The sequence below is a fragment of the Gossypium arboreum genome, chromosome 5 (genome assembly GCF_025698485.1).
Source record: "Gossypium arboreum isolate Shixiya-1 chromosome 5, ASM2569848v2, whole genome shotgun sequence".
In the NCBI taxonomy this organism is placed as follows: domain Eukaryota; kingdom Viridiplantae; phylum Streptophyta; class Magnoliopsida; order Malvales; family Malvaceae; genus Gossypium; species Gossypium arboreum.
In genome coordinates, this window is record NC_069074.1 from 51,297,665 (window position 1) to 51,369,753 (window position 72,089).

Sequence of the window (72,089 nt, forward strand, 5' to 3'; positions counted from 1 at the left end):
AGGCTTTGATAGTGTAGATGACTTGACTTTAATGATCCCGAATCCGATCGCTAACGAGCAAAATCTATAAAACAGAGAGCCAAAGCAACGGGGTAAGCATTTTTATGCTTAGTAAGTCTCAAGCAATAAAATCAGCTTTAACTAAAGCATTACATTCACATAGCCAAATGAATCATTTCATTAATACACATCCACATAATCATACTTACTTCACACTTCATCATTATATACTTTCACAAGATATCAACCAATTCAATAGCTGAAAACTCGTTAGTCGATTGAGCGAATGTTACTCAAACATATCGACTTTTCCAATGCACATATAAACATACCTTATCCTTTGGGCTTTTCGAGCGTACTAATTAAATTTATTACAGCAACCAACGCTCACCTCCAGCCCAAGCTTCTTCGGAATACGACCGGATATAACCACATGCACGAATGCCTTGGTCTTAGCCGGATAGAACGACTTGCACAAATGCCTTGGTATTAGCCCGGATTTAACAACTTCGCACGAATGCCTTGGTCTTAGCCCAGATGTAGTCACTAGCACAATTGCCTTGGGTCTTAACCGGATATAATTACCAGCATAAATGTCTTGGGACTTAGCCGATATCATTCAATTGCTCATGCACACACATACATCAATAATCATTACACATCCATGTTTCATTTTCGTTACTAAGGCTCAAACACAAATATATCACTAGCGTAATCGCCTTCGGGACTTAGCCCGGGTATCATTCAAATACTCATACACACATAATTCAATAATCATTACACATCCATATTTCATTTCACATAATTCGAGTAGGGTCATTTCTTGAGGACTTACCTCGGATGTTGTCGAACGGCTTCAACGGCTATTCGATCACTTTTTCCTTCCCTTTATCGGATTTAGCTCCCTTTGCTCTTGAGCTTAACGAATACAAGTAGAAGTATTCAATATTTTCTCAATAATGTTCACTAGTCAATCACATTCGGCATCTCATATCATCTCACTTTATTATAATTTATCATTCAACCTTTGAACCAAAACGCCATTATATGGCCACATATACATACATCCATATATTTAAGCTCAAGAATTTTAACATAACATCAAGTGCTCAAATTACTCATGTGGCCGATTATACATGGTCATAAATACACAAAATCAAAAATAATTTCAAGGTTTTTCACACTATACATGTACTAGGCCGAATGTACATGCAAATTTCATAACATTCTTCAACAAATTTCTTCTTTAAACAAACATATTTATCACTTTCTTCATAACCAAAATATCATGTGCAAACATATATACACATATATGTGCAAGGCCGAATTTCAAATTGTCCATAACCATCCAAAACACAAATTTTAACTAACATGCAAGAAGCATAAACCATGCTCATGAATGCTTCATGGCCGAATACATCACAATCATGCCCCTTTCAACTTCGGTCATGGTTAAACAAAAAAAAACTCAATGTCTTACTCAAGATTGCTACAAAGAAATTTCAAGAGTAGACAATCCATCATTGCATGCATCATTAGCAAGCTTCACATTTAGCATGCAATGGCTTTAACACAATAACAACTTTGGTCAAACACCATTTCCATGGCATAACAAGGATTTGAACCATGGCTAACATGAACATCAAGTTAGCAACTAAAACATGCATGAATCTCATGACACAACCTCATACATACCTTAATCTTGATGCAAGTTTAGCCAAATCTCCTTCTAGATCTCTTCTAAACCAAAATGGAGCAAAATCCTATCTTCTTCCTTAGTATTTTCGGCCAAAAGGAGAGAACAAAGATGAACAATTTTTTTGTTTTTCTTTCACTTGCACGGCAATGGGGAAAGGATGCTACACTCACACACACATTTGTTTTTTGTTTCTCTTCCCACATCTAATTATTTTATCACTTAATACATCATGCATTAACAAAACATGTCATAACATGTTTTCTTTGCCCATAATTCCTTGCCATGGCCAGCCACCACCTATAAAAAGGGGAATTTGACATGCAAGTCCATTGTTTTGCATGCATGCTTTAATTAGTCATCACACATTTCCCTATCGTACTTTCAAAATTCACTACTAAGTCCCTTCTAGTGAAATTCACCTTTATAACACTAAATCAATCATCAAAAAATGTCACACATGAGCACACACATATTATAGGCATCAAAATAAATTTTAAATTATTTTTATGCCTCGGTTTTGTGGTCCCGAAACCACATTTCGACTAGGGTCAATTTTGGGCTGTCACAATAGTAGGGCATAATCATAGATTGGGACCTCTACTGAATAGCTAGAGATTTTGTTCTCCAGCAACAAGTTGAAGAGAGCAAGGATCCCAAAGAATAAGAAGAAGAAGATCCTACAGAGATCGAACCAATGCAGTCAACTGAAATCTCTGATAAGGCAGAACCAATGAAACCAATAACCAAACCTGATGTCGCAACTTCAATGTTCAGGACTCAACCACCTCACCCAAATCTTCGAGATGAGTTGTCAAAGTTGATGGATATAATGCAACATATGTAGTGGCAACAACAAGCTTACTGGAGATATTCAAATACGAGATGACTCAATAAGAAGCACTCTTACAAAAATATTCAATGACCAATTTATTTTTGTGCCTGGGTTTCCAGATTTCATATTTGAACCATGGAGTCCATTATCGAAGAAGGAGAAAAGCGATTCATGCAAAATCAAAGACGATAGAGCAAAAGATGAGTCGAATTCGGAGGGATTTGCAAATAAATAAAATGGGGGATCTTGACTTTATTTTATTTCTGTTCTTAGGTTATTTAATATTTTAATATTAGGTTTTCTTAGGAATTTTTATTTCCACACAATAAAACAAGAGGTGGAAATCATAAAAATGAACAAGTTGAAAAGTACAAAGTGTGGCAATAGATATATACATGTCTAGGATTGGATCTAGAAAGAGCTTGGTATTTAAGCAGTCAGATTGACTCACCTCCTCTTTTCTAGAATCATACCTGGTGTATAGTATCTATTCACTTTTAACAATGAGGACATTGTTCATCTTAAGTAGAGGGGACTGAAAAATTGAAATTATTTCCTCTCAGAATAAAATTTTCTTTTAGTTATAATTAGGTTATATTTTGTTCAAAAATTTGAAATTTTGTTAAGAATGCTAAACTTCGTATAAATAAAGTTTGATTATTTCAATAATTGTTATGTTAGCTAAATTATGACATAAATGTATTTTTAATAAAGCATGCAAATCATACCATAAAATTTTTAGTTCCTTAGGAAAGTTAGCCATGTATGAAAGTTTAAGTCTCTAGAATTGACTTAGTAGTTTCTTGAGGCGAAATCCTAAAAAGCATGGAATGTTGAAAATGATTTAAACAACTTTTGTTTGGACCATTTGAGCCTTTCAAGCCAACCTTGATAATTTTTTATCCTTTGAAACCCAACTTTGAGACTTTATGGCCTTATTTTACTTGAACCCTTGCAATATTTAGCCATCACTTTTCTCTTACTTATCTTTAAATTGTCTCAAACACTAGACTCAATACTATTCAGAATGTTCTTTGAAAATAAGTTTGAGGAAGTTGAAAAGAAGTATCAAATGCTCAAAAAAAAATTGTAGTACATACTGAAAAATGCTCATGAAAAAAAAAGAATAAAAAAAGAAGAAGAGCATATGTACTTGAAAGAAAATAGATGTGCAAAAGAGCATCTGGAAGCAAAGTAAGTTGGTGTATTGAAGGTAATTATTCTGAACGTCCAATTCAAGTTGAGTCTAGGGTTTTTTGCCTAAATTTATCTATCTTTTACCTACCCCAAGCCTAGCCATATTACAACCTTTTTAAAAACCTATTGATTCAAGTTTCTATGCTACCTACATTAGTGGAGACAAATTGCTATGTTCAACATATGAAGGCATAAGTTAAACTTAACAATTGCATCTTAATCTTGAATAAGGGAATAAAATCAAATTGGTAGGGATTTAACATGTCTTTATTAGGAATCATTTAGTCTATTTTTGCTATCATAAGAATAATTGAGATTAATTTGAATAATATGTATACATAAGTAGTGTTATTTGAATTATATGTATACATAAGTAGCGTGAATATAAAATTTCTTGTTCTTGAGCATGAGTATACCAAAATCATAATTTTGGGAAGAATATTGTTCTGAAGGCAGTTTTCAAAGGTGTTTCCGAGAAATTATTTTCAAATTTGTGCATTACTCGGGACGAGCAATGAATTAAGTTCGGCGGTGTGGAAACACGAAAATATACACACGTTTTCATAGCCTTTTTAACTCAAATTCATGCAATTTCAATAAAATTCTTGTCGAAAAATATATAATAATTATAAAATAATTAAATTGCACTCAAATTATGAACATGTTGAATTTTAATTAATTTTATATCAAATTTTGATTAATTTTGATTATTTTCGACAAAATTGCACAAAGGGCGAAAAACGGCTCGGCAGACATTGTTAGAAGCACAAAACCGAGAAGCAATTTTGAAGCATCAAGGTGAAATATTTTTTCAGCATAAGATGATCCAAATTATGTGTATTAATTCATATTATAATTAATTTTAATTCTAATCCATTTTAATTTGGGTTAAATAAATTATTATTAATTAATTATAAAAAGGGGCCCAGTTGAGCTGAACTGAGAGAGCCATCCAACCTAGCACTGGGCAGCCCAAAACCAGTCCACATGCTAACCCAATCAGCTTGTTTGGTAGATTATTTGGCATGCAAAATGGCCCTTGAAGAATCCTTCAATTTGCATTCAAACTCCTCCACTATTTATGCCTTCCAAGATTTGCCCCTACCTAAAAATAGCATGTTTTAAATCTTCACACATGCTACATGTAACACCCCGTACCCGAGACCGTTTTCGGAGTCGGACACGAGGGGTTAACGGGCTTAATCCACTCATTTTCACAGTCCATTTGAAAATTTTCCAGACAACTAGCTAACTGCGTCACTATCACCTTAAAAATCATAACTTGAGTTCCACAACTCAAAAATCAGTTTCGTAATTTTTCCCTGAAACTAGACTCATATATCCATCCAAAAAATATTTTCTAGAATTTTTGGTCAAGCCAATTAGTACATTTTATTAGTTAAAGTCTCCCCTGTTACAGGGTGCGACTACACTGACCTTCATGCATTACGACTTGGATATCTCCCTGTACAGGGCTTCAATACTGATGCCGTTTGTTTCTATAGAAACTAGACTCAAAACGGAATCTATACATATATGGCATGACTTCTAAATGTCTCTGGTTAATTTATAATGAATTTCCAAATTCAGATCAGGGGATCCAGAAACTGTTCTGGCCCTGTCTCACGAAAACTTTAACATCTCATAATATACTGTTCATATGAACGTTTTGTTACTTTCCTATGAAAATAGATTCATCAAGGTTCGATTACATAATTTATTCACTATTTAATTCCATTCCTACTATTTTTAGTGATTTTTCACATCCACATCACTGCTGCTGCCAGCATCTATTTTTAAGGTAAACTTTACCTATTTCATGATCCTCCATGGATCAACTAGAGTTTGTCATACATATACCAAAAGTGATCATGAATAACCATTCCCATGGCTAACCGTTACCAACATTTCCATACCTCTCGACGGACAACATACAAAACGATTATAATGCTATGATCAAAGTATATTTAAGCCATTTTCGCATGGCTATCCAAATTTACACAAAACCAAGGGTACATGACCAACAACAAAAGGGTAGTCCTATACATTCCATTTCAAAGTTCAACCAAAAGTATACCAAAAGGAGCTTTGATAGTGTGGGCGACTTGACTTCAAAAATCCCGAGTCCGATAGTGAAGAACCAAAAATCTATAAAAGAGAATTAAATAAGCGGAGTAAGCATTAAATGCTTAGTAAGTTTTGAGCAAAGAATTTAAGCACAAGCAAGTATAGCATTCATATAACTAAACGGATAATTCCATATATACATATTCTCAAATCATTCTTACTTCACATTCCAACCCCTATATTCATACATAAGGGATCATCTTAGCCAAATACCGGAAGCTCATTACTCGACTGAGCAAATATTATTAGAAGGGAATCAACTATTCCAATGCACATACGAAACATACCTCATTGTTGGGATTTTACAAGCGTATTAACTGAAATTTTTACAGCAAGATCGCTCATTCCCGAATCACGTACCTTCCGAATTTATCCGGATATAGCTACTCGTTCAAATGCCTTCGGGACATAGCCCGGTTATAGTAACTCACACAAATGCCTTCGGGACTTAACCCGAATTTAGTAACTCGCACCAATGCCTTCGGGCTTAGCCCGGAATTAGTAACTCGCACAAATGCCTTCGGATCTTAGTCCGGATTTAGTAACTCGCACCAATGCCTTCGGGCTTAGCCCGGAATTAGTAACTCGCACAAATGCCTTCGGATCTTAGTCCGGATATAGTCACTTAGCACAAAGCCTTCGGGACTTAGCCGGACATCATTCAATAACCATGCACATTTATCAATAAATCATGACACATCCGTATTTCATTTTCATTACCAAAGCTCAAACACAAGACACTTATCACACTTGCAATTTCGGCTCAATAGCCACATACAAAGAGCATGATTTTAATTTGCTTAAAACATGATCTAATCAAATCATAATCTAAGTTCTATTACTCAAAACTTACCTCGGATGTTGTCGAACGGCTTCAACGACTATTCAATCACTTTTTCCTTCCCTTTATCCAACTTTGTTCCTCTAGGCTCTTGAGCTAGTTCACACAAGTTTAACTTATTAAAGTCTCATTATGCTAGCTTATGGTCGAATATGACAAGAAATTTAATAGGTCATATAGCCACCTTCTAGCTCAAATACACAATGGTCATCGCATTTTAATCACCTTAAGCAATTTAATACAATTCATTCGAACATCAAAAGAGAAGCTCAAGGTACTTAGCCCATATATACATTAGACATTAAAGTCCCATATGTACGAAATCACGAATCGAATTCAACATATTAGCTAATATTCCCTTAGCGAATTTTCTAAGTCAAGATAAAGCCATCAATATGCTTACCTATGGCCGAACATACACATCAACTTATGTACTCATTCATGTGGCCGAACATACACATCTATGCTAAGGCCGATTGCAACACTTAATACATTCTACAAGTGTGGTCACTTGTATTGACTAAACACCATTTTGTTTCAAGTTCAAAACTTGGCTAATACACATATATACACTATTAAAGCATCCTCTCCCTTTCCATCAATTCAACACATGCATTACTCATTAATATACAAAATTATATTCGGCCTCGGCACACAACTTGCTAGCCGATTCTTTTCCATCTAGCAACTAATGCACATATGTGCTCATTTGTTAGACTCTACTTCATCTAACAACAACCATATTTCCCTTCTATTTCCTACCATGGCCGAATGCATCACAACACCATACCATTTCAATTTTGGTCATGGTTAAACAAAGAACTTAATGTCTCACTCAAAAATGCTAAAAAGAAGATTCAAGAGTCATCAATCCACCATCACATGCATCATTACAAAGCTTCACTTTTAGCATGCAAATGACATCAACACAAATCCACCTTAGCCGAATATCTTCTCCATGGCATAGTAAAGATTTGAACCATGGGCTAGTTAGAACTCAAACTAACAACTAAAAACATGCATGAATCTCATGGACAACATCAAACATACCTTAGTCTAGCAAACCACCATAGCCGATTTTCTCAAGCTCTTCCCCCTTCTTCTCTTTCTTCTATTCGGCCAAGAACAACCAAAGAATGAAGCCTTTTATTCTTTTTTTTTTCTTTCTTCCATTCACGGCAAAGGGGGGGGCATGGATGAGACCATTTTTTTTCATCACTCCTCCCTTTCATTATTTAATTACCATGCTCCTTATTTTATTTTTCCTAACATACATCACTAACATAACATGTTTGTGACATGTTTCCACCCATAGCATGGCCGGCCACTAGGCTTTAATTTGGCTAATTTGACATGCAAGGACAACCACTTTCCCACATATATTAATAGGCCACTTGAACACTTGCCTAGCATATTTCTAAATTGTCTCACATAAGTCCCTACTAATAAATTTCACATACACTGACCAAATTAAAGTATGGAACTATCACACAAGCATTTACGCACATCATAAACACAGAATATAACCTTTAATTATTTATAAGACTCGGTTTTGTAGTCCCGAAACCACTTTCTGACTAGGGTCAATTTAGGGTTGTCACACTACATGTGTGGCCGGCCATGGGGGGAGTCTTTGACTGCTGATTTTGGCTATTTTTAGCAGCCTTCTCAACCTATAAATACCCCTTTGGCTGCTCACTTCAAGCACATCTCAAACTCATTCATTTCTTCACTTCTCTCTCACTTTTCTGTCTTCATTCCCTTCCATTGTTCTTCATTTTCTTCCGCATTACCTTGCCGATTTCACCTCTTCAAAAAGAGTCATTCAACCACCATTTTGAGTATCATTCAAGTGTTTGTGGAAGCCTCAGTTCAACAAGAATAAACAGAGAAGAAGAAGCGGAGCAAACTAGTCAAGCCTCAGAGAAATACCAGATTTGATTCTTGTTCCTTATCCTTTTTAATTTTGTTGTTGTTGTTATGAACATGCCTATGAATGTTTGTGAGGTTGATATGTTTAATTTAATTAATATGGCTTAAATTTAATTCGTGTTAGGTTGATTGCATTTTGTCCACTTAATTTATTAAAATTGTGTTTGTGTTGTTATAGACCTTGGTACGATGTTTGATTAAGTAAAACCATGACTAAGTTATCTTGCATTACAATTGTATGGTAACTAATAAATTAATTATTTAAACAGATTGAAATTGTAACAACCCATTTTTGATAAAATTGAAATAGTGATTTTGGGACCACAAATTCGATTCTGGAAGGGAAATATTTGATGGTCATAGTATGATGGAAATGTCATATGGAAATTTCGTAAAGAAATTTTACCGGTTACATGTCTAATTTGATAAAGGACCAAATTGTACAAAGTGCAAAAGTTGAGTTCTAATTGCTAAAGGGATTAAGTAGCTATTGAACTTTAGAGTGAAGGTCCTTATAAGGAAAATAGACCATTTAAAATGCTTAGTAGTTAAGGATGATGATTCATCCATGGAAAATAAAATAAAGAAAATGATGAAATTGGAAAGTGAAAAAAATAAAGATGATAATTGATAAAAAAAAATGAACATATCACCAATTTATCATCATCTTTCCCAAATAAAACATGGAAACCCTAGGTAAGAGAAAGTGATCTCAAGCAAGCTATTTTGGCTTAACTGGATCCGGATAGACCAAATTCAGAGTTAGAATGAGGAAAAGAGAAAATGTCAGATTAGTAAATTTTACGTACACGAACACTTGTCGAGGTAAGTTCGTGTAACTAAATTGTGTATATTTATATGCTTGAATTGAATGTTGTGTATAAGAATTATGTAGTTGTTATGCATATGAAATTGAAAATATATCTCTGATAAAGCTCGATAAAAATTAAATCCCATTTGAATAATGAAAATCGATAGATACATGATTTCCTGTATTGATTGTGGTCCAGCATATGTTGCGAACACCCTATAGCTCAAACGAACAATCCTGTTATAAGCCCTCTCAAGCATCCTGTTATATAGTTCCTACGAGCATCCTAATCGGTAGTGATCCTGCATGTGTTGCATACTACCACTGCTCTTTGTGAGCATCTTGTTACACGATTCGATCAGTTGTGATCCAACATTTATTGCGGACACAAACGCAGCTCTTCGTGAGCGTCTCGATATAAGCTTTTATAAGCTTCCTGACATGACTCGCTTGAACTCCCTATTATGCTATCCGGAGCTCCCTATTAATAACTCTTTGGAGTTAACTGTTAAGCTCAATGATCTTCCTATTCTAAACTCTTATGAGTTTCCTATTTAGCCCGGATAAGCATCCTGTTATATGGCTTGAGATAGTGCTTCTTGATTATGTGCCCTTATGGATACCCCTGAATATGAATTGACGGATTTCTGATTTGTATACTTTGAGTGTACTACATGTGTATTCATCGATATTTCAAATAAAATCAACAAGCAAAATCTTGACATGAGGAAATATGAACACGAAATGAATTATTACATATATTGCCTAAAATACATGAAAATGATGATACATGATATATGGAAGTATGAAATGGTGATATATGAACATGGAACTTGTTTGATGAATATGTTCATCTAATATTATAGATTTCTACACTTTGAGTGTATTTTCCTATGTTTCTATTGATATTTTAATTGATTTAATGAGCATAATCCTGACATGAAATAATCTGAACTTGAGGCGAAATATTATAAAAAAATGTACTTGAAATACATGGGTATGATTTGTATATGTTATTTGAATGCATGATGTGGAAAGTAAATGTATATGAGAAGTTGGTTATTTTTTAGCCCATACATGTTTCTTGATGTTTATATAAGATAGTATGACTTAGAAACAATCTATTACCGTATGTACATGAAGTACATGGAAATGACATTACCTGATATCATGATGCATGAATTGGTTATCACACTTGATGACTTTGTTCATCCAAAATTAAGGACTATTATATGTGATTACTTGGCTAACATGATGAAGATATGTGTTTAGGGCTTGTGATAAAATTGGTTGATAGTGCCTTGCATGTTTATTTTGAAAATAAATATATGGTAAGTTATTTACCATGTTATACGAACTTACTAAGCATTTCATGCTTACTCTGTTTTTTTCCCTTGTTCTATAGTAATTCAGAAGCTCGTTGGATTGGAAGCATCAGTGGAGATCACTCACACTATCCATCGACCCATCTTGGTATATATGGTAAATTAATTATGGTTATAATTGTAACACCCCAAACCCGGCCTAGACGTTATGGTCGAATCTGATAATGTCACATGGAATGGATTTCAGAAACAAAACTGTTGAGTTAAAACCGTTCCAGTTAATTATTCTTTGTCTTAATTAGGAGTAAAAGGCATGTCCTTTGTTATGTCAAAAATCTTGTCTTTTTAGTGGAAGCTTTGATAAAGTTCATCTTTGGAAAACCGTTCATATTTAAAAAAACCGTCATTTGGATTAAAAACCGAGTTTAGACTAAAATCCCATAAGCAGTTTAAAAAAATCCAAATAAAGTCCAACAGCCCATAAAGTCCCAATTTAAGAAATAAGTACCGAAACTGAGTACAAAACAGTCCAAATATGTGTGGCCCCGTTGAGTCCTCCGCTGCACCAAACCATCAAGTCTGGGGATTACCTGTATAGATTAAACAAAAAGGGTGAGTTTTCACAAACTCAGTGTGAAATCCCCTCAGAAAACATGCACATAGCATAATACCATAAATCAATCATGTATATACAGTTTAGGCTTAAGCCCATTACAGAATTAGTGTGGGCCTTAGCCCATTCAGATACAAAATTAGATGTAAACTAGGGCCTTAGCCCATCTCAGACATGATATGCAAATCAGAACATAATATCAGAATCCTACCCACTAGCGTCTACACACTATCTCTATCCAACCCTACATACCATGTGGGGATTAAATCAACCCACCCATCCCTACACACCATGCTGTACCAAAATGCGGCACATAAACAGATATTTGCAGCAGAGCTACCAGATAACAAGCTTGATAGCCTTTCAGATACTTTTTCCAAAATAACAGCAACCTACCCTGATGCAATGCAACATACAAAGATGTCATGCTATTAAGTAGTTACAGTCTATACATTCAGATAAGCATACGTGCTCAGTTAAGATTTCATCCAAACAAATCATATAATTAGAGGTCTAAGTAAAGCTTACCAACCTCACAATAGGTCCATTGTCAACTAGGACGATCCGTGAAACCTTACAAAATATTTCAGAAAAATGGACTCAGACGCCCATGTGGCTTGACTGTGTGGGCCCACACGCCTGTGTGGCCCACATGGCCCAAATTGGCCTTGGCCATGTGGATCACACGGCCTGGCCCAGAATCCTACATGCCCGTCTGGCCTATGCAACCCAAATCAGTGTAGCTTGCACATGGCCTACCTGGTCATCACACAGCCGTGTCCTACCCGCACGGCCTGGCTCATCGATCACACAACCATGTACTGCCACACGGCCTACCACACGGGCAACCACACACCTGTGTGGCATTGATAGTTTCATTTTTCGGCTTTCGTCAATTCTCATTTTCTGTGTTTTCAGATCCACGCCTGTATCATTTTTTATGCCTAAACACTCCTGAGCACTCCAATACCTATAATCAGTGAATCCAACATTGATTTAGCATATTAATATACGAATTCAATAATTAGGGACTAACGGAGACTCAACTTACCACCGACAAAAATCTTTCGTTAGATTCACTAACACAAAGGATGCGAAAATCACTGATCAAGGCCTCCTCCTACGCCATTATTAATAAAAGAACCAGATTACTAATTAATTATTATGAACTCCGCGATAGAAAAGAAAAGAGAAAGCTTACTGAATTCGTACGAGTGCCAACAAAGATGTAGATTCACGAGAAAAGGATGGATTAAGGTAGAAATAATAAGGATTTCAGCAGCAATGGTGAAAAGAAAGTGGAGAATGCAGAAAAGAGGAAGGAATGGCGTCAGAGAATTTGGGGAAGAGAGAAAAATCAAGTTTTGCCAAAAAGAAAATATCTAGATACTGCCCAATCCCCCAAATCACTCCACTAATCCCACTATCACCAAACTACTCAAAAACCCGATTAATTCAAATTCCTATCACCTGCTGGCAGCCAAATAAATCCCTTGCCTAAGCAGAGACTCGAACACAAGATCTCCTTCACACCAACACTCCACTTATCCACTAGACCAACAGGCCCATTCTATTATAAACTTACCATCAATTAAATAAAAGCCTACTGACTAGAGATAGGGCTTTATTCAGAAAAGTACAAAAATTTTCCCAAGACAAGGCTTGAACTTGGGGCCTCTCACACACACCCAGAACACTTAACCATTGAAGCAGATACATATTTATGTGCCATAATTTACCAAAAACATATACAAATATTTTGTACTACTTATTTACAAAAGATGAAATTTAAGAAAATTTGGGCGTTACAATAATGGCATGGATAGGTTAATTAGCCAATGTTGGCATGCAAATGTTTAGGTTATAATTAGCCATTGGAATGGTTTGTAATGAACATGTTTTGATATGTATAAATGAGGCTATAACATGTTAGGTGTGTGCTTAAATGATTGGTTAATAGAAATCATGCAGGCATATTGAAAATTAACTCTAACATATTTGGTAAAATATGCATATAGGTGAATTCGGTAAGTTAAGTAAGTTTGTATATTCAATTACATGATAATAAAGTGTCATTTAAGGTGTTTAAGAGCACATTAGTTGTATGTGATTGTATGTCATGCATGAGACTTGGTTTTGACTTGAATTAATTATTTTAAAATGGCTTATGAATATGTTTAACAATTGGTGTAGGAGGAAGACAAATTGGGTGAGAAATGTGGCTTGGAAAATAGCCTATTTTTTTCCCCATGGGCATGTAATCTGGCTATGTGTCCCTTGCATCTTTAAAATTTCAAAATAGAATACCTAGGTATTTACACATGGCCTAGCACATGGGTATGTGACCTGATCGTGTGACCCAAGTCAGAGAGTTACATAGCTTGAGACACGAGCGTGTGACCACTGCACCTAGGAAAAATTTTGAGATTTTGCAAAAAATTCTCTGAGTACCCGGTTTAGTCTTGACTCATTTCTAATGCATGTTTTGGACCTCGAGGGTTTATATAAGGGACTTTATGATTGATTTCTAACATGAATACTGTATGGTGTAGAATATCTGTTTATTTAATCTGTAAGTTCTGGTAATGCTTCGTAACCCTATTCTGGCGACAGTTTCGGGTTAGGGGTGTTATAGAAATTTTAATTAATTGACACGATACTAAATCAGTGCATGTTAATCATCTAAGGTAGCTAAGGGTTAAATTAGCAAAAGTATCTAATGATACATTAGCCTTGAATTGGCATAGAGATATGTATAAGAGATTATTTTAATTTAATAAGTAAGTATGTGCATTAACACTTTTGCTTATTAAAATTTGTTTAATCAGTTGAATTGACACAGAGATATAGTCAAGAGATAAATGGATTTTGATAACTAAGTATGTTCATAAGTTAGAAAATTACCGAGTTACCTTGAATTTATTCGTAACAACATAAACATGAGTTTAATAATTCTAAGTTAAGAAATGTAATTAATCTAGCACAATTATGTCATCTTGATTAAAATCATCTTTTGAAATCATGCATTGGAACTTTTTATTTTATTTTTATTAATTTCACTTAGTTAAAATCTTAGTTTTCAATCACCTCATCAAATCAAAATATTTTTCTTCACCAAAGTGTTTTTAATTGCACTAATAAATAATTCTTTTCACAGTCCCTGTAGGTATGATAACTCGACATTTACTTATCACTTTATTACTTGTTGTGATTGTGTACACTTGCACATTTATGTCGTTCCAAGAACGTACCATAAATAATATCAGATATGGAAGCTTCATATCTAACAACTGTGTTTTCAGCCCCACTACATTTAGCTCTAGTATTATAGCTCTGACTTGGCATTTGCCTTTCTGAGACGTAGACAACTGCTTCACACTATTCACAGACACAATTTCTTGATTATATTAATTGACCTATACGATTATCTGTCTAGATGACGTTTGATGACATTTCTCTTTCTGAATGCAAATCTGAAGAAATCCCAGTTAATCTTGCCTCTCAATAACACTGCTATTAATGTTCACTACCAAATATAAAACCTATCCATTTATCAAAGACGAGCACATTTGAGATAATCATCAAGGAAGCAAGCCATATCTTTAAAATTCCCTGGATATTTCCAAGCCAATACCCAATCCTAGTCGGATCATCACTTGTTTTACCTCTGAATTCCTCAGTATCGTACCTTCTAATTAATTAATCGTAAGCCGTCAAACTATTTTAGTATGTTGAGGATCCAAGGATACCATAAGGAACATATTTGGGGTAGAGGTTGTAGGACCACTAAATTAACTCGCATTAATTCTGTAAATCACTGACTCATTAAATCAAAAAAGACATATTGTCTTCACTATCAGACATTTACAAAACCGATAAACTATAACTTACATACTATTTAAAAGTCAGAATATTACCTTTATTTTTACCTCATCAAAGTTAATACAATCAGTTTTTATTAACATTCATTAAATCTATAAGAAAATATTCTTACCCTCATTTTCAGACAGTTGTAGAATCGATATACCATAACTTTCACTAGAGTCAGTAGTCGGAATGTTATTTTTATCTTCATTAGTTTAATCACGTTAAGATTCAGATGACATCATTAAAATCTACAAGGGAACATGGGTTAAATTGGATCAATCAATATCACACTATCTCAGGTTAATATGGACGTAATTTCAAAAACTTAGACACGTTTTGTTTAACCCGAGAGTTGACTAAATCGTAACTCTAATACCACTAAATGTAACACCCATAACCGATTCCATCGTAAGATTAAGGTTATAGAGTATATCTACACATTTCAGAACATTCAATAATAGTAGCATCAAGTTCACTAGAATAATTAACAATATTTTTTAAATAATTCATATCAAAGTAAACATTCACTTATGGGCCCTAAATCGAGCCTACGTGGCCTTAAAAATAATTTAAGAACAATCAGGGACCACTTCGAAGCAAATCAGAAAGTCCAGGAAAAAACTAAAAAATTTTAAAAAAGACATGGTTCACATGATCGTGTGGCTAGGCCATATGACTCAGCCCAGGCCGTGTGATGTGTGGGTACGCCTGTGTGGCTGACCATGTGGCAGAACGTGTACCTTTCAAAACAATTCCACACGACCGTGTGCTAGCCCATGTAACATTCGAAATACCCTCACACCGCTTTGTCAAAGGCCATGTGTCAACCTATGTGAAAACTACACCTAAACACATTCAGAGCACTCGTCCATGTGCTTTACAGTGAGCCATACATAGCCGTGTGTCAGCCCATATCCTAGGCACAAGTATGTCCAAATTCATTCTTGTATCTCACCCAAATGCACAAGTATCTAACCCAATTTATCTCACATGTTCACAAGTCTATAAATACACTTTATGACACCTAAAATATGTGATTTTATTCATGAAAACACACTAAACTATCACATACCAATCACATTATAATGTTCATACTATTCATTACCAAAGCAACTATTTATAAACCATACCAACTTAACATGTGACTTCTACTCCATGACCTTTTACACAAACTTACTTAATATGCCATTTCCCCTATTACATCACACAACCATATCACTTGCTCCTAAGTTAGTACCATACATTCATGCATCAAATAGTTATAAATACATCAAGGACATAAGCATATCAAGTTATACAACATAAGCAATTATGCATCATTATACACCCAAAATATTTTGCATTCAATTTCACCTACCATATCTAATTCATATTAACTTACCATTTCATGTTCATCCATTTACTTTAACTTGAGACTGACATGCATACCACATTAGTTACTCATACCACAACATCAAAGTATATTACATACTCATTACAAAATACTTATGAACCATTACAATCATGACCAATTGTTTCTATTACATGCCATATAACCCAAGATGTATTCAAAAGTTACCAAATTATTCCCGGATAGTGTGACTTCTTTGTGTTGATCGAATCTCCCGATCCACAAAAAGTATCTACAAGAAATAAGACAATTGATACGAGTAAACTTTCATAAAGCTTAGTAAGTCTGTCGCTTGAACAATGAAGCTTATCAAATCAAAATAAATAATAATTTAAATAAATATTAGTGAATAGAGTTCCTGTCAATCACAACTTTCAATAGACGAATAGTGATCAAAATATTATTTTGGTATTTATTTTCGAATCATCAGTATAGTGAGACCTCATTTCACGTATCAATGGATAATGCTCGTTTGAGCATGCATTCCTTATAATCAGTAGATATCGCTCATTTGAGCCCATTCAATATAATCAATGGACATTGCTCGTTTGAGTAACTTTCAGTATAATCAGTAGACATTTCTCTTTTGAGCACGTTCAGTATATTCAATAGATATTGCTCGTTTGAGCCCATTCAATATAATTAGTGGATATCGCTCGTTTGAGCAACTTTCAGTATAATCAGTAGATATTGCTTTTGAGCACGTTCAGTATATTCAGTATTCCATTTTTCTTTTTAAGATCATACTATTATACAATATAACATTTAAGAAAATTATATTAACAAAGAATATAAAAATCATTAGAAGTATAAATAAACGTACGAACTTGCAGGATTGATTTGCAGTAATGGATCAGAGTATCTAAATTAGTTATCGACGTTATTTCAAATCATTATTTCCATTTTCAATTACACACATCAATATAATCCAACGTTATGGTATTAGGTTCATATAATACATTTATAAATGTACTAAAATTAAACCGAACGAACTTACTTGACTAAATTACAGCAATGGCAAATGTACGGGGACTATTTGGTAATTTTTTCTTTTCCTCGATTTTCCATACGTTTTTTATCTAAAAATAATATTTTCATTCAATTACCTAACAGTAAATTAACTCATTTTATGCAATTAACTCCATTTTTACATTTTTTACAAAATTACCCCCAACATTTCATTTTTATGCAATTTAGTCCCTAGATCCAAATCATGCAATTTAACCATTTTCTATTAGATCCAAGCTTAGCCGATCAATTAATCCCCTCATTACAGCCCATACTTGCTTTTAGTTTGCATCAAGTCCTACTTTTACTATTTTCACATTTTAGTCTTTGAACATTAAAATAAACAAAAACTACTTTACAAAATATTCCTATTTAACAACCAAGCTTAATAATCTATTATAAAACTTCAAGAACAACTCAAATTCATCAATGGCACATTTTATAACGTTTGACAGTTTTACGAATTAGTCCTCGGGTTTGCTAAATTAAGCTAATACGAGCTCAAAAACATAAAAATTACTAAAAACGGGCAGTATTTACCTACTAAATAAGGAACCCTAGCTTGGCCGGAACATGCAAGGTCCTCCCATGGTGTATTTGATTTTCCCCTATGAAGAAGAAAGAAAAAGTGATGAATAATATCTTTTGGTTTCTTCAATTTTAACTTTTTACTAAATTACCCTATTAATATAACTTGTAAAAATATTAAATCATGTCCAAAAAATCCATAATATAAGTATATAGTATAATTACCAACCAAGGAAGGTTTAATTTCACAATTGGTCCTTCAATTATTTTTAAATTTTGACTAAACAAGCTTAATTCCAATTTAATCTTAAACTAATTAGGACTAAATAAGCAAACAGCCCTAAGGTTAGTGGATTTAATCATGCTACCACTGCTTGGACTTTTTGACCATGGTTTAATTATCATTTTGATCATTTTACTATTTTAAATCTATAACAATTGACTTTTACCTCTTTTACAATTTAATCCTTTTTACCGTAATTAAGCAATAAATCATCAAAATTACCTAACCAAACTTCAATTCACATATAATACGACTCCGTAAATATTTAATAAAAATATTTATGGCCTTAAATTACGAAAATGAGGTCCTAATACTTCGTTTTCAATAACTACTGGACATTTGAACCAAACTATTCATACTAGCTTTTAATTCAATTGGTTAAAATTCCTCAAATCAGAATTCAATAAAAATTATTATTAACTTGTATAATTTAAATACTAATTATATGAAATCACTCATCGGGGAAACCACTATTTCCAACACCACTAAAAAATGAGCTATTACATTGACTTTTCATGAAGAAAGATGTAATGATTACCATGAGATAAAATATGATCATATTGGAAGAACGGATATTATCCCAAAGAGATTAAGGGTATCCTATGAGGGTAACACACTTATGACAAGGTCATTGAACGAGCACTAAGTTGTTACTTTCGTAATGGTATATTATTGGGGAGAGCTCAGCCATAATACTATAGTGGAATGACTTCGTGACTAAATGAGTTTATAATTAATAGGCAAAAAGTCGATACTTAATTATAAACCATTTGAGCCTCAACTACATATGTCCAATTAATCCCTCCGCTAGCTCGTTGAAACCATAAATGAATTACGTGTTTGAATAGAAATGAACGAAATGAATAGGAAAAGAGAAATGAAAAACATTTAAGAATGATTATGGTTTTCTTCAAAATGGAGAAATGAAATCATTTGAAAATGAATGTAAGTTTCTAAAAATGGAAATAGAAATGAAAATGAAAATGGAAATGAAAATGATGCATTCGCAATCCTATAGAATTACTTAAAAAATGATCGGACAAATGAGTTTATGTTTTTGGACTATTTTGAAGCCCAAAAATGAAAATAAACCATTCAATCATAGTGAACATGCTGAGTTGTGAAATATTAAACATTTTTTTTCGAAATTTTACTAGGTGCAAAATGGTTAAAATTTTACCAAGGGTAAAATCATCAAAATTTTGTTGGGGGTAAAATAGGAATGAGAAAATTATTTTATATATTAATATTAAAGTTTATTTTGAGAAATAGAAAAACTGAATCAAGTTGGATTACATTACAAAGTACTGGAGAAGTTTTATTTTGATTTTTGGCTTATTCAAGAGGTAAGTACCCTTGGATTTGTTATCTTTCCTTTTATAATATGATTATGAGGTTTGATAATTATTGAAATAGATCACTAAAATAGTTACGTGTGTTGGTGTGTAACACCCTTTGCCCGACCAGAACATAGGGTCCAAGCTACAAGATGCCACATTCGTTGCTAGAGCAACTACAACTAACTTCAATATGTTTTAACCATTCCAGCATGCTTAAAAGTATAAAAAATATTCTCGATATGTTTTATAATCATTTCTGAGTCTTATACGAGCTTACCAAAACTCTTTTGCTAACCCAAGTTCAATTAATGACTTAATGGAAAAGTTTTCAAAACTCATTGGATGATGTCGCGACATTATGGCTATCTCGTCACTTCCTCGTCAATCAGTGAGTGTCGTCGCGACTTTAGAAACTTGAGGTCACGACATCACTCACTGTCAACTTAATTCACAATGTTGGGAGCTTTTCGTCACGACTTTACCCGCTGTTTTAGCAAAAATCACTTTGAAACATATTCAATGCTTCCCATCAAAAAAATTTAACATATATATGCTCATTCCACATTCATCAAGACATCATATCATGCCAACCTATTGCAAATAAAGCTTATGAAATTTTTGAAATCAAGTGTTCAAATGATACAAAACTCATGATAAAAAAAACTAGGCATAACTAGGCCATTTACCAACCTTAATACACAAATCCAACCATTAACATTTACATTAATGATGACCATTTACATAACAAAGGACCCTATATACGTGCCACAATGATAGGTACCAAAATGAACATACTTTCCTGAATTAATGATAGTGTGATATCCGCACTGATCTGACTTTGAGAGTTCTGCAATCTAGGGATCTACACGTAAGGAAAACAATGATAGATAAACATTTATTGCTTAATAAATTCAAATGAAACTTACAACACTTACCTTTATCATAAGTGATCACATTTAACTACGAAAATATTAGGCATATATCTAATTAGAACATGGCACATATTGTCACAATAAAGTGAGCATATGAAACATAAGTATCCATATATGTCATGTTTTGGGGGGCCATTGATTTGTGCTTTTGATTGATGTGTATGATGTGTTTTCTCTATTTTGCTTGAACCTCCCTTGTGAATGATATCAATGCCTACCAATCGCATAAGTCACTTCCATAATGTATGTATCCTTTCTTTCAAAAATAAAGAATATAATATAATGGGTATATATATTTTCATGTAACTATGAAAGAAAAGGTTAAGAAACAAAGGTTTTAAAATTGATTTAAAATATAAAAATCTTATACTAGTTCGTAAAAGTTTATATATATAAATATACTGAAAATTTGAGTGGAATTAAACTTAAATGATTTGTTACTAGTCTGAAACCGAAATGGTATGAAATCTATTGGTACAACTGTTATTGATATTATTTTATATCAAATTCATATCGTCTGATCGTATAATATCCTGGTACTCACCCGGATAATGATGGGTTTTTGCAGTTAGGTAGCTGTCACAAGGAGCTTTTGAACGGTTGTTTACAAAGACTGATGATTTTTTAAAAAGTAAAAAACTGCCTCTGCCACTTTTACTGCCGGCATCAGATGCCTCTCTGTCACAGATTTTGTACCCAATTTTATGATGATCCCTTTTTTTGAGTACCCAAATATTAGTTGGTTACCCTTTGTCTTGTACTTAACATAAAACAGTGCCTTTTAGCTTTAAAAATTATTCCTTTCTTTTTATATTTTTACCATTTTTTTCTAGAATCTTGTGATTGGTTTATTTATAGTGAGACAGTCTATGATTTTCAGTAATTTCTTGGTTGTTTTTCAGTGGTTACAAAGACAATGAGAGGTTTTGATAGAGCAGTGGAATGGCTTAGACCATTTGTTGATAGTAAAGGCTGGGATTTTTGTGTTGTTTGGAAATTGGGTGACGATCCATCGAGGTACTTCTCAAGCTACTTGTTTCATCACCATTGATCACCATAACCAGTATTATCTTCATTCTTTGTTCTTTTTGAGGGAGTCATTTGACTCAAATGAAGCTTTTTTTCCCCTTTTTCTTGAAGGTTTATTGAATGGAAAGATTGTTGTTGTAGTGCTTGTTTTAATGTCAAGGTGGAAAAAGATGAGTCGCAGAAGCCATTTTGCAGGGATGGTCATTCCCAACATTCCATAAGATCAAAGGCTTGTGAAGCTCTTTCACATTTTCCTTTTGCCATTTCTCTCTATGCTGGGTACAGTGTTCTCAACTTACAAAATTGTTTGGTTCAGTTTGGGAAATTTAAGATATAGAGACAAATATTCTGATTTTGTGACACTGAAAAAAACCCCAGGATGCATGGAGAGGTAGCTATGTCAAATCAGCCAAGTTGGGTTAACCATGGCAATCCCTCTGGTTCACAGTCTTCAAATGTGGTAGTTGTCACTCTTTTCACCTTCTTTTGGCCAGTTTCCAATGCAAAACAGATAGAAATGGGAAAATATGGTAGTCGGATTCAAGTGGAAGTAAAAAACATGTGAAAGTATACCCAAAATATACATGTTTAGTTTCTTTAAGTTTTCCATATATATGGAGGATGATATCTCTATATCCATTCTTATATATGTGCTAGATTCGAGTATTTATTTCAAGAAAAATGAAGAGTCAAATGTGGGCTGTCATGCCTAGTTTTTACCTTATATATGACAATAATTTGTCTGAAGATGTTGCTTTTACGGTGTCCATATTTTGACATGATCAATGAGTTTTCTGCAGGAAATGACAGGAACCCGAGTTCTGATACCAGTTTTCAGTGGTCTTATCGAGCTCGTCGCTTCGAAACATGCAAGATTCTTTGACCTGCTTAACTTACCATTACTTCGCAATGGAATTGAGATAGTCATATGAAACCATTAGTCTTCTCCTACTGATAAACATGTAATTTGTCCTTTTGATTCAGATGCCGAAAGATCAGAACCTCATAGAGTTGGTAACATCTCAATGCAATGCAGTTTTAAAACAAGAAATCACAACTGGAGAAAACTATACAAAAGCAAATCTTGACAAATGGTATAACTTGCCATTTTCCATCAGCTTGTCGACTTTTGTTCCGAGAATCGAATTGATTCCACCAATATCAGATTCAAACTCCCATCATAGCTTGGATGGATCACACAGTGGTTCCAGTCCTTCAATTGAACATCCACCATTTGCTTCAGATTCTGCCTATATTTCTCAAGATGAGCAGTTCAAGAAGCTAATTGGCACATATTATGGAACGAATAGATTAAGATGCAGCAAAAATGTGCCCGAGCAACAAGCAAGGTTTCCTCCAGATGGTAACGAGTCCATAAAAGACAAAATGAGAACTACCAAGCAGCCTGCAAAAGAGAAATTCCATTCTAAGAATCTTGTCATGGAGAGGAATCGAAGGAAGAAGATAAACGACCAGCTCTTCAAGCTACGAGCTTTAGTCCCTAAGATATCCAAGGTTGGCCTTAACTACCAAAGCATATATAAATATGATGGCCACATTTACTCTTTTGCATCCTTATCTGATATCTCTAATGGTTTTGTTGTGTAGATGGATAGAACTGCCATTCTTACGGATGCAATTGAATATATCGGAGATTTGCTAGAGGAGAAGAAGAAACTTGAAAATGAGCTCATGAAAATCGATGAAGAAAACTGTGAAAAGAGCAACTTAGAACTGAAGTCTACATTGTTAGACAAGTCACCTAAGGACAACGTATCTGCCGTTAAGCCAAACCAAGTTTCGTCCAGCCTTGCCGAAATGGCAAAAATGGAGGTAACTGAAATTATTGAAATTAAACACTGGTTTGTTGCTACCTCTGTCACAGTTCACTGGTTTGTTGCTACCTCTGTCACGGTTTCTATCAATGAAACTTTCAACTAAACTTAGTGTTCTTGAATTTTTTCTCAGGTACATGTAGAAGTGAACCAGTTAACTAAACGGGAGTTCTTGATCAAGCTCTATTATGAGCACAAGAGAGGAAGCTTTGCAAAGTTGATGGAGGGCATAGATTCTTTGGGACTTCAAGTGGTTGATGCTAATGTCACAACATTTAATGGAAAGGTTCTCAGCATGTTCAAAGTTGAGGTAAGACTCACTGGATGGTAGATACATAGCAGTGAGTATCTGGACATGGGTATGATAATTTTTTTTCCATGTATTTGGAGGGTTCTTAGAGAACCATATCCCCATACGTCTAAAACTGTGTCAGACATGGGTGTTAGGCACAAATACTTCAAAAAGAAAAAAAAATGAAGAGTCAAAACAACATTGTTTCTTAAGAACAATATTGATTCAGTTAGTACTTTTAGCTTTGCAAAGCACTAAGGGCAAAGTCTAACAGTGTTATCATAAACACCACAACTGCAAAGATTGCAAAAACGGAAATCATTACAATTCTTGTTTACTTACTGAAATTCTGTCAAACAAACTTATATTTTTCTGCTAACACTGTATTTTCAACTTATGCAAGGCAAACAGGGATTTTCAATCCAGGAAACTGAGGGACTTGTTGACAAACCTAATGAAGTAGATAAATCATATTCATGGTTTCAATATACCATACAGAAAATGTAGATTCAGACTTGAGAATGAAGCAATGTATAGTAAAAATGAACAGTTTTCAGCCGAGAGATAAAGAAACTATTCCCTTGATGGAACTTTACTTCAAGCAGCTCCAACAATCATGATTAGAAACTTTTGACTGTAAAATTTGTGGGTTTTCCTCTCCTTGTTCTTACACATGTAGTTTTTACTAAATTCTACATACAAATTGCTAATTCTGTGAAGATAGTTGAGGTTTTTGTTTCATTTTGGCTTCTTTTTCCTACATATCAACTTCTTTTCTTTCTAGTTTATATCTGATATTTGTGCTTCACATCCATAAATAGCATAATCAATCAGCAGCATGTCAGAATCATACAACAATATCATGTGATGCAAACAGCTAAGTATTATCCCGGATGCATGTTGCTGACAGATTGCTAGAGATTACATGTTCAAGAGACCTTAGGCACGCAATATCCTCTGTGGGTTAACTAGATAGGGATTTGAATTAAAAAGTTGAATTAGGGTATGTTACTTGGATTCGGGTGTTAATGTTAGACATGGTTGTGTATCCAACAATATCGACACCAGTATGCTCATTTTTTCTCAATGTTTTATGTACTTGAAGTTCCTTGAAGGATCATACTATTCCCGTGTTTGGATATGCCTTCTGACACAAAGGTCAAATACAGCAAATAGTAAGAATTTTGATTAATATCTGGATTTTAAAATGTACTGAGAACTTTCACGAGATTGTTCACCTGATACACCTTAGTTACCTATGTTAGAACTTACCCTTTTTACAAGCTTTCTCGAGCTGGTGGTCGGAACCAAAGGGAGTGTGAACAACTCAGGCAATAGACATTTATCTGAAGCGACCGCTGCCATAGTTCCTTGAGCCATCACTATAGCTACCACTTGATGATGGTTTAGATGCTTGAGCTTGGGATTCACCGGAACTATACCAGGACTTCCAGGAACTCGGCTTTGCACCTGATGATTCCCCAGAAATGTGATCATCACCATACATATCATAATCCGAACTGTTGCCACCGCCGAATTCCATCCTCCTGAACTTGGTAATTTCTTCACTGTACTGGCTGGAATCATATGCAGCGCTCTGTCCGAATTTTATGCCATTAGAAAGATCGGGATCTCCCTCGAAATCCAATACTCTTACCACCTATAATATGTTCAACAACTATATTCATTGCCGACATTCACCAAGATTGATTAATAAACACAATAGAATAAAAAAAAAAAAGAAAAAAAAGCATGGAAGTGTGGAAAACCAAAACAACAGTGGGAGAAGGGAAATAGGTGGAGATTGAGAAAATTACGAGCGCCATGCGGGGCCGCTTTGCAGCAGAATGCCGAACGCATGCAGCAGCTGCCTCAATCATCCTGAACAATTCGATCTCTACCTAACGCTTTTCAAGTTGTGGATCAATTAATTCACCAAAATTGCCTGTTTCAAGGGCTTGAATCAGGAGTGGTCGTGCCTGCCAATATCATAGGGACACCTCAATTTATAATTATAAATACATCAACTTTTAGATAAAAAGTTAATTGGATGATCCATACCCATTCGACCAAGCTCTCATCCCCCAAAGGCAGAGTTGGATCAACGCGTTTACGCCCAGTTATAAGTTCTAAAAGCATAACCCCAAATGAGTAAACGTCTGATCTATCCGTCAACTTTCCACTCGATGCATACTCTGGTGCCAGGTATCTGATGAAATGCCGAAATGAAGAATACCGATAAAAAGCAAAAAACCTTTAAACTCGATTATCAGCATATAACAGGTTCTAAAGTCAACAGGTTACAGGGACGACAGAAAAGGTTGTGAGAGAATCCGAACCCCAACAAAGAGCCCATCAGCTGTTGAAACCATGACCTACCCGAATGTCCCCATAACTCGAGTTGAAACATGGGTTTGACTTGTGTCGATAAGTCTCACAAGTCCAAAATCTGCAGCCTGTACTCAACAAGTTAGTGCTTACATTCTAATGCTACCCTTCACGCTGAAAGATAACAAAAGAAAAATATAAATAACTAGATTATATTATACACAGGGTGAAGAAAATTATATTAAAAATATGTTCAATAAATGAATTTTTGAATTTATTTTGACAACTTTGAACCCAATTAGGTAAATCTTTATTTTAAGTTTAAATTGCTTCTTTTAAAGATAGAAAGACAACAACATTCTCAAGATAAAAGTTCTTTTTAATTATTTTACAATTAAGTTGGTTTGATAATGTTTTTAGATATAAATATCAAAATTATAAATAAATTTTGATATAATTTGCAATGTTATACATTAATTTTAATTTAGTCTATTTGTATACATCAAACTTTGATTTTGATCTAATTTTTACATTTTGTTAACCCTATTACTTATGTGACAGTTTTTTATTAAGTCATGTGAGCAGATAAATTTAAATTATTTCCACTTGATTTAAAAAAATCTTGAGGATGTAAGAATTATTTTTCTCAAGTGTGTTTATTTTTTAATCTATGTGAAAATATTTTAAATTTGTTTGTTTGTTTTAACCTAATAAAATACGAGATCAACAATTTAAATACGAGTTAATGAAAAATTGTGCCATATAGATTATAAAGTTAGTGAAATGTGAAAATTGAACTAAAATTAAAGTTTAAAATATACATTCGTACCCAATTAAAATTGATGTATAATATTACAAATTGTATCAAAATTCATATATAATTTTAATATATTTTTTATTTTACCGTAGTTTTTAAAGAGTAAAAAGAAGCATAGTGAGCTAATAAGGAAGGTTGTTTATCCTTTTGAAAAATGTTTAATTATTAAATCAACTTTATAAATATATTGTATGAATTTATAATATGATTTTTAACTAATTTTTCAATCAAATAGTGTTATTGAATTAAGGGACGGTGATGGTGGCCATTGTACAAGGTCTCCTCTTTCTACTTATCTCTTTATATAATTTTCTTAGTTAATTAATAATGTTTCATAACAATCGAGAGGACCTTATTAAAAAAAATAAACATGAGAACATGTAACAATTAACAACGTAAGAACTCAACAAATATAAATTGAAAAAAATCTACAACAATCAACAAGCATGAATCCTACTATAGATATTGAAAACAAATGGAATTTAAAAAAAAAAAAAAAATCTTTCAATGCAAGAAGCCACAAAAGCAATATGAAGGCACAACTAGAAATTGAAAATATTAAACTTTACCTAATTGGAGATGAGGGTGAATGTCTAGAATAGTGTGGAGTTAAAATTGAAAGCAGAAGGTTAGGGATTTTGGTTTTCAAATTACGAGAAGAAAAAAAAAGAAGAAAAAAATTGATTTTTGTCTTAAAATATAATAAAAGGACTATATTGATAAATATAATAAAAATAGAAGTTAATTTTGTTTTAAAATTTAGATTATGCCCATAATATTAGATTATCTAAAAAAGAGATCGTAATGAGATTGTACACTATATTATGAGATGAAAGGTGAGATTATGAATGGTTGGAATATTGAAATCTAAATGTCATAATCTCTATGAGATTCCGAGCCGTAATTTTATATTTGACAGACGTCCCTAAGTGTTACAAAACTTAATCAAAGGTATTATATATAGTGTGAGTGTATATATATTAAATTATTTTACACTCATAAATATATTTATAAACAATTTAAGGTAAAAAAAAAACTATTGACATTGTGGTAAGAAATGGTAAAGTTAGGCTTTGGAATCTTGTTATCTTGTGTTTAAATTTCACCATCTTTATTTTTAGATTTATTTTGGGTTTAGAAAGTTTTTATATATAATTTTATATTAAAAGATGAAAATATCATCATAATAATATTTATTTTTGGATATTATAATAATATTTTCCATTTTAAAAAATTTATTTTATGTCTTTTTAATTAAATTGATATTTGAAAAATTTATAACATCAACCCAATTAAAATTTAATAATATATATATATATATATATATATATCCAGCTGTTAAGTGTATGCATAAGTAAATGAAAGGAACTTGACATATGAAATAAGATTTAACTTGCCTGTGCTTCAAAATATTTATCCAACAAAATGTTTGCTGACTTACCGTCTCTGTGAATAATTTTGGATAACCTGAAAAATATACCACATAGTTCGTAAGAAATTAACACTAAAATAAGTTAATTAATTTAATTTATATATTATTTTTATCAACAAAACATGTCATATCTATCACTTTATTATTATTATTATATATATATATATATATATATATATTTGTTAGTTTATAGAAGCTTCATGCACTTGCCTTGAAATCCAACAATAATTATTAAAATATCTGTCATCACCTAACTCTGGTTTAAATATAAAAATGTATATATAATGAAATTATTGGTTCTTGCTTTGCTATAAATAATCTGATTTATTTTAAATTTATACTCGATAATCTAAATGTTATATTTTTAATTATTATGATAGGGTTTTATGGCAACGGTGTAACATTCGCATCATTTGATATCATAATTTTATTATTATTATTTTTGAATCAAGTTAATCTATTCTTATTTATTTTTTATATTTTATTTTGTGTCAATTGCATTATTTAATTTTGGATTAAAAGGTTTGATCTCACTAGTGAACCTTGTGCTTCAGAACTTAGGAAAAGTTAGTTATAATGACAAAGATATGAACATGCTTATAAGTTATTGTTGTAGGATGATTGTTGGAGATAAGTGAGTTGATGAATTGGATTATGGAACCAAGGTGGTCATCATGTTGTAGATTTAAGGATGAAGATTGTGACAAACATTTTATTCACAAACTTGGCCACTTGCTTCAACGTACAAGTTTTAGTGGCTCCAATAGAAGAATATTGAATTAGATTCTTCGTAAGGTATGCTCTATTAAACCAATTTTCTCATTCCAATAGAATCCTTGTAGTTATATGCACATGCTCCACCAGATTAAGGGCCAGTTTGACAATGCTTTTGAAAAGTGCTGTATAAAAGTACTTTTAAGAAGTGCTTTTGAGAAGTGCTTTTGAAAAATTTAAGTGTTTGGTATTACTGTCAAAAAGTGCTTTTAAGAAGTAAAATGTCTATTTTAGACATGATATTATAAAGTAATAAATATGTATTTAAATAATGTTTAAATTAGTTAATATTATGATATTTTAGCAAAAATATAAAAATAATTTATTATACTTATTATTAATATTTTAATATATTATTAATATTTTAATATATAATATTAATTTTAAATATTTCTAAGTAATTAATATTAATATTAATTAATTATTAAATTTAATTAGAATATATAAACTATATTGAAATATTTAAATATAATAATTAAATATTTGTAATTAGATATTGACACAATTGTATTATTTTAAAATTATTGTATATTTTAATTAATGCTTTTAACACATTTGTAAAACTCATATTAGATATTAACATAACATGGAAAACATAAACCTAACAAATTAAAATATTACATATATTTGGATTAAAGTTTCAAAAAGGATAATATTTATCTACCAAATATAAATACTAAAATTTTACAATAGCATTTACAATTTAAAGTGAATTCATTAAACTAGAAGCTATAGCATCTCTTGCTAATTCCATTTCAAAACCACTTGAATTGCTTGATTCACCGTCATCATCACCATCATCATCGTCGTCGTCATCATCATCACTTTCTCGATCATGCGTATTTTCTGAATCAATAGTATTCTCATATGCCCAGTTAATATCTTCGTATTCCATAAAATCTGCATCATTTCGACCGACATATTTTCGGATAAAATTGTGTATCGTCATTATAGCAACAACGATCATCGTTTGCTTTTCAAAACTATAACTTGGCATATCCCTTAAAATGACCCATTTTTTTTTTCAATCACACTATGTAATGATGAATGTGAATGATTGAATATCTATTTTTTACCAGACACCGGTCTACCTCTACGAAAGTCAGGTAAATGATATCGCTGACCTCTATATGGTCCAAGATAACCTTTCATTTGAGGATATCCAGAATCAACAAGATAATATTTTCCTACATGTCATAATATAACAAACAATTAATTCAAGAATTTTTTTATAAAAATTATCAATTAAAGAACTTATACTTTATTTTTAAAAAAAATCACATATAAATAAAATATCTAACCATTTGGTGGGTGCGAAAATTTGTATTTTGGATCTCGAATTGCATCAAGAAATATTCTAGTGTCATGTGCCGATCCTTCCCATCCAGCCATGACAAAGGTGAAACACATATTAAAATCACATACTACCATAACATTTTGAGTTGGGATACCTTTTCTTCCAATATAGGGAATTTGTTCATTTGGTGGAAGAATAGCGGCAATATGAGTACCATCAATTGCACCTATGCAATCCTGAACAAATAATCATATTAGTCTCGTGCATATTTTTAGTCGACCAAAAATATTAAAAATATAATAAGATAAAATTAAATTTTAACCTTAAAATGCGGCATATATCTAGAATCATTACGTATTTGTTCAGGTATTGAGCTAAAGAAAAGATCTTAGGGTGCAATTAGATCAGTGGCCATCCTTGAAACTTTCTCAAGCACAATTGCAAAGTATCGACTTATTGTTGATCCAGACCTTTGAAATCTTTCTCGACATTGGGAAACTTTTGCACCGGTGCCCAAGATGTATAAAAAAACTCCCAACATTTTCACTAGAAGATATGTTTCTTGAAGTTTGCAAGTTGTATCTTGTCTCTAAAACTCTTAACAAACTTGTGAATACCATTTTAGACATCCTAAAATTAATCATACAATGTGATTCGTGACCGTCAAGGTCTCTCGAATCCATGTCTCACCTGATTGTTTTGAATTCATGCATGGTTGCTTTAATATATACTTCTCGTAATATAATTGCACGGAAGAAGATGCAACAACAAATGATTGGTTAAAACATTCCATGGTTGTAAAATCTCTTTCTTTTCCCTTTCATCATCACTTTCATCACAGTGTAATTCTCAACTATACTCATCACCTGTGAAAAAATTTGAACATCCAAAATCATATATAAACAACTATTGATAAAACTAATTTAGTATAAATAAGTAGAACATAAATTTAATATCCAAATACCAAACATAAACAACTATTAATAAAACTAGATTACACATAAATAAGTAGAACATAAATTCAATATCCAAAACCAAACATAAACAACTATTAATAAAACTAGATTACACATAAAAAGTAGAACATAAATTCAATATCCAAAAACCAAACATAAACAACCATTGGTAAAACTAGATTACACATAAATAAGTAGAACATAAATTCAATATCCAAAAACCAAACATAAATAACTATTGATAAAACTAGTTTAGCATTTTTAGTCGACCACATAATAGATATCTCCAAACCCTAGAAGATCAAAAAATTTTCAACTATCCTCCATTTCCGTCTTAAGCCACAAAGCTCTAATCTTGGGATTAATTGATAAAAACATAATTCGCTTGTCCTTATTGAGCAATAATCTAAGTGCGAAAAAGTATAGCGGACTAGCTTCAGAAACTTCTTCCGACATGCTGTCGAGCACTTTGACTGCTTGTGGAATACCATATGGATCCATAACAGGAGTCAAACTAGATGTGGCTTGACTCATATTGTTAGCTGCATTGCATAATTTTTCTATCTGACTGGACAATCTTGCAAGCCCTCCAATTTGCTTTGAGGATTTCTTTCTTCCAGTCTTAAAATGTGAACTTGATATCTCAGGGTTTTTTCTTTTTTGACCGTTTCCATCAATTTGAACATCATTTGAAATGTGAACATCATTTAAAATGTGAACATCATTTCTCACATTTTCTTCATCATCCTCTTCATGTATTTCATTGTTAACATCTTCAAAAAAATCACTATGGAGTGTACCAGAAGAAGGTGCCCATGCTTTATCACCTGTTGCAACTATTCCCATAAACATTTGGTGCAACTTCCCTTCGAATTCAGGATCAATGCCCGATGTTCTAAATTTTTGAGCTTCAGGCACAACCTACATATTAAATGATAGTTTAATAACAGTAATTATCAATAAACTCATAAATAAGAAAAAAATATTCAGAATTATTAATGTACCTTTAGCCTACTCTCCCACCAATCATCCGATGCATCGACGGTTCTTTTAATAGGATTCCACCCTAGACCAGTATCTTCGCCTTTAAGTTTCTTCCAAGCTTTCCATTCTTTTTTTAGGGCATCCCAACTATTTTTAAGTTGTCTTTGTGAAAAAGCCTTGCCTGTTTCTTTCTCAAAGTTGATCATTATTTTCAACCATCCATCTTTTGTGAAATGAGTACCAGGCCTATTGCCTTTCAATATCTCTTCAATACAAAAATCACAAAATGTTTCTGTCAATCTCTTATCCCACACTGCTTTCACTTTTTCAACACTAACTTCAATCGCCGACGTACTCATCTATTGTGTATACGAATAGATTCGTTTCAGCCGGTAAAGCAATCAAGAAAATCAAATGTCACAAAAGTATATTTGTTTACATGTGTATCAAAATCAAGATAGGATCCTAAGATTTTTTTTCTCAATCAAAATCAAATTTCCAAGACCTAAATAATAATCAAGAAAGAGAACACAACTAATAATAGCATCAAACACAATTAAACCATACAGCTTTAATGGCAAAACAAGCATACTAATAAAACATAGAGAGGTTGTTTAACGCTAAAACATATACAAGCTAATACTAGGGTAATCACGCGCATAAGATAATATATATAAATATATATGGTCATAGTATAAAAATATTACAGTCAATATATAAATATATATGGTCATAGTCTAAACCAATGGAGAAAAGGATAGAGGGATCGTTTGTCTTGCAAGAATGATTCATGGTTATAAATAAATATATAAATATATATTGGGTTCATTAACTACAGCAAAAATAGTTCGGGCTTTTGATTTCAGTCTTACAGATTTTAAACCATTAACTTATATATATACCATTAGCAAAGTTCAAATTAATCCAATTTTCATGAGCAGGGATGTTATGATTACTAGCTTTTCGGGTTTAAATATTTTATGCTTCATTTGATTTTTTATAAATAAGAGTTTTATATAACACATATAGGTGAATATTTAGTATAACGACAATATACTTTTTTCATACCTTAAAAATTTAATATATGTTTCATTTTTTAATCAAAACATGTATTTTTTAATATTTATTTTTAAATATTTTATATTTATCAACTCCTAACCTTACCTATTTTTTACCATAATTTATCGTATCTGTGGGGGACAAAATTATTTTTAAATAATAGTTTTTCAAAACAATTATATTTTGGGGTAAGATCCAACGTGCCTATAACGTTGATTATGGATTGTAGAATATGACAGTATTGCTAAAAAGTGAAGATCCTTACAGTTTAATCCCCTTAATAAATAAATAAAAACTGATAATCTTTGGTTTATAAAATCATAATTTTGACTAGTTTTTGAGATAGGAAACCTATATGGATTGTTATCTTGAATCAAGCTTAGACTTCAAAAATTAAAGTTGAGCTAGAATTAAACTTCTAGATTCAAACTTTGAATTGAGCTTGAACTACTTAATATTTGAGTTTGGTTAAGCTCATTTAAATCTCGGTTTAACCTCTGCACTGTAGATTTCAGTGTTACATGTACTGCATAATCTATCTTGTATCTGTAAATTAATGACCAAAAAAACCCAGAAAATTGCACCCAAATAAAAGACAAAATAGGAAAAGAGTAAAGCCAAGGGTCTTCATTCAAGATTATGTAAAGGAGTTAAAATTTTACAGACTATGACATTGGGATTATAATGTTGCAGGGTATTGCGTTGGGATTATAAACAACATACGTGACATTGAGGAGGCTAGAATTGAAGTCATTGAAGTCGGTTTATGTACTTCGATCGCCACAATCTTAGAATCCAGTAAAAAGGAAGAACAAGAAGTTGGTGTTGAGTTGCTCCTGTTTCTATGCTACGAGAACACAGGGTATTGTATAAAATGATAATGACAGAAAACATAATTCAAGTTTTGTCCAACATATCAGTGAACGGGAGTTCTAAAGGATCCGAGAATGCATTGACACTGCTGGAGCTCATGGACTGGATGAATGCTTCTCAATGTTCAAGATTTGGAAGCAAATGGAGCCAAGGAAATTCAAATGTCTCCTCCAGCACCAGCAATGTAACGCCCCCACGCCCGAAACCATCACCGGAGTGAAGCTTGAGGTGTTACTAAACTTATCTTACCTTTTAAACAACTCTAAACCACTTATTTTAATTTTAGGAATAAACTGTTTTTCTGCGTCATGGTTGCTTAAAAATTCATTTCTTGAGTTTCAAAACTCGAAATTAAGATCCGTAAATTTTTCCTGAAACTAGACTCATATATATATCTACTAATTGTTTTCTATAATTTTTTACTTAGCCAATTAGTACAGTTTATTAGTTAAAGTTACCCCTGTTTCAGAATTCAACTGCACTGACCTCTACTTACTACGAACCACTTTTCTCCCTATACAAAATTCATATGACTATACCGTTTGTTTCTATTAACACTAGATTCAATAAGGATTCTAACCATATAAATAAAACCACCTAATTATTTTTTTAAAATTTATGGTGAATTTCCAAATTTGGAACAGGGGATCCAGAAATAGCTCTGGCCCTATTTCACTAAAACTCAGATATCTTATAAAATACAAAACCTTTAGCTATTTTGCTTATTCCATATGAAAATAGACACAATTAGCTTTAATTTCATATATTATTCACCATCAAAACATGTCTCTACAATAATTTTTTGTGATTTTTCAAAGTCATGTTATTTCTGATACTAGAATCCGTTTTTAAGTTACTTTCACATTTTTCATAGTTTTCATGTGATAGTTACTACTTATTCATACATACTATTAAACATGTATATCATCAGCCATTCTATTAGCTAATCACTAGCAAGTATTTACACATCATTCATTGATCATATCATATCAAAAGAAACCAAGTTCCTATACATTCCATACACAAAACGAAAAGTCTAACTATACCAATGTGATTTCTTCGATAGTGTGATCGGTTTCCGACGTTTCCTTCGATCGCCGAGTGGCTTGATAAAAACTATAAGAAAAAGAAAATAAAGAGAGTAAGCACTAGGCTTAGTAAGCTTACAAGAAAATAAATTACAACATTCAACATAATGAATAAATATACATAATGTCACCTAGCCTCATAAACTTTCTTTTCATTCTCATTTTCTACCTTCTTCTTTACTCATTTACCTTCTTTCTTACCTGACCTTTCACTATTAATAAATATAATCTACCTTCCCTTTTTGCTGATAATTCACTGTAATTTAACATGTACAATGACCCGTTGAACCACTCGGAATACTAAGGATACTAGGCTCGTTCCTGTCTATCAATATCCTGCCAATGCTATGTCTTTGACATGGACTTACATGAATTATTCCTGTCTCCAATACCATATATATATATCTAATATGGGCTTACATGGCTCATTCCTGTCTCCAAAGCCATATATCCGATATGGACTTACATGGCTCATTTCGTCTCCGTCTCCGTCTCCGTCTGTCAACCCCAATATCCTAACATTCCTAAGGTTCAAACGGGCTTCCTAATGCTTTTTCTCCATCACTTACCTTTAATTCGACTTTAAATATTCTCAAAAAATAAGTATATAAATGCTGAAATTGACAATAATAATGTAAAATGAAAGAATATTGCATTTATTTATCAGAACTTACCTCGATACAAAATGTGACTAAACTTTACAATTTAGTCCTTTACTTTTTCTTTTCCCCGATCTACTCCCGAATTTCGCTCTTCTTGATCTATAATAGAAAATTTAACTTATTTAACATTCACATTTATCAAAACAGACCTTTACTCAAACTTTGGAAAAATTACATTTTTGCCCCTAAACTTTTGCATATTTACACTTTTTCCCCAAATCTCGTAAATTAAACTCCAGCCTATTTTCTTATGTTTTATGACATACTGATCGTTTTTCCCTTCTATAACAAAATCAAATTCTCACTCTAACATATACTTATGGCTATTAGGTCTTTTTACCGATTAAGCCCTTTTACTCGTTTTTACCTAAAATCGAGTAGCACAAGTTGTCTAACATAATCTAAGACCTCATATCCTATCATAAAACATCAAAATAAACACTTTTCACCTATGGGTATTTTTCCAAATATGAACCCTAACTTAAATTATTGCTAGCATAAGCTTTATCGAGCTACCGGGACTCCGAAAACGTAAAGAACATTAAAAACGAGGCTTGGAATCACTTACTATGGAGCTTGAAAGCTTGAAACAAACCCTAGCTATGGATAACCCTTGAAATTTCGTGCTAATGAAGAAGATGATGAATTTTGTGTTATTTTTCCCTTTTTATTTCATTTAATATCCAAATGACCAAAATGCCCTTCCTTATTAAACTTTCAAAAATTCCATCCATGTCGTATTTTGTCCATGAACTTAGAAATTGGTCAAATTGTTATTTAAACCCTCCTAATTAATATTCCAAAGCAATTTCATACTAAAAACTTCTAGAATGCAAGTTTTGCAAATTATTCGATTTAGTCCCTAATCTCAACTTAAGCACTTTATGCATAGAATTTCATCAAGAAATTTTCACACAATCATGCAATCATATCATGAACCTCAAAATAATAATAAAATAAAATTTTCTATCTCGAATTTGTGGTTTTGCAACCACTGTTTCGTTTAGGCCCTATTTCGGGATGTTACATTTCTCCCCCCTTTAGGGATTTTCGTCCCCGAAAATCTTACCTGTGAAGAGATTTGGGTACTGTTTTCGCATAGTCTCTTCGGGTTCCCATGTAGCCTCGTCTACCCCATATCTATTCCATAGTACTTTCACAAGTGCAATACTCTTGTTCCTTAATTGCTTTACCTCTCGAGCTAGAATCTTTACCGGTTCTTCACCGTAAGTCATGTCTGGCTGAATCTCAACCTCTATCTGAGAAATCACATGTGACGGATCTGAACGATAACGACGTAGCATAGACACATGAAATACATTATGAATCTTCTCTAACTCAATCGACAAAGCTAACTGATATGCTAATGGTCCGACTCTCTCAATCACTTCAAACGGTCCAATAAAACGTGGACTTAGTTTGCCTTTCTTGCCAAATCTGAGAACTTTCTTCCACGGGGATACTTTCAAAAAAACTTTGTCACCAACTTAATACTCAATCTCTTTTCTCTTCAAATCTGCATACGACTTTTGTCTGTCTGAAGTTGCTTTCAAGCAATCTCTGATGATTTTTACTTTCTCTTCGTTTCCTTAACTAGATCAACCCCGTAAATTTGATTTTCCGTAAGCTCTGTCCAATACAAAGGTGTGCGACATTTACGTCCATACAAAGCTTCATAAGGTGCCATCTTCAAGCTCGACTGATAACTATTATTGTAGGCAAACTCTACTAATGGTAAATATTTTTCCCAACTGCCTTGAAATTCTAGTACACAGCATCTAAGCATATCTTCAAGTACTTGAATAACTCTCTCTGACTGACCGTCGGTTTGAGGATGGAAAGCTATATTAAAACTCAACTTTGTGACCAAAGCCTTGTGCAATTTCTTCCAAAACCGTGAAGTAAATCTTGGATCTTTGTCTGAAATGATCGATAACGGTACCCCATGTAGTCTGACTATCTTTGAAATATACAACTCAGCCAACTTGTCAAGTGAATAATCCATACGAACTGGGATAAAATGAGCCGACTTTGTTAACTTATCAATCACAACCCATACTACATCTTTTTTTTTCGGTGTAAGCGGTAATCCTATCACAAAATCCATAGTAACTCGATCCCATTTCCACTCAGGGATTAGCACAGGCTGCAATAAACCTGAAGGTACCTAATGTTCGGCCTTTACCTGCTGATAGATCAAGCATCTAGAAACAAACTCTGAAATGTCCCTTTTCATTCCTACCCACCAGTACATTTTCTTCAAATCATTATACATCTTTGTACTACCTGGATGGATAGACAAAGAACTACTATGTGCTTCCTATAAGATCTTTCGAATAAGCTCATCATTCTTCAGTACGCATACCCTGTCTCGGAACATCAAACAACCGTCAGAACTGATCTGAAAATCTGACTCTATATCCGACTCACACTGATCTCTTTTGGCTAACAACTCACTGTCATTTTTTTGAGCTTCACAAATTTCTTCAAGAAACATTGGTTTAGCTCTCAACTCAGCTAAGATAAAACCATCATCTGATAAGGCTATACTAGTGTTCAAAGCTCTTAATGCAAATAAAGATTTCCTACTCAAAGCATCAGCAACAACGTTTGCCTTACCTGGGTGATAATCGATCACTAGCTCATAATCTTTAATCAACTCTAACCATCTTCTTTGCCTCAAATTCAAATCTTTTTGAGTCATCAGATATTTCAAACTTTTGTGATCAGTGAATATGTGGCACTTCTCACCGTACAAATGATGTCTCCAAATCTTCAACGCAAAAATAATGGCAGCTAGCTCTAAATCATGTGTCAGATAGTTCTTCTCATGTGGCTTTAGCTGTCTAGAGGCATAAGCAATTACCTTCCCTTTCTGCATAAGTACACAACCAAGTCCATTCATGGACGCATCACTGTAAATCACAAACTCCTTACCTGGTTCTGGTTGTACTAAAATAGGAGCTTTAGTCAACAATGCTTTTAACTTGTCAAAACTCTGTTGACACTTCTTAGTCCATTCAAACTTGACATCCTTTCGCAGCAATCTTGTCAGCGGGGTAGCTATCATGGAAAATCCCTCTACAAATCGTCTATAATATCTGGCAAGACCAAGAAAACTTCTAACTTCTAATACATTTCTAGGAGGCTTCCAATCAACAATAGCTGAAATCTTGCTCGGATCAACCTTAATACCTTCACCTGAGACAATATGTCCAAGAAAACCAACTTCTCGTAACCAGAACTCACTTTTGCTGAACTTGGCATACAACTGATTATCTCTCAGAATCTGTAAAACTATTCTCAAATGCTCTGCATGCTCAGTCTCATCATGAGAATAAATCAAGATATCATCAATGAACACAACTACAAACTTATCCAAGTACGGTTTGAAAATTCGGTTCATTAAGTCCATGAAAATGGCAAGAGCATTAGTCAAGCCAAATGGCATCACAAGGAACTCATAATGACCATACCTAGTCCGAAAAGCAGTCTTCAGGACATCTGACTCTTTAACTCGCAACTGATAGTATCCGGATCTCAAATCAATCTTGGAGAACACAGTAGCTCCCTTCAATTGATCAAACAGATCATCAATTCTAGGCAATGGATACTTGTTCTTTACTGTTACCTTGTTAAGTTTCTGATAATCTATGCACAATCTCATCGATCCGTCTTTCTTTTTCACAAATAGCACTGGTGCACCCCATGGTGAACTACTGGGTCTTACAAAGCCTTTATCTGTTAATTCCTGCAACTGAGTTTTCAATTCTTTCAATTCCAACGGAGCCATTCTATAAGGAGCAATAGAAATGGGCGTGGTACCTGGAATCAGGAGGCAAACCTGGTAGTTCTTCCGGAAACACATCGGGAAACTCACATACCACAGGCACTGATTCAATTTTCAATTCTGGATCTTTAGTGTTCAACACAAAAGCAAGATAAGCTTCATACCCTTTTCTCAAACATTTCGAGTAGACATAATGAAATTATGGAAATGAACTATCGACTCTTCCGAATTAACCCAAGAATTTCACCATTTTCACACTTCAACTCAATGAATTTCTTTCCACAATTCACTATCACATCATGTGTAGTCAACCAATCCATACCAAGAATCACATCAAACTCATCAAATGGCAATAGCATGAGATCATTAAAAACAAGAGCCTCTAATCATCAAAGGACAATTTCTACATACTTTATCTACTAATACATGCTTGCCTAATGGATTCAATACTTTAATCACAAATTCAGAGATTCTATAGGCATACTTATACTAGGCATCAATTTCTTGCAAACATATGAATGAGTTGAACCCGGATCAATCAAAGCAATGACATTAATATCATGTAGAGAAAATGTACCGTAATCACATCGGGAAGGATGCCTCTTCGCGTGCACGAATAGCATAAGTCCTTGCAGGGCTCTAACATCCGGTCTCACAAACGAATCTCTTGAGGTACCTCACATTTGCTCCTACTCCCGGTTGCCTCGGTGATCGCCTCTAATAGAAGCATTTCCGGATCTAGCACTCTGTGTTATCTCTCGATTAGCCACATCTGGACATTCTCGTACAAAATGATCTGGAGTACCACATTTATAACAAACATTTTCGCCTGCCCGACAAGGACCATAATGAAGTCTACCACACCGTGGACACCCTGATCTACCCTGTCCAACATTACCTACACTCGCAGTCGAGGTGGTCTGAGCCTTCGAATCCTTAAATCTGCTGCCTCTATTCTAACTAGAATACCCGACTGAGAAACTAGATCTGGTAGAAAACTCCTTTGGCCTTTTGGATGTAGCCTGGAATGACCTGCTCATCTGTCTCTTCTTTGTATCTTGTGTCTCTGTCTCAACTTTGCCTTTTGTTTTTAACAGCTCCTCTGCCTTACAAGCTCTCTCAACTAAAATAGCGAACTTTTTATTTCTAGGACACCCACTGACAGTCGGATATTATCATTTAACCCATCCTCAAACTTTTTACACATAATAGCCTCTGTGGACACACATTCTCGAGCATATTTACTAAGCTTGACAAATTCGAGCTCATAATCGGTCACTGTCATATTACCTTGTTTCAATTCCAGGAATTCCTTTCTCTTCTGATCAATAAACCTCTGACTGATGTACTTTTTACGAAATTCCTCCTGAAAGAAATCTCAAGTGACCCTCTCCTTTGGTACAACTGATACAAGTTTCTTCCACCAGTAGTAGGCTGAGTCTTTAAGAAGTGATACTACACATTTCATACATTCCTCGGGTGTACAAGATAATTCATCAAAGACTCTGATAGTATTTTCTAACCAAAATTCTACTCTTTCTGCATCATCATCTTTTGTTGCTCGGAACTCTTCTGCCCCTTGTTTCCTGATCCTATCAACTGGTGGCTTTTCTCTTATCACTGTACCTGTGACTGGGGGAGCTTGAGCTACATAGGTAGCCTAAAAATCATGAGGGGGTGCAGGTCTAACTGCCGGATTCGTACGAACAAACTCGGCAAACCAATCATTCAAAGCTTGGAAGAGAGCTTCTCGAGTCACTCCTCCCTGATCAACTGTTACTGGCCTATTCTCAGATGGCGCTGCCCCTTCCGCAGGAGCAGGTGTATTACTTTCTACATCATCATCACCAGCTCACTCGGGATCCATTACTATAAAACAAAATATCTAAAAATCGTCAAGAGTCGTCACACTATCAAAATACAAGTATGGCATGTATAGCTAGACTTTTACTCACACTAACTGTTCTGAGAACCGACTAAACCTGCTCTGATACCAATAAATGTAACGCCCCCACACCCGAAACCGTCACCGGAGTCAAGCTTGAGGTGTTACTAAACTTATCTTACCTTTTAAACAACTCTAAACCACTTATTTTAATTTTCGGAATAAACTATTTTTTTGCATCATGGTCACTTAAAAATTCATTTATCGAGTTCCAAAACTCGAAATTAAGATCTGTAAATTTTTCCTGAAACTAGACTCATATATATATCTACTAATTGTTTTCTAGAATTTTTGACTTAGCCAATTAGTACAGTTTATTAGTTAAAGTTACCCCTGTTTCAAAATTCGACTGCACTTACCTCTACTTACTACGAACCACTTTTCTCCCTATACAAAATTTATATGACTATACCGTTTTTTTTTATTAAAATTAGATTCAATAAGGATTCTAACCATATAAATAAAACCACCTAATTATTTTTTTAAAATTTATGGTGAATTTCCAAAGTTGGAACAGGAGATCCAGAAATCGCTTTGGCCCTATTTCACTAAAACTCAGATATCTTATAAAATACAAAACCTTTACTTTTTTTGCTTATTCCATATGAAAATAGACACAATGAGATTTAATTTCATATATTATTCACCATCAAACCATGTCTCTACAATTTTTTTTTGTGATTTTTCAAAGTCACGTTATTTCTGATACTAGAATCCGTTTTTAAGTTACTTTCACATTTTTCATAATTTTCATGTGATAGTTACTACTTAGTCATACATACTATTAAACATGTATATCATCAGCCATTCTATTAGCTAATCACTAGCAAGTATTTACACATTATTCATTGATCATATCATATCAAAAGAAACCAAGTTCCTATACATGCCATACACAAAACGAAACGTCTAACTATACCAATGTGATTTCTTCGATAGTGTGATCGGTTTCCGACGTTTCCTTCGATTGCCGAGTGGCTTGATAAAAACTATAAGAAAAAGAAAATAAAGAGACTAAGCACTAGGCTTAGTAAGCTTACAAGCAAATAAATTACAAAATTCAACATAATGAATAAATATACATAATGTCACCTAGCCTCATAAACTTTCTTTTCATTCTCATTTTCTACCTTCTTCTTTACTCACTTACCTTCTTTCTTACCCGACCTTTCACTATTCATAAATATAATCCACCTTCCCTTTTTGCTGATAATTTACTGTAATTTAACGTGTACAATGACCCGTTGAACCACTCGGAATACTAAGGATACTAGGCTCGTTCCTGTCTATCAATATCCTGCTAATGCCCATGTCTTCGACATGGACTTACATGAATTATTCCTGTCTCCAATGCCATATATATAATCTAATATGGGCTTACATGGCTCATTCCTGTCTCTAAAGCCATATATCTGATATGTACTTACATGGCTCATTTCTGTCCTGTCCTGTCCTGTCAACCCCAATATCCTAACATTCCTAAGGTTCAAACGGGGCTTCCTAATGCTTTTTCTCTGTCACTTCGCCTTTAATTCGACTTTAAATATTCTCAAAAAAATAAGTATATAAATGCTGAAAATTGAAAATAATAATGTAAAATAAAAGAATATTGCATTTATTTACTGCAAACTACCTCGATACAAAATGTGACTAAACTTTACAATTTAGTCCTTTACTTTTTCTTTTCCCCGATCTACTCCCGAATTTCGCTCTTCTTGATCTATAATAGAAAATTTAACTTATTTAATATTCAAATTTATCAAAACAGTCATTTACTCAAACTTTGGAAAAATTACATTTTTGCCCCTAAACTTTTGCATATTTACACTTTTTCCCCAAATCTCGTAAATTAAACTTCAGCCTATTTTCTTAAGTTTTATGACATACTGATCGTTTTTCCCTTCTATAGAAAAATCAAATTCTTACTCTAACATATACTTATGACTATTAGGTATTTTTACTGATTAAGCCCTTTTACTCGTTTTTACTTGAAACCGAGTAGCACAAGTTGTCTAACATAATCTAAGACCTCATATTCTATCATAAAACATCAAAATAAACACTTTTCACCTATGGGTATTTTTCCAAATATGAACCCTAACTTAAATTATTGCTAGCATAAGCTTTATCGAGCTACTAGGACTCCGAAAACGTAAAGAACATTAAAAACGGGGCTTGGAATCACTTACTATGGAGCTTGAAAGCTTGAAACAAACCCTAGCTATGGATAACCCTTGACATTTCGTGCTAATGAAGAAGATGATGAATTTTGTGTTATTTTTCCCTTTTTATTTCATTTCATATCCAAATGACCAAAATGCCCTTCCTTATTAAACTTTCAAAAATTCCATCCATGTCCTATTTTTTCCATGAACTTAGAAATTGGTCAAATTTTTATTTAAACCCTCCTAATTAATATTCCAAAGCAATTTCATACTAAAAACTTCTAGAATGCAAGTTTTGCGAATTATTCGATTTAGTCCCTAATCTCAACTTAAGCACTTTATGCATAGAATTTCATCACGAAATTTTCACACAATCATGCAATCATATCATGAACCTCAAAATAATAATAAAATAAATTTTTCTACCTCAGATTTGTGGTTTCGCAACCACTGTTCCGTTTAGGCCCTATTTCGAGATGTTACAAGCAATAACTCCAGACTCAAAATATCATCTTAGAAGGCATTGGGATGTTTGCGAAAGAAATTTAAGGCAATTGGATTCGTCAATTGGGTTTTGTTGGGTCATCAAAGATTGAAGATTGTTATCGGATGAGGAAGCGTAGAGAGGAACCAAAGGAAAATCAAAGTGGAAGTGCTCATTGAATGTATTAGGCGGAACAGATATATTGTAAGACATTTGAGAACCCAATTGGCTATGTTAAAAGAAAGATAGTTTCTTAGCTGTGGCATCTACAAAGCAAACACCATCTAGTTTTTGGCTAGTGAACATAAGCTTTTAAAAATTTTCATTAAAGTGAATTCATTGTTGTAGTATCACATAGATATCTACCACACAAATGCAAGGCAGTATTAGATCATCACAGATTATTTTATGAGCAGTAAAAACACAACAGCAGGTTACAATGTTTCTCTTTTAAGCATAATCCTTGCCAAAGTACCAAAGATGGAAAGGATAAAACCTTTAATATGAAGCAAAACAGTAGTTGCAGAGATGTTGAGAAGCTCGAATTTGAAGAAAAACAGGATGCCCAGCTGAAAAAAAAAAGTGAAAAAATGTGAACATCATTTCATAATTATTTCAAAAATGAAAGAGAAGAAGAGATGCAAAAAATAAAACTCACCACCGGTGGAGAATAGGAACAAAGCAGAGAAGAAAGAGTAAAGTTCAAAGAAGAAAGAGTAAAGGCAAAGAAGCAGGTTAAAATAGGAAATACAAGCCAAAGAAGCACTTTTGGCTGAAAAAAGCCAAATTTTTCTGCTTCTCCATCTGTGCAAAAGCACTTTTTTAAAGTTAAAATTTTTTTACACTGATGCTTGTTCTGCAATGCTTTTAGGTAAAAAGTGCTTTTTTGAACAAAAGCTCATTACAAACGGGGAGAAGAACGCAACCTAAGTTGTCTGCTTTGACACAGTCGTCATTTTAAAATTTTAAATTAAGCTTGTAATTGGGCTTAATTTTTATTAAGTTAATCTTGTAGGATCGTAGGAAAAACCCTAACTTTAAAAGAAAGAAATGTAGCCTCCTTTTGTAATATGAATCAACCCTGAAGGAAATTTTCATCGCTGTATTAGATGAATTTCGATAGCGAAACCTTATGAATTCCAATATCTTAATAACTTTGATTCTTGATTCAACTATTCAAGTTAATATCTTTTGCATGTAGTGATAATATTTTAAATCTTGTTTGAACACTTTTATTCTACTACCAGCAATTAAATATATGTCACTCTCTAAACAAAAATAAAATGGATATGAATGTCTAAAGATTCTTGATGATCCCCCTTCGATTTCACTGTAGGTAGTCAAAAACTAAAATTGAATAATATGCTCATCTCAAATAGAAATGTCATAAGAATGAAAGAAGAGATACATACAATCTTCATGTAAATATGCCAAACCCTTAGCAGCTCCAATAGCAATCTTGACTCTTTTGGCCCATTCAAGCACCGACAGTCCCGAATCTGATGGACAATAAATTTGAATTAATATTTTTAGTATTAATTAATATAGAAGACATGATTAGGGTTGAGAGCTAATAAATTTGGATTCGCCCGAAAAACTGAACTTACCATGCAAATGACGTTCAAGGTTGCTATTTGAAACAAATTCATAGATTAGCAATCTATGATTGTTAGCAATACAATATCCAACCAAAGAGACCAAATGCTGATGATGAACGCGACTAATAATCTCAACTTCAGCTCGGAACTCTCGCTCCCCTTGTCCACTACCGATCTTCAACTGCTTAACTGCCACGATTTTACCGCCCAGCAGCTGGCCTTTATAAACACAACCAACCCACCTTCGCCGATCAAATTTTGTTGAGCAAATCCATTGGTCATTTCCATCATCTCGTCATAGCTAAAAGATGTCTTAGAAGGAGATATAATACCCGAACCTGGAGAAGTATGATTTTGTCCTTTTCGACTATCCCAACTGTGCTGAGAATTACTAAGGGCATTCTCGTTTTGGGTTGGATGTCCTTTAGTCACATCTGCATATCTAACATAAAATGTTAAAAAAAAAAAAAAGAGTTTAAAGCTTATTGGATGATGTTTTTCCTTCAAACAACCAAAAACTCGATTTTTACCTAATGTCACCGAAATGTTAGCTGGTGGTGCCACGAAATTAGTAGAGTGACTTTTTTGTTTCGTCTTTCTTCTGTCTCGAATAAATGAAAAGGCAATGAATGCAATGACAACAATAGACGCTATTGCCACACCAATCACAATTCCATAACTAGGATGTCTTAAATCAATGGTGCGTTGTCTATTATTAGTGCTTTCTGAATTGTTATTGGAAGATCCTCCAACTGGGTTAGAAGGACTAATGGGCGAGCTCGGTGAAGGCGGAACTACTGCCGTTTTAGGAGAAAAAGCAGGCATTGATTCCTCAGATCCATTTATTGATGTTGATGTGGAGTTTGTTGACGGTGGTGATTTTGAGGTTTCAGGAGAAGACGGTGCTAGTGACGGCTTGCTATCTGAAGAACTTTCAGTGGGTTGAGATTCAGGAGGAGAATTTTTAGGTGAAGATTGTGATGGTTCATGAGTAGGGCTACTGGGAGATGGCGGTCATTGTTGGGTAGGAGGGGTATGAGACGGTGGTGGTTTTTGCGTTGGAAGTGGTTGTGGTGGCGATTGCGGTGTAGTACTTGGAGGTGATTCTTGCTTGGGAGGAGTAGGAGGTGAGCCAGATGATGATTGCGGAGATGGCGAGGGTGAACTTTTTGGTGGTTGTTTTGGTGGTGAATTTGTTCTTTCTGCTGGTGATGGTGGTGGTGGTGAAAGTTTTTCTCCTAGTGGTGGCGGTGGTGAATGTTTTTCTCCTAGTGGTGGCGGTGGTGAATGTTTTTCTTCTTGTGGTGGCGGTGGTGACGTTTTAGGTGGCTCTACTTTTGGTGATTGTTTGTTTGATGGCGGTGAATCATCATTGGGCTTTGACAATTTATTGCTTTTGTAGGCATCACTAGAGCTTGCATTGTGTTTAGACGACGGAGAATAAATTGTGAACGAAGTATCATTCGTCCTTGTCGTCTCCTTGGTGTCCGACATTCTCCAATTCCCTTGTAATCCTTAACTTTTATGGTTTAAATCTTCTTATGTTTGTTCCTACAAGATTTTCCCAGATATAGAGCCATACAAAAACATGAAAATCCTTGTCTGGTGATCCAAGCTCAAAAAATTCCAAGCTTTTGTTTCCTAAATCCTTGATCCAATGTAAGAAAGCCCTTTTTTCAACACATTGGAATAATAAAAAGTAAGAAAAGGCAGTGAAAAAGAAGGTTTTCAAAGGTGCAAGAAGGAAAATAGAATGAAAATGGCGGGGAGAATCCATGAAAGAAAAACCACTAGAAATTCTCCACTATTATTATTAATAGTTTTCAGACACAATGGTTTTCTTTTATCCTAACCATCTCTTCCTTGAGTCTTGGATAACCGCACAACTCCACGTTAATCTAATAATAATAATTGTAGAAATCTAATTTTGTCCCTTGACTTGGGCTTAAAATTATCAAAGGTCTCCTCATCATTGTTTCCATTTTTGTTATAACTTTATTTTTAAATTTGGAATTAAAATAGAGACTAGATTGAATTCTTATGTCTTCAATTTAAAGATTTAAAATTGAATTAAGTTGCTTGAAATTAATTTTAAATTATTTCTAATTTAATTTATTTTTGAAATTTTAGCATGAGAGATATCCACTTATGTTTATTTTTAAAATAATAATAATATCAAATTTTTGTTTTAAATAAAACTAAAATTAATTTTTAGAAAATCAGTTTTAAATAAAAATAAGGCTTTTTTTTTTATCTAAATAATACAAGAAACAAAATTATCTATGAAAATGCTATTCTACCACCATTATTTACGAAAATGGTATGGTGAGGGCGGTGAATAGGCATCACCACCCTTGTCTCTGACACCAATCATTGATCGTTATTAACTTTAAAAAAGTATATTTTTAATGGTGGAGGGTAGTATTAGGGCGACATCGGTGTTGAAATTATACGAGTTAAATATGGTTATATACGAGTTTAGGGGTTATTAAATTTTTAATTAGATGGAGGACGGTTTGTAGGCAACACCAATAGGGATGGTGCCTTTTTGTTTGGTGGCACTTGCAGAATCGCTGCGACAGGTGGCACTCCTGGTGGAAGTGATCAAATAGTCATAAGAAAAAAATTTCTTGATTGGTGGTTAGGTAATTAGCCCAATTTTCGGGCCACCTTTTGAGGTTTAAAAATTTCCCCGTATAAGGGCATGTCTGTTTAAAAAAAAAAAGAAATAAAAGAGAAGAGAAGAGAAAAGGGTTTGAAGAAAGATTTGGGGTGTTTGAAAGAGGAGGCAACAACAACAAAAGTGTTAGAAAGATATTTTTTTATCATTTTTTTGTTTGGGTTTAAGTTTATTTTGTGTTAAAACTAAAACTAACATAAATGTTTATATTTTGTGTCTTAAGGTATATAGGAGGCAACAACCTTCTTAGTTTTAAAGGTATAATTTTAATTAATTTGTTTGTGTTATAAGATAGAAAGTAGAGAACAAAGAAAATATGAGAGTAAAAAAGAGAGCGTATTTTATTAATCAAACAGAATCTTTACAATGTTTCTCTAAAGTCTATATTTATAGACATGAGAAGTATAAATGAAATAGAACTCTACTTATCATGATTTTGATAGACATCCGCTTAATAAGAAAATATTCATAACAGTTTGGATCTATATATTTTTTTGTTTGTTTTTTTTTAATTCTAAAAATTTGTCTTATTTTGTGATTTTGGAAGGAAAGGGGACTTCAGAGACTAAGATTTAAAGGTACATCACATTTATAATATTTTTTATAATTATGTTATTATTTATTTGTATTGTAATCCTTATTGTCTGAATGGATTTGTTAGTTGTGTTATGTGTTGTTACATTAGTGTGCATTTCATTTTTATATTTGTTCAACATTATTACTTTATAATTATTATTTATTTCTTTGTTTGCATTAGAAGAGGAGAAATTGTGTGTGGTACAAATTTTTACCTTAATAATCTAAAAAATTAAATATAAAAATGGGTTAGCTTACAAATTAATTACAAGAATATGTTGTTTGCTACAATATTAAATTTCGAAATGGGTTGTTTGCTACAAATTGGTAGGGTGTTCCATTTTGGTAATTTATTATGTTTTTTGGATTATTAGGGTAAAAAGGTTAAGAAACGGTGTATGGTACAACATTTTTTACCTAGGTAATATGAAAATAATTAAATACCAAAATGGACAACCTTACAAATTAATTACCAAAATTAGTCGTCTGTTACAAATTGGTAGGGTGATTCATTTTGGTATTTTATTATGTTTTTTGGATTATTAGGGTAAAAATGTCAAGAAACAGTGTATGGTATGGTACAAAAAATTTACCTAAATAATATATGTAACACCCTATACCCGGCCTGGTCGCCAAGTCCGGATATTAAAATGCCACAGCACCGTCTCATGTCATACTCACAGTAAATTGTCACATTATTAAGAAATCATCTTTTTTATCAGTGATCTTATAATTTTTTAGTCAAACATTTATCAATCATATTAGAACATGCCAAACATATGTTAAATAAACTTATAGTAATAATTGAACATGCATTAGGATCATTTAGCAAAATTTCAAGATAATCATGTAGGTATCGATATTGACCCTAAGGTATCGATAATTTGGAAACATGATATCGATACCGAATGGAAAATCAATGCTAAACTTGCATTCTATTTCTTGCACAAAAATCATTCTATCAAAAATTACTGGTACTTGGCATATAGTATTGATACATTTACCCTGAGTATCGATACTCGAGCAAAGGTATCAATAACAAATATCTATATTGACTTCCTCGCACGTCTCAAAACATAGAGGTATCATTTTTGTAACACCCCTAACCCGTATCTGTCATCAGAACTGTAACACCCCTTACTCGTGTTCGACGCCGAAACAAGGCACGAGACATTAGCAGACTTAAACACAAGCAAACATACACTTTTGGGTTATAAATTTACGTTTAAATTTAAAACTTTTTGTATTCAATCATAATGTCCCTATTATGAGCCCTCGAGGCCCTAAACATACATTGGAAGTGATTCTGGACTCAACCAAGAACTTTAGAACACTTTACAACTGTGACAGCCCTAAAGTGACCCTAGTCGGAAAGGGGTTTCGGGATCGCTAAACCGAGTCACCAAATTATTTGAATATGATATCTATTGTCTAAAATATGTGATTATGAATGTGTGAAGGTTTTAAGCTTCGATTTAGTAAATTGCATGTGAAATTAGTCGATAGGACTTATGTGTGACACTTTTGAAATGTGATAGGTAAATCTATAAGGATCTATTAGTGCATGTAATCAAAGGGGTGGACTTGCATGTCAATTTCCCCTTTTAATTGCTAGTGGCGGCCATGACAAGGGTGATGGCCAAAACATGTCATAAAACATGTTGTGACAATGGTGTATGTTAGGAAAAATAAAATAAGGAGTATGGGTAATAAAGAAATGGGGAAAAAAAAAGAATGGTGTGAGTGTTTCCCCATTGCAGTGAGTTGAGGGAAAGAAGAAAAAAAGTGTCCATCATTTTTCACTTCTTTTGGCTGAAAATTCTAAGGAAGAAAGAAAACAAGTTGTGTTCTCTGGTTCTTCTTGGCCGATTTGAGAGGGGGAAGAAAGGAGTGAAGCAATCGGTCATCTTAGGTCGATATTAAGGTAAGGAAGTTGATACTAGTTCTTGAAATCCTAGTTGATTTTGAGTGAGATATCAAGTTATTGTTGGTAACCCATGTTGAAATTGTGATTTTGGAATAAGTAAGGTTTTCGGCTATGGAGATTAATAAGGGTGATGGTTGTGTTTCATGCTAAATCTTAATGATTATGAGTTCCTTTCTTGGGTCTACCTTAGATCCATGAAGTATATTTTTATTTGGTGTTGTTGGAAGTATCGGCCATGGTATATCCATAAGCATGATTTATGCTTATTGCATGATAGGTAAGATTTGTGTTTTGGATATATGTTTATATTTGGTTATAATCAACTTGTGATTCGGCTCTTGCACATATATATATATATATATATGTTTGCACATAATGTATTGGTTTGACATATATACTATCTCAAGGTATATATTTACATATGATGATGTTTCGGTTATGAAGTAAATGATTGATGCGTATTGAGTTACAATATGTAATGCGTTAGTTAGTAAAATGTATGCCATTTATGTGTGGTATTAAGTATATAATTGGCCTCAACATGGACATGCATATTCGGCCACATGAGGTGGATTGGTGTGCATGCATTCGGTTAGAGGCAAGCATATTGATGCCTATTCTTGGCTTAGATAATCGGCTAAAAGAGAGTGTGGACTATTGTGTTGAGTTAGATTCATGATTTCGTACATATGTGACTTTAATGTCTAATGAATATATATGGGCTAAGTACCTTGAGTTCCTCTTTTTGATACTCAAATGATTAAATCAATTTATTTGTCAATTTAAGCTCAAGAGCAAAGGGGAACTAAATCCGATAAAGGGAAGGAAAAAGTGGTCGAATAGCCATCGAAATCGTTCGACAACATCCGAGGTAAGTTTTCGAGTAATGGAACTTAGATTATGATTTGATTAGATCATGTTTTAAGCAAATCAAAATCATGCTCTTTGTGTGTGGCTATTGAGCCGAAATTGCAAGTGTGAAAAGTGCCTTGTGTTTGAGTTTTGCTAATGAAAATGAAATACTGAATGTGTCATGATTTATTGATAAATGTGCATGGTTATTGAATGATGTCCGGCTAAGTCCCGAAGGCTTTGTGCTAAGTGACTATATCCGGACTAAGATCCGAAGGCATTCGTGCGAGTTACTAAATCCGGACTAAGATCCGAAGGCATTTGTGCGAGTTACTAAATCCGAGTTAAGTCCGAAGGCATCATGCGAGTTACTATAACCGGGCTATGTCCGAAGGCATTTGAACGAGTAGCTATATCCAGTTAAACTCCGAAGGTACGTGATTCGGGAATGAATGAACTTGCTGTAAAATTTCAGTTAATACGCTTGAAATCCCAACAATGAGGTATGTTTCAGTATGTGCTTTGAATTAGTTGAGCCCTTACAAATAAGTATTCGCTCGGTTGATAAATGAGCTACCGGCCTTTGGCTAAGTTGATCTTTGTGTATGAGTATAAGGGTTGGTAATGTGAAGTAAGTATGATATTGAGATTTTGTGCATATGAAATTATCTGTTTAGCTACATGAATGCTATACTTTGGTTGTGTTTAAATTCATGGCTCAAACTTACTAAGCATTAAATGCTTACTCCGTTTTCTTTGATTTTCTGTTTTATAGATTTTGGTTCTTCAGCTATCGGACTTGGGATTTTGAAGTCGAAGTCGCCCACACTATCAAAGCTCCTTCTTGGTATACTATTTTGGTTGAACTTTGAAATGGCATGTATAGGACTACCCTTTTTGTTGTGGGTCATGTACCCTTCGGTTTTTGTAAATTTGGATAGCCATGCGAAAATGGCTTAAGTATACTTTGGGCATGGTATTATAATCATTGTATGTTGTTCATTAAGAGGTATGGAAATGTTTGGAAACGATTAGCCATTGGGATGGTTAATCATGATCATATTTTGTGCTATTTATGTTTAAGGGCTAGTTGAATCATGGAAACTATGAAATAGGTAAAGCCTACCTTAAAGACAGATGCTGACAGCTGCAGTGACGTGGATGTGAAAAATCACTAAAAATAGTAGGAATGGAATTAAATAGTGAATAAATTATATAAACGAAACTTGACGAGTCTATTTTCATAGGAAAGTAATGAAATGATCATATGAACAGTATGTTAAGAGATATTTAAGTTTTCGTGAGACAGGGCCAGAACGGTTTCTGGAGTCCCTGTTCCGACTTTGGAAATTCATTATAAATTGACCAGAGATAATTAGAAGTCATGCCATATATGTAAAGATTCCTTTTCAAGTATAGTTTTCTTAGAAACAAACGGCATCAGTATTGAAGCCCTGTACAGGGAGATATCCAAATCGTAATGCAGGAAGGTCAGTGTAGTCTCACCCTGTAACAGGGGATACTTTAACTAATAAACTGTACTAATTGGCTAGACCAAAAATTCTAGAAAACAATTTGTAGATGCATATATGAGTCTAGTTTCAGGGAAAAATCACGAAACTTATTTTCGAGTTGTGGAACTCAAGATATGATTTTTAAGGTGACAGTGACACAGTTAGCCGGCTGTCTGGAAATTTTTAAAATGAACTGTGCAAGTAAGTGGATTAAGCCCGTTAACTCCTCGTGTCCGACTCCGGCGACGGTCTCGGGTACGGGGTGTTACAGTTTTATTGGTATCAGAGCTACGGTTTAGTCGATTCTAGGACTACCGTAATGCGTTTGGGTTTAGCTATACATGCCATTTTATGTGATTATTTGATAGTGTGGTGATTTCTGACATTTGCAAATGTGTTTATTTATAGTAATGGATCCCGATCCCGACCGAGCGGTAGCTGATGATCTTGAGAGTGTAGCGCCTGCTCCTGCACAAGGGACAGCGCCGGCGGACTCTCAACCTAAGGCTAGTAATCCGAATGATGAAGCTAGACAAGCTTTCTATAGCGTGATGAATGATTGGTTCAACCAATACATTCGAACTAATACGGCTATTCCACAACCTCCATTCCCGACAAATACCACCCCCGCACCTACGATACCTCCGGTAGCTGACCAAATAAGGTCAAATAAGCCCCCAGTTGACAGAATTCGAAAACACGGGGCTACTGAATTTAAAGCTACGGACAGCGATGATGCCGAGCAAGCTGAATTTTGGTTGGACAACACTATCCGAACTTTCGATGAGCTATCTTGCACACCGATGAGTGCCTAAAGTGTACTATCTCCTTGCTACGTGATTCTGCCTACTATTGGTGGAATACGTTGACTTCTGTTGTGCCTAGAGAGCAAGTAACTTGGGAGTTTTTCCAAACCGAGTTTCGGAAAAAGTATATCAGTCAGAGATTTATGGATCAAAAATAGAAGGAATTTCTTGAACTTAAACAAGGTTCCATGTCAGTTACCGACTATGAACGAAAATTTGTGAGGCTTAGCCGGTACGCACGAGAATGCATTTCCTTAGAAGCCGTAATGTGTAAACGTTTCGAGGATGGACTAAATGATGATATAAAGCTGTATGTTGGCATCTTGGAAATCCGAGAATTTGTGGTACTTGTTGAGCGAGCTTGCAAGGCCGAGGAGCTCAGTATGGAGAAAAGAAAAGCTGAGGTGGGAGCAAGGGAGTTTCGTAAGAGGTCTTGGGAAGCCCTTCCCACATCATCGAAGAAATTTAGAGATGGCTTGGGCGGTCTAGGGACACCGGGCTTTTCTAGACGAGATCGCGATCGACCCCTGTGAGCACACGAGTCACTTGATCGCCGGTGTTGGAAATGACCGTCGAGACAGAGCGGAATGCCAGATTGTGGTAAATGGCATTCGGGAGTTGTAGGTTCCATGACCGCTCTGTTACAAGTGCGGTCACCGACCACTTTATCAAAGATTGCCCGAGAGTGTCGAGCAGAATGTAAATCGAGTGGGAAGCCGGGTGCTACCAACGCTCGGGGTAGACCATCTAGGAATACGGGCAATGCTAGTGGCGGTCGAGAGGATCTAGAGATGCTACCACCGGATCTCGAGGCTCGTGCTCTGCTAGGGCTTATGCCATACGCGTCGCGAGGATGCTTCTCGCCGGATGTTATTACCGTACTTTCACTCTCTTTGATACTAATGTGATTGCTTTGATTGACCCTGGTTCTACTCATTCTTATATATGTGAAACCTTAGCATCCAGTAAGACTCTACCTATTGAGTCTACTGAGTTCGTAATTCGGGTGTCAAATCCCTTGGGTCGTTACGTGCTTGTTGACAAAGTGTGTAAGAAATGCCCCCTAGTAATTCGAGGTTCCTGTTTTCCACTGGACTTGATGCTTTTGCCGTTCGATGAATTTGATGTTATTCTTGGTTTGGATTGGTTGACCGTGCATGATGCAGTTGTGAATTGCAAAAGCAAGACTATTAATTTGAGGTGCGCAAATAACGAGATAATCCGAGTTGAGTCTACGGACTTAAAGGGGTTGCCAGCTGTAATATCAGCAATGTTGGCCCAGAAATATGTAAGAAAGGGGTGCGAAGCATACCTTGCGTATGTACTTGATGACGAGGAATTGGAAAAGAAAATACCCGGATGTTTTTCCCAAAGAATTACCGGGTTTACCACCTGTTCAGGAAGTAGAGTTTGGTATTGAGCTTGTACCTGGGACTATGCCAATTTCGATAGCTCCGTATCGTATGGCACCAACCGAGTTAAAAGAATTGAAAGCTCAGTTGCAAGAGTTGACTGATAGATGTTTCGCTCGACCAAGTTTCTCACCTTGGGGCGCACCAGTATTGTTTGTGAAAAAGAAGGACGGAACCATGAGGATGTGCATTGACTATCGTCAGCTGAATAAAGTGACGATAAAGAATAAATATCCGTTACCGCGTATTGATGATTTGTTTGATCAACTAAAGGGAGCCTCGGTGTTTTCAAAGATAGATTTGAGATCGGTATTACCGATTCTGAATTCGAGATTCGGATATACCCAAAGCGCTTTCGATCGAGATACGACCACTACGAGTTCTTAGTGATGCCGTTTGGGCTCACTAATGCCCTACGGTATTTATGGATTTGATGAATCGGATCTTGAGACGATGATTTGGACCGGTTCGTAGTTGTGTTCATTGACGACATCTTGGTCTATTCAAGAGATGAGACCGAACATCTTTGAGCACACGAGATTAATGTTGCAAATTTTACGGGATAAGCGGTTATATGCTAAGTTCGATGAAGTGTGAGTTACGGTTAAGAGAGGTTAGCTTCTTGGGTCACGTGGTATCCGCATCGGTATTCGAATTGACTCGAGCAAAATTTCAGCCATACTTAACTGGAAGCCTCAGAAATATTATTGAGGTTCGAGCTTTTTGGGACTTGCGGTTACTACCGACGGTTTGTAAAAGGTTTCTCGATGATAGCCACACCCATGACGAAGCTACTTCAAAAAGATGTTAAGTTCGAATGGACGGAAAAATGTTAGAAAAGTTTTGATCAACTGAAAACTTATTTGACGGAAGCTCCAATTTTAGTGCAGCCCGAATCAGGCAAGGAGTTTGTCATCTATAGTGGCGCCTCCCTACTTGGGTTAGGTTAGCGTATTGATGCAAGAAGGTCGAGTTGTGTCCTATCGTCGAGACAATTAAAGCCACATGAGAAAAATTATCCGACCCATGATCTCGAATTAGCTGCCATCGTATTCGCCTTGAAAATATGGCGACATTACTTATTTGGTGAGAAGTGCCATGTATTTTCGGATCACAAAAGTCTCAAATATTTGATGACTCAAAGAGACTTGAATCTGCGACAAAGCGTTGGCTTGAGTTGTTGAAAGATTATGAGCTGGTCATTGATTATCACCGGGAAAGGCTAATGTGGTTGTGGGCGCCTTAAGCGAAATCACTTTGTTTGCTTTACGAGCAATGAATGTACACTTATCATTCTACCCGACAATGTGTTAGTAGCGAATTAAAGGCCAAACCATTATTGATTCATCAAATTCGTGAAGCTCGAAAGTCGACGATGAGTTGGTTGCAAGGCGGGCTGAATGTGTTCGAATGTGGAATCGGAGTTTCAAATTGATGATGACGATTGTTTGAGGTACGAAATCGGTTGTGTGTTCCAAGAAATTGAAACTCATTTCGATGATTCGAATGAAGCTCATTGTAGCCGAATGTCAATTCACCGGGAGTACAAAATGTACCACGACCTAAGGCGTCGGTTTTGGTGGCATGGTATGAAACAAGACATTTCTGATTTTGTTTCGAAGTGTTTAATATGTCAGCAAGTGAAGGTGGAACATCAAGTGCCTACGGGTATGCTCCAACCGATCATGATACCTGAATGGAAATGGGATCGAGTAATGATGGATTTTGGATCTGGGCTGCCAGTGTCGGCAAGTAAGAAAGATGCGATTTGGGTCGTTGTTGATAGATTGACTAAGTCGGCTCACTTTATCCCAGTACGCACGGATTTTTCAATGGATAAATTAGCTGAATTGTATGTTTTTCAGATTGTGAGATTACACGGGGTACCTATTTCTATCGTGTCGGATAGAGATCCGAGATTCACCTCACGATTTGGAAGAAATTGCAAGAAGCTTTGGGTACCAAGCTTCATTTTAGCACCGCTTTTCATCCACAAACAGATGGTCAATCCGAGCGGATAATTCAGATACTTGAGGATATGTTGAGATGTTGCATCCTCGAGTTTAGTGGTTCATGGGAATGGTATTTACCTTTGATTGAATTTGCTTACAACAATAGTTTTCAGTCAAGTATTAAGATGGCACCTTACGAGGCTTTGTACGGTCGAAAATGCCGTACGCCATTGTTTTGGACCGAGCTCGGTGAAAGTAAAATTTTCGGAGTGGATTTGATTAAAGATGCTGAGCAGAAAGTAAGATAATTTGTGAAAGTCTGAAGGCAGCATCAGATCGTCAGAAGTCGTACGCGGATTTAAAACGAAGAGATATTGAGTATCAGGTGGGAGACAAACTGTTTCTTAAGGTGTCGCCTTGGAAAAAGATACTCAGATTTGGCCGTAAGGGCAAATTAAGTCCGAGATTCGTTGGGCCGTATGAGATCTCCGAACGAGTTGGCCCAGTTGCATATAGGTTGCTTTTACCCCCTGAACTCGAAAGGATCCACAACGTTTTTCATGTTTCGATGCTTCGACGTTACAGATCCGATCCTTCACACGTAATAAACCCCTCCGAGGTCGAAATTCAAGCTGATATGAGTTATGAAGAAGAACCGATTCGTATCCTAGCTCATGAAGTGAAAGAGTTGCGAAACAAAAGGGTTCCGTTAGTAAAAGTGTTATGGCTCAAACACGGGATGGAAGAAGCTACTTGGGAACCCAAGAACTCTATGAAAGAGCGATACCCAAACCTATTTACCGGTAAGATTTTCAGGGACGAAAATTTCTTAAGTGGGGGAGAGTTGTGACAGCCTTAAAGTGACCCTAGTCGGAAAGCGGTTTCGGGACCGCTAAACCGAGTCACAAAATTATTTGAATACGATATCTATTGTCTAAAATATGTGATTATGAATGTGTGAAGGTTTTAAGCTTCGATTTAGTAAATTGCATGTGAAATTAGTCGATAGGACTTATGTGTGACACTTTTGAAATGTGATAGGTAAATCTATAAGGATATATTAGTGCATGTAATCAAAGGGGTGCACTTGCATGTCAATTTCCCCCTTTTTAATTGCTAGTGGCCGGCCATGACAAAGGGTGATGGGCAAAACATGTCATAAAACATGTTGTGACAATGGTGTATGTTAGGAAAAATAAAATAAGGAGTATGGGTAATAAAGAAATGGGAAAAAAAAAAGAACGGTGTGAGTGTTCCCCCCCCATTGCCGTGAGTTGAGGGAAAGAAGAAAAAAAAAAGTGTCCATCATTTTTCACTTCTTTTGGCTGAAATTCTAAGGAAGAAAGAAAACAAGTTGTGTTCTCTGGTTCTTCTTGGTCGATTTGAGAGGGGGAAGAAAGGAGTGAAGCAATCGGTCATCTTAAGTCGATATTAAGGTAAGGAAGTTGATACTAGTTCTTGAAATCCTAGTTGATTTTGAGCGAGATATCAAGTTATTGTTGGTAACCCATGTTGAAATTGTGATTTTGGAATAAGTAAGGTTTTCGGCTATGGAGATTAATAAGGGTGATGGTTGTGTTTCAGGCTAAATCTTGATGATTATGAGTTCCTTTCTTGGGTCTACCTTAGATCCATGAAGTATATTTTTATTTGGTGTTGTTGGAAGTATCGGCCATGGTATATCCATAAGCATGATTTATGCTTATTGCATGATAGGTAAGATTTGTGTTTTGGATATATGTTTATATTTGGTTATAATCAACTTGTGATTCGGCTCTTGCACATATATATATATATATATGTTTGCACATGATGTATTGGTATGACATATATACTATCTCAAGGTATATATTTACATATGATGATGTTTCGGTTATGAAGTAAATGATTGATGCGTATTGGGTTACAATATGTAATCGTTAGTTAGTAAAATGTATGCCATTTATGTGTGGTATTAAGTATATAATTGGCCTCAACATGGACATGCATATTCGGCCACATGAGGTGGATTGGTGTGCATGCATTCGGTTAGAGGCAAGCATATTGATGCCTATTCTTGGCTTAGATAATCGGCTAAAAGAGAGTGTGGACTATTGTGTTGAGTTAGATTCATGATTTCGTACATATGTGACTTTAATGTCTAATGAATATATATGGGCTAAGTACCTTGAGTTCCTCTTTTTGATACTCAAATGATTAAATCAATTTATTTGTCAATTTAAGCTCAAGAGCAAAGGGGAACTAAATCCGATAAAGGAAGGAAAAAGTGGTCGAATAGCCATCGAAATCGTTCGACAACATCCGAGGTAAGTTTTCGAGTAATGGAACTTAGATTATGATTTGATTAGATCATGTTTTAAGCAAATCAAAATCATGCTCTTTGTGTGTGGCTATTGAGCGAAATTGCAAGTGTGAAAAGTGCCTTGTGTTTGAGTTTTGCTAATGAAAATGAAATACGAATATGTCATGATTTATTGATAAATGTGCATGGTTATTCGAATGATGTCCGGCTAAGTCCCAAGGCTTTGTGCTAAGTGACTATATCCGGACTAAGATCCGAAGGCATTCGTATGCGAGTTACTAAATCCGGACTAAGATCCGAAGGCATTTGTGCGAGTTACTAAATCCGGGTTAAGTCCCGAAGGCATCTGTGCGAGTTACTATAACCGGGCTATGTCCCGAAGGCATTTGAATGAGTAGCTATATCCAATTAAACTCCGAAGGTACATGATTCGGGAATGAATGAACTTCCTGTAAAAATTTCAGTTAATACGCTTGTGAAATCCCAACAATGAGGTATGTTTCGTATGTGCTTTGAATTAGTTGAGCCCTTACAAATAAGTATTCGCTCAGTTGATAAATAAGCTACCGGCCTTTGGCTAAGTTGATCTTTGTGTATGAATAAGGGTTGGTAATGTGAAGTAAGTATGATATTGAGAATTTGTGCATATGAAATTATCTGTTTAGCTACATGAATGCTATACTTTGGTTGTGTTTAAATTCATGGCTCAAACTTACTAAGCATTAAATGCTTACTCCGTTTTCTTTGATTTTCTGTTTTATAGATTTTGGTTCTTCAGCTATCGGACTCGGGATTTTGAAGTTGAAGTCGCCCACACTATCAAAGCTCCTTCTTGGTATACTATTTTGGTTGAACTTTGAAATGGCATGTATAGGACTACCCTTTTTGTTGTGGGTCATGTACCCTTCGGTTTTGTGTAAATTTGGATAGCCATGCGAAAATGGCTTAAGTATACTTTGGGCATGGTATTATAATCGTTGTATGTTGTTCATTAAGAGGTATGGAAATGTTTGGAAATGATTAGCCATTGGGATGGTTAATCATGATCATATTTTGTGCTATTTATGTTTAAGGGCTAGTTGAATCATGGAAACTATGAAATAGGTAAAGCCTACCTTAAAGATAGATGCTGACAGCTGCAGTGACGTGGATGTGAAAAATCACTAAAAATAGTAGGAATGGAATTAAATAGTGAATAAATTATGTAAACAGACCTTGACAAGTGTATTTTCATAGAGAGTAACGAAACGATCATATGAACAGTATGTTAAGAGATATTTAAGTTTTCGTGAGACAGGGCCAGAACGGTTTCTGGAGTCCCTGTTCCGACTTTGGAAATTCATTATAAATTGACCAGAGATAATTAGAAGTCATGCCATATATGTACAGATTCCTTTTCGAGTCTAGTTTCCGTAGAAATAAACGGCATCAGTATTGAAGCCCTGTACAGGGAGATATCCAAATCGTAATGCAGGAAGATCAGTGTAGTCGCACCCTGTAACAGGGGATACTTTAACTAATAAACTGTACTAATTGGCCCAACCAAAAATTCTAGAAAACAATTTTTAGATGCATATATGAGTCTAGTTTCAGAGAAAAATCACGAAACTGATTTTCGAGTTGTGGAACTCAAGATATGATTTTTAAGGTGACAGTGACACAGTTAGCCGGCTGTCTGGAAATTTTTAAAATGAACTGTGCAAGTAAGTGGATTAAGCCCGTTAACCCCTCGTGTCCGACTCTGGCGACGGTCTCGGGTACGGGGTGTTACAACAACACTTAGAAAAATTTTCATATTTTAAGGGCCAGACGCCCATGTGGCTTGGGACACGCCATGTGGGTTGGCCGTGTGGTCACACAAGCCTATGCCCCGAACCCGTGTAACTCTCTGTTTGTCACCCAAAGGCAATTTGAAGTCACACGGCCAAGACACACGCCCGTGTCTCTGCCCGTGTTCTCAATATTGAGCATTTTGTTTTGCAACAATTTAGGTGCAGGGTACACACGGTAGGATCACATGCCCATGGGGCTGACAGTGTGTCACACATGGCCTAGACATATGCCCATGTGTCTACCCGTATGGACAAAAATAAGGCTATTTACCAAGCCATTTTGCCACCCTCACTTGCACACATATACGCCACATCACATGACACAAATTTAAGCATGTAAAAGCAAACAAACAATCACAACCAAGACAATAACATGTCTTTCTCATACCATTATTAAACATGCCTAAAACACCAACCTTTCCATATCAAATTGTGCAAGTTTCCACATTCACAAAGGACATTAAAACAAATATACTCATATTCCTCATCTCATCAATAGATCGAAATTCCAAGCATTACACAATCATGCCATATATTACATTTGTAACACCCCAAACCTGGCCCAGACGTTACGATCGAATTCAGCGTGTCACATGGAGAATGTTACTAAAGAAGTTATGTTTTATCCAAAAATCTTGCTTAGGGTTTGAAGAATGTTTTGTTTTAAGTTAAAGTGAATGGAAGCTGTGCACCAGGTAGGAAGCCAGAAAAGAGGAGGTGAGTCTGTTGGACTGCTTAAGTACCAAGCTCTTCACGGATCCAATCCTAGACATGCACACATCCATTGCCACACTTTAAGCCTGTTACTAGTCCACGAATAATTAATTAAGTTTAAGTCTATTTAAAATATTTATTTCCTTTGAAAATGTTTACATTGCTCGGTTATTGTGTTATTTTGAAAATAAGTAACTTTTATAAATCGCACCCTAGAGCTAACCAATTTGATAACCCAAAATAATAGAAATAATAAGAAGATCGGCCTTATTACAACTTAAACCAGAATGAAAATAGTTAAAATAATAAATGCGAAACTTAAAAAAAACAGAAATTAATCTTCGTGGCCACTCTGAATCCCACCCAGCTCCAAGTCCACCAACTAGGGCTCACCTGTAAGGATGGAAGAGAAAGGGGTGAGTTTGGAAAACTCAGTGTGTAAGGAAAACCAATCCAAAGCCCAAGTCAGCTCAAGCCCATTGGGCCTAAGCCTATTCAGATAATAGTGGGTATTGGGTCGAAGCCCTTTTCAGAATACAATAAACTGGACCTTAACCCTATTTTCAGATAACAGTATGGCCCAGAGGCCCATTCCAAAACAGATCAGACATATTCATGTATGCAAGCCTAACCCAGCCTATAACCAATAGCTAAACTCCACCCGTACCAGCCCTACACTCCATGTGGGGAATAGCTCAACCCACCCACCCTACACTCCACAATTGCGGCATTCTTTGCTCGATTATCGATAAGTTGAGGCAAAGCCTCCATCGTGGACAAGCCACTTCGATACTTCCTCCATCGATATCCCAGTCCATGCATCGATAATAATAACATGGCATGCAGTAAATAATAACAGTCAAACATGCATTCAGGTCAACCTTAACCCTAGGGGTATATCAGTAATTTTACTCCTAGGGGTAAATCAGTAATTTGTCCACCTATAAAGGTATTTCAGTAATTTTATCAGTTTTAAGGGTTTTCATGCATATTCCCACCTTTCATGTACTAACAGAAACATTTACTGAGGGTTCTTACCGAATTGGGCCCGTTGGCCCACTATCCCAATTTTGGCCCATAAAGCCCAAAAATATTGAAGGCACAAAAATCATGCACTTTGCAGTCTAAACATTGTAGTTTACCAAAAACATAAATTGATTTACCTCACGAGCATTCGCACACTCGCAAGTCCACAAAATACCAATTTTTCGGTATTTCGGCTTTTCGACTTTTGCCGATCTAGACTATGAAAGGGTGTCAGTTACACACCTGTTTGGACAATATGCTGACGAGATCCACACACGAACTGCCTACAATTGGATTACTAACACGTTAATATAACTATTAAAATGAACTACATATTAACCCCCTTAACATATTCGGCCAAAAACACCTTAGGCACTAGCGATCCTACCTTTGCTGAAATTAGCGACTAGGCTTAGATCCAGTCGTTCCACTTGTCTAAGCCTTTGATCAGTAGCTTCTAGATCACACTATTACCAAAATAAAACAATTATAACAACCCTTAGAGCTACAAGCCCAAATCGATAGCCTCCCTAACCTTTAGGGGAGTTTTGGCTTTTTCTAAAAACCTGAAATAAAGATTAAGTTCGAAAACTTACCACCTGTTCCTTCGGTCAATGATTCCAATTAACTCCTACTCGATTCTAATATAGATCTAACCCCTCAAATGATAACAAAAGTCGAGCCCTTAGAGATCTCAGAATTTGGCTATGTCCTTAAGGCTATGCATTTTGGCTTTTTGCAACAGTAAAGAAAAAGTGAGGGTTTTGTAGTGGCTTTGTCGACAGAGGTTTGGGGTTCAGAAAAAGAAAGAATTTATCAAAAAGGATGAAAAAAGATCAGTAGGTTTTGCTAAGAGAATTCGGCACAGACAATATGAACTTTCAGGATTTCGCCTTTTGTGATATTCGGCTATAAGCTTAGAAATAATAGTAAGGAAGTGGTGTAGGGAAGAGTGGTAGAAGGATTCGGCTATGGAGAAAAGAAGAGGAGAAGATAGATGGAGAGAAAAAGAAAAGAAAGAATGAGGAGGAAAGATAGTCAGAAAAATGGCACACTTACCCCTAAATGCCGAATTTATACTTGGCATTTAACCTAGCTAAAATTTGCCCCCTAAGCAAACCCTTGGCCGGCTAACTTTTGCTCCCCAAGAGTCCACCATTCGGCCAATACTGCTCTCCCTAATCAGCTCTTAAATCCTCTCCCTTATCCCCTCCTTACTCAATCCCTTGAGCAATTTAAACTCCTCCTGACAGTCTTTCACTTGAGTTCCTTTACTTACCCTTTCCAACCATAAAAATAATTCCCTTAATATGCTTTCATTGTGACTTGAACCTTGGTTCTCCCTAGCATCCACACGCCACCTTTATAGCCTCCCCAGTGGCGTCACATGCCACTTTGCCACCTGCTTCCTTGTGTTTAATTTTTCCCAATTAATACTTAAAAGCCCAATTAACTAGAACCCCTTCTTCCTATGGAATCAAAACTAATTAAAATTATCGAGTTTTAACTTAAGATTGGTCCTTCTAGAGGCCCACTAACCTGATTAAATCTACGCCAAGCAGACAGAACACCAAAAATTTAAAATTTTCCAACATCCACAGAATTCCTGAAAATTGGGGCGTTACAACTCTACCCCCCTGAAAGAAATTTCGGCCTCGAAATTTACCTAATCCAAATAATTGAGGGTATTGTTGATGCTTAGTCTCTTTTGACTCCCAAGTAGCCTCTTCCCTTCCATGATTACGCCACAGTACTTTTACCAATGGAACCGACTTCCTTCTTAGAACTTTAACCTCTCTATCCACAATTTGCACGGGCTCTTCCTCAAAGGTCAAATCAGTCTTTACTTCAATCTCCTCCACTGGCACAACATGTGAAGGATCTGATTGATATCGCCTCAACATAGACAAATGAAAGACGTCATGGATTCTTTCCAAATCCGGTGGTAACTCTAACTGATATGCTACTGGCCCTACCCATTTAAGAACCCGATAAGGCCCTATAAATCGTGGACTCAATTTGCCTTTCTTGCCGAACCTCAAGATCTTCTTCCAAGGTGAAACTTTCAAGAAAACCATATCCCCAATAGCGAACTCAATCTGTAACACCCCTATCCCGTAACTGTCGTCGGAATAGGACGAGACATTACCAGAAATTAGGAATCGGATCAGAACAGTAAAATTTTGAACCTTTTCTTAAATAAAAGATCATTTATTTATATAACTAATAGACACAAACAAGGATCGAATTTAAAACTTATAAAAGTAAACTTCCATAAGATGCCATATTCGCATGGCTTATATACAATAGTCAAAATATCATTCTATTTGTAGTCTATCCTATACATGCCATAAGCTAAGTCCAAATCACATGATTACTACAATAGTAGATAGTATAACGAAGTGCTGACGATCCCCGAGCTAATAGTAAGAGTCAACGATCTACAAAAATAAACAGAGAAACATAACATTCAAAGTAAGCTTTTATAAGCTTAGTAAGTCTTAAGCAATTTAAACAGTTGAACTTAAAAACAAACCAAATGTTCGAAAGCACATAACACTTTCTGAGTACAATACTATTTGGCTGATTATGCACAAACACATATCATTTTACTCCGTTTATACTCAAACTCATATAAACATAGTATTTACAAGCTTCCGGATTAACTTTAATTCTTTCAAATTTCACTAGTGTATCATTTCTTACCCACACTTACTTTCAACATTCATAGATAAATAGCATATCGAAAACTATCTTGTAACTTTGCATAATAACTGAATGCACACATATACAAATATACATATGAATTTACAACATCTTTTCATATGCTTCTCATTACACATTCTTAATTCCCGTCAGATCAATCTCACATATAATATATATATATATATCACATACCTGAATCACTTAATGTGTAATATGAGTTCAATTTATCATCTTAGCATAGGATCTCGTAGTCATATACTTTATCAAATTCACTAACACTTGGCCTGCGAGGTATAAAACCCAAACATAACACCAGCACGAACCCTACGAGACTTTAAACTTAGATATAATACCAGCATTAGGCCTACGGGATTTAACCAGAATATAATACCAGCATGAAGCCTGTGGGATTTAACCCAGATATAATTCTAGCATATAGCCTGCGGGTCTTTAAGCCCGGATACACATCAAATATCATGCATATTTAATCATATATTAACACATCTCATTCAACATATCACATTAGTAGCTATTTGCTACATTTGGATATAAGCTCCATATGAACACCATCATTTACATTTCGGTTCAAAAGTCATACATAAATATCACATATCCATTTCACCATTCAAACTTAACCCATAGTGACCATTCGACTATAAGTCATATACATAAATTATTTATCGCACAACTTAATTCAAGTAGAACCAAAAGGTCACAATTCACCTAATATATACATATTGCTCATCGATTCATACACAACCTTTCAAATTAGCAATTATAAGTTGGTTCCGCACATAGCCCATCCTTATCGATAATTTACGATGGTTTTACCCTTACTCACATATATGACATAGGCATTTTTACCTATGCTTCTCAATACACATTCATGATTCAATTCCAATCGATTTAACATGCATAAGTACATATCACATACCTGACCAACTTAATGTATTGAACGAAATCGATTGTCGATTTAACACATGGTCTCATAGTTGAATATAAACATGAAACCATTTCTTATATGTTCGATTCACATCAATCATCAAATTCATTTAATTCACATATACTTAATTAGGTTATTCGTACCTGAATAATTTACTTTACGGAACGAATCCACATATCGTATTAGCCCATTGTCTTAAAGCACCACACTTTTAATAGTTTACCTCATCGAAGTTCACATTTAATCACTTTAGTGCCAAGCCATATTTGGCTACCACAAAGGACTAATAATAATAATTTTATACACATCATGGTTTCCTTTAGACATTTAATAATCACAAATCGTGATATCTCTACCAGTACATATATGACATAGTTTATTCATTGTGACACTCATTTAGGGCATCAAATTTCCAACTCCAATTCAACTTAAGCATAATAGTCATAATCGGCTTATAGCCTTAAATCATTACATATTCGGCACATTAACCAAATAAAATTTACATTCTCCTTGCCATATTAATTTAACTCTTAGGCATATAAAAGGGAATCAAGCTTAAACACTTAAGAACTTACCTCGAATGTTGCCGAACGATTACAACGGCTATTCGATTACTTTCTCTTTTCCCTTATCCGAATTTGTCCCTCTATGCTCTTGAGCTTAAATTCAAAGATTTTAAACTAGTCATTATTCGACTATTCAAGCATCACTTTATAAATATAATATATATATATATATATATATATATATTCGACTTTCACACTTACTGATCATAGTAAGCTTATAAGAAATCAATAAGCAACTCATTAACAAATTTTTGTCAATGTTTACCACATAATCATAATTTCACTGCAAGCTGTCTTCCTGAGCAATAGTCACTAAATCATTTATAACTGGAGCTACGAAACTCCAAATAAATTACCGTAAAATTTCCCTGAAAATAGACTCATATATATTTTATCCATAAAATTTTAAGAATTTTTAGTTTGGCCAATCAATACCAGAATTTTCTTAAAGTTTCCCCCTATTTCACTGTTTGACTACTCTGACCACCCTTTATTACGAATCAAATTTCTAATTGTACAGAAGTCAAAATATGTTCTCATTGATTTCATTTGAAACTAGACTCATTAAGCTTTAAGTACATAGTTTATTCATCTTCTAACTCCACTCTCACAATTTATGGTGATTTTCCAAAATCACATTACAGCTGCTGTCCCAAGCAGATTTATTACAATTTATGCACATGTGGCTAAAACAAATTGAACCATTTTGAACACAAATATCAACTAAAAATACAACCATTTCCATATGTATATTTTTACTCATGCAAAGACCATAACAGAATCAACCATAGATACCACCCAAATCATCAATTATTTTTAACGAACATAACAACTAAAACTTCATTCACTTATAAGATATTAGCCCTAATGAGCTCATAGCATGATCATACATAACCGAATTCAAGTAGAGAAATAACCACAACCAAAACACAACTAAAACCAACTTAAGAATTTAGCCATTTTCGCATGGCTTGTATATACATTCATTCCTGAAATAACTGACTACAAAACCAGCCTATACATTATACCAAACTTACTAGCACACATAATCTTTGACCGAATGTTATTAACCCAAGCCACCCATATTATTCATTAAGACATCTTCAATGACCACATTCGGCACCTATAAAACACTTACTAACAATTAAGTTAAAATAAAAATTAAACATAACTTCACCTTGCTCAACAATAGTCGATTAAGAGTTTTGTCCATTATAACCGTTTATAGAAATTTTTATTTAGTTCATACTCATCTATAACTATTTCTAATCACATACTACAAAACATCATCAATTTAACATATACGAACATAACCGAATGCTTCATGTATCACAAACTAAAAAAAATTAACCCATGGGTCACGTTATAAGTATCAAAACAAACTCAACTTCACAAAAATTCCAAAAGAATCACATGATATCATACCTTAATCTATACATTCTCCAGTTCGAATGTCTTAGCTCCCTTTTTCTTTCCTTTTCTTTATGGTTTCGGCAAAATGAAAGAAAGGATCATGTAACTTTGTTTTTATCACCATTTACTATTATAAATTCATTATTTCATAATATAAAAATCATTTTATAATAAAATGCTTATTTCTATATTAATTATATATATAATTCCCACCAATTAAAATAAAAACAATAGAACTAATCATGCATGTTGGCCGGCCATTTACATTCAAAATTGGTCTATTTGACATGCAAGTCCCCCATAATACTAAAACATAAAATGTTTGGCTACTACACATTTGCCTATTCCATTTTCAAGGTTTCTCAACTAAGTCCTTTCAAGTAATATTCCCATTCATAAGACTAAATTAAAACATCAAATTTTTCACACATGCACTATCACACATAGAAGTTATGCAAATAAATTTTAAATAAATTTTTGACTCGATTTTGTGGTCCCGAAACCACATTCCGACTAGGGTCAAATTAGGGCTGTCACAACTCTCCCCTCCTTAGGGATTTTCGTCCCCGAAAATCTTAGTAGCGACTAGGTTAGGATAACGTCCTCTTATTGAATTATGTCCATATAAACATTAGCTCATCAATAACAATTGTAATTCATTACTGCTTTCACATCGATCTATAAAATCACTTTCTTATCTTAAAACAAATACATAAACATTTCTACAAGTATACACATACATCTCATTTTCTTGATTTCATAAGCAATAATCACTTAATTGAATTTATACTTGCATTTCAAACACATATAAATCACATATTAGCATGTATAATACATAACATCAACTCACATATTCATAACCCACATTTTCATTCATGTATAAGCTGTAACCTGGCCGAAAGTATACATATTCTCAAACATCCCAATGAATATCCTTTATAACTTTATCACATCTCAATATTCAACTTAACTCATTTCCAAAAGAAAAGTCAACTTCCACGTACCTGAACATTTAGTTCATTTAGCATATTCAATCATAGTTAACGTTACTCGTATACAGTCGAATAGGCATAAATCCTAATATAATACACTGGCATGAGATTTATTCTAGCACATAACTCGTATATCCAAAATTATCAGCATTCATCAAAAATTCTTTCAAACTTTCGAATGTCGAAACTTAATCAAAATAATTTCTTGAACAAGATTAACAAAATAGTGTCTATTCAGCAATAGCACATATAACTTCATATACCGAGAATCTCATAGACTAAATCCATAACACATTTTCAACTAAGCACTTAAGTGTACATATAACATAAATCCATTCCTTAACAACATATCCACCACTCTTTTTTTTTTCACGTATCCACTTATAACAAAATTACAGCCGAAACAATAATCAATCGTCAATTTATATCTATTAATCCCCAATTCAAACTCAAATACCGAATATCAGTATCTAATTAAAATTCAACATCTAACTTCAATTCTACTTCCTAACATTTGTCAATTTAAAGAGCATCATACTTGTCTGAGTATGTCGTTTACTTTAAGCCATAGTCCAACCATGGTCTTACATGTTATCACATATCAAGTCAATGCCATGTCCTAGACATGGTCTTACACAACATCTCAAATCAATGCCTTCTCCCAGACGAGGTCTTACATGAATCTCATTTCACACACTTAGTGCCCACTGACCTATCTCGCACACATAGTGCTCGGTTGAAGAACTCGCACACACAGTGCCTCAATTACCGATCTCGCACACATAGTGCTCGGTTAAAGGAATTCGCACACACAGTGCCTCAATTACCGATCTCGCACACATAGTGCTCGGTTAAAGAAATTTGCACACACAGTGGCTCTAATCATTCGCACACATAATGCTCATATTCATTTGTTATTACACATTGAAATGACTTAACCAAGTCTATAAAACATAATATATGTACGCTTTAAACGTATTCTTTCATTTAACTTTGAATTCATATAGTAATGAACACTTAAACCTTGCTCGAATCACTGGCATTAAGCCTGCTAGGCACGAAGACCCGAATACACATCACTGGCACGAAGCCTGCTAGGCACAAAGGCCCAAATACTCATCACCGGCACGAAGCCTGCTAGGCACAAAGGCCCGAATACTCATCATCGGCATGAAGCCTGCTAGGCACAAATGTAACACCCCGTACCCGAGACCGTTGCCGGAGTCGGACACGAGGAGTTAACGGCTTAATCCACTCATTTTCACAGTCCATTTGAAAATTTTCTAGACAGCTGGCTAACTGCATCACTGTCACCTTAAAAATCATAACTTGAGTTCCACAACTCGAAAATCAGTTTCGTAATTTTTCCCTGAAACTAGACTCATATATCCATCCACAAATTTTTTTTCTATAATTTTTGGTCGAGCCAATTAGTACAGTTTATTAGTTAAAGTCTCCCCTGTTACAGGGTGCGACTACACTGACCTTCCTGCATTACGATTTGGATATCTCCCTGTACAGGGCTTCAATACTGATGCCGTTTGTTGCTACGGAAACTAGACTCGAAAAGGAATCTGTACATATATGGTATGACTTCTAATTATCTCTGGTAAATTTATAATGAATTTCCAAAGTCGGAACAGGGACTCCAGAAACCGTTCTGGCCCTGTCTCACGAAAACTTAAATATCTCTTAACATACTGTTCATATGATCGTTTCGTTACTCTCCTATGAAAATAGACT

At 34.6% G+C, this 72,089-nt stretch overlaps 3 protein-coding genes and 1 pseudogene across 3 annotated transcripts; 3 read left to right on the forward strand and 1 right to left on the reverse strand.

Moving 5' to 3' along the window:
* Positions 1–21,287: 21,287 nt before the first annotated feature.
* Positions 21,288–22,743, forward strand: LOC128279276 (transcription factor bHLH90-like). The gene is made up of 4 exons (XM_053028750.1): positions 21,288–21,742; positions 21,866–22,033; positions 22,133–22,214; positions 22,555–22,743. The coding sequence occupies exons 1-4, from the start codon at positions 21,642–21,644 to the stop codon at positions 22,684–22,686; spliced, it is 483 nt and encodes a 160-aa protein (XP_052884710.1). The 5' UTR covers positions 21,288–21,641; the 3' UTR covers positions 22,687–22,743.
* Positions 22,698–46,810, reverse strand: LOC108451162 (proline-rich receptor-like protein kinase PERK12; annotated as a pseudogene).
* LOC108450361 (transcription factor ABORTED MICROSPORES) lies at positions 22,739–24,645 on the forward strand. Its single transcript, XM_017747946.2, has 4 exons — positions 22,739–23,269; positions 23,363–23,587; positions 23,723–23,899; positions 24,285–24,645. Exons 1-4 carry the CDS (start codon positions 22,739–22,741, stop codon positions 24,342–24,344), a joined length of 993 nt encoding a protein of 330 aa, XP_017603435.2. The 3' UTR covers positions 24,345–24,645.
* A 20-nt stretch (positions 46,811–46,830) lies between the features above and the next one.
* LOC108451163 (uncharacterized) lies at positions 46,831–47,535 on the forward strand. The gene is made up of 2 exons (XM_017748894.1): positions 46,831–47,074; positions 47,225–47,535. The coding sequence occupies exons 1-2, from the start codon at positions 46,831–46,833 to the stop codon at positions 47,533–47,535; spliced, it is 555 nt and encodes a 184-aa protein (XP_017604383.1).
* Positions 47,536–72,089: the final 24,554 nt, after the last annotated feature.

Excerpts from the sequence above, each read along its gene's own strand:
- LOC128279276 (XM_053028750.1), top strand. The coding sequence starts at position 21,642 with ATGAGAGGTTTTGATAGAGCAGTGGAATGGCTTAGACCATTTGTTGAT. Across the intron at positions 21,743-21,865 it reads TTGGGTGACGATCCATCGAG|GTTTATTGAATGGAAAGATT; the intron begins GTACTTCTCAAG and ends TTTTTCTTGAAG. Across the intron at positions 22,034-22,132 it reads GCCATTTCTCTCTATGCTGG|GATGCATGGAGAGGTAGCTA; the intron begins GTACAGTGTTCT and ends AAAAAACCCCAG.
- LOC108450361 (XM_017747946.2), top strand. The coding sequence starts at position 22,739 with ATGCCGAAAGATCAGAACCTCATAGAGTTGGTAACATCTCAATGCAAT. Across the intron at positions 23,270-23,362 it reads TAGTCCCTAAGATATCCAAG|ATGGATAGAACTGCCATTCT; the intron begins GTTGGCCTTAAC and ends TTTGTTGTGTAG. Across the intron at positions 23,588-23,722 it reads CCGAAATGGCAAAAATGGAG|GTACATGTAGAAGTGAACCA; the intron begins GTAACTGAAATT and ends ATTTTTTCTCAG.
- LOC108451163 (XM_017748894.1), top strand. The coding sequence starts at position 46,831 with ATGGTGCGTTGTCTATTATTAGTGCTTTCTGAATTGTTATTGGAAGAT. Across the intron at positions 47,075-47,224 it reads ATCTGAAGAACTTTCAGTGG|TACTTGGAGGTGATTCTTGC; the intron begins GTTGAGATTCAG and ends ATTGCGGTGTAG.